Here is a 64,810-nt window from a genome sequence, read left to right on the forward strand (position 1 = left end):
TTTCTTTATATTTTTTCTCTTATGATCTTTTTAGTTGTTTCTTTTCTTTTTCTTTTTCAAGTGAGGATTACTATATCTGGATAGCCTTTAATAATTTTAAACTTCATTATCCTCTTCTTAAAGTTAAAACTCTTTATCTTTCTTCACTTTATAAATTCATATTAGTTTTATGATTTTTTATAAAGTCTCACTCTTTTTCTTCTTACATGAAACTCTAAAATTCTTATTACTTTAAAAATACAATTTTCTTTACTTTAAATAGAAAAATATAGTCTTAACCTTTCATACCAAATATCTTTAACTTAGAATTGACCTTCATTATTAAAAATTTTTGCCTAAATTTACCATAATATTTACAAACATAAAAGTTAAATCCTAATATCCCATGTCTTGTTAAATTAATTTTTAAGAATATAGTTAATTGAGGACAAATAAAATTTAGTTTACTTCTTTTTAAAGAAATTTTTCTTTCCCCCAAACTTAAAATTTTAAGTAATTAAAAATGTTCAGTACCAAATTTTATAGGTGAAAGAAAATAGCAAATGCATGAAAAATAAAAACCTATAGAGGATTTCTGAGTATGAAACTGGGCTTTGTATACTGCAGGTACTAACTTTAAAAATACAAACTTTAAAGCATTAAATGAAATATAATATATTTTAAAGGATTTGTTAAGAATTAAAAACATAAATAGAAACTTAAATTACTTAAAATGCAGAAAAAGTAAAAATCTACAGTTACAATTACAATTAGGTCCACAACACAATATTGAAATGAAGTTCTTACTACAACAGTTTCAAACAAGATACATAACAACACAATCAAAATACCAAACAAATAAACTAACAAACTAAACTCCTAAAATATCAATCTTCATCCCCTTCCTCGTCGTCATCATGATCATGTTCTTCTTCTTCTTCATCATGATCTGGAGTATAAGGAGTGAAGTTGGGGTAAGTTGCAAACTCCACATTGGAATCGCTCCTAAGAAATCTGCCCATAGCCTCCTCATAAGCTATATCATGTTGTACACTCTTATGCTTATATTCATCATTGTAAGCATTCCTTACTTCAATTCCTCCAATCAGATTTTGCATATTTAAAATATTCATTTGTTGAATCATAAGCTACTCAATAATAATTTCAAGTGAAGCATAGCGAGAAGTAGATGGCATGCAGCTGATGTTAAGGGTCTATCACTACCACCACTCCTGGACTCAGCAAATGATTCAAACCATTGAACCGTATGTTTCCCAATAGGATTTTTTGGCTGTAGCTTTTCTTCATTTCTATGGGACTTTACTCCTGATTGTTCACATAAAGTGAAGATCATGGCAGGGTATCCCAAACCACAAGTTGTAGCACTACTAGCTATACTCCGAGCATGATGAACTATAAAAGCGCCAACATCTACTGCCTTCATTTTCTGAATGCAGAAGTTTAGCACAACTCTATCCTTTGTTACTTCGCTCAGATGATTTGTTGGCAGTCATTTAACAGAGATGAAGTAGCGCCATACCTTTGACTAAAAGGTCATCATGGAAGCAGAGAAATTAACTTTCCTATTATTTTTATTTTTCCATTCTTTTATTCCATTAGTCAGAAAGGCAATAACTTCATACAGTGATGAATCAGTCATCACGAATGTAGCATATTCAAAATGAAATGCATTCCTCAGTCTATAAAATGCATTAATCATTACTCTTGAAAAGTCAACTTGCTTTCCTCTCATAAGGATATGATCATCTGTAGTGAATCGCAAGTTGGCATAGAACTCCCGGATCATATGCACGATAGCTACTGTAGTGAAGCAACAAAACCTCTCCCAATTTCTAGTGATGATCAACCTCTCGATTTCGCCGCTTGGGTTAGCAAATGCCCATTCTTGGATCAATTTTCTCGATTCTATTTGAGTATTATAATAGTGTTGGGCCGTATAGTTGACGAATCTCCTAGCGTCAAAATCTCCCGTAGGTTTTCCTCTTTTTACTCTTAGAGACATTGGAATTTCTATGAAAATCCAAATAAAATCCAAATAAATTACAAAATCAAAAATCTAACTCCGCAAGTAAGATTATTTGATAAAAGTAAGATTATTTGAGTAAGATTATTTGATAAGAAACTTTTCACCATGGGTTTTCTTTAAGCTTCTTCATCAAAAATCCTAAATTTTGGATCTCACATAATGTAGGACAAATTCATGGTGAAAATAAAAAATTTTTAGGTTAAAGTGAAGCTCTTACCAAGAGAAGATGAAATCTAAGATCTTTGGCCTTCGAAATCTTCTCAAATGCGCACAATGTGAAACCCTGGGTCACGTTTTAGAGGTGGGAGATGACCCAAGCAATAAAAATGGTGTTTTACTGGGCGATTTTATGGTTTTTAGGCAAACTGGGCATTTTCAAAAATTTGGCGCCTCACGCACCAATGCCTAATTTTTTCCACTTCACTTTATGAGGAAATCTACTGCGTACCACTTTAGGTCAACCTCTAATTAACTCAAATATACACTTATATTTCTAACACAAAACTTTCACAAACAACACAAAACTCAGTTTTATATATAAAATCCCCACTATTACAAACTAACAATTTTCGAGCCAACAAAATCTAATTCAGTGTCCAAAGCAAACTAAATATCCTAAAGCTGAAATCTAAACATCAAAATACTCAACAACAAACATAAATAGAGTTCAACAATGAAAGTAAATGAAATTCATCATAACACAATAACATAAGTAAGCAATATTAAATAAGCATTTTGTGCATAAAGTAAGTTCAAACATCTTCTTCACTCTCGTGCTTCTGAATATCTCCCAGGATATCTTCCATGGATTTGTAATGCATGTACATGTTGTAGAAAGGTCGATAAGGAAATTCATCTGTTGAATCTTCCTCAATCCAAGAATATTTCTTAAATATATGTACCAAACCATCTCAAACCATCTTCAATACGTCAATCTTCAATACGTCAAGTATATTCAAAATGTTCCTTCAGTCTCCAATCCAGATGATCCAACATTTCAGAAATATTTTTGATTACATGCATAAGGTTTTGTACCTCTTTTTCTATCTTCTTGATCCTTTTCAAAGGTGCATTCGAACTGAAGTAAGGCTGAATAGGTGATGAATTCTGGGATGATTGATCTTTCAGTACATTCATATCTTTCTCATCTCTCATTCCAATACAGTTGCAATAAACTTCTATGTCCATAGGCTTCCAAGGAAGAAGCACTTTTTCGCAACTTTCATAAGGTACTTGTGATTGACTGCATAGTAGGAAAATAGTAGATGGATGTCCCAGTCTAGTAGTAGATCTATTGACTACCAATTTCACAATCATTGAACCCATATCAATAAGTTTTACAGTTTGAATGCAGTAATTTAGAATAGCACTCTCCTTAGTTACTTTACTGATTTTATAATAATAATTTCAATGCAATAAAGAAGTGTCATGCCTTAGAAATAAGATTTAACAATGATGACGAAAAACTTACATTCCCATCATCTCTAGCCTCGTAATTCGCATCTTCATCCGTAAGGTACCGATAGAGTTCATTCTTATTATCTCTTGTAGGGGTAAAATTTGCATAGTGACAAATAGGAACATTTTCAATCATAAACACATCGTTTATTCTTGAAGGAGTGAATTGCACAAACCTGCCTCGCACATAGACAATTAATTGGTTGATTTCATGAATATTTGCATAAAACTCATTCACCACAAGGACAACTACGGTGGTAGTAGTTTAGCGAAGCACTTCCCAGCATCTCTGGACAATTATCTCTTCTACTCGAGTATTCAGTGTGTTGAATCATCGATTCACAAATCTTCTTTCCTTAATTAGCCACTTCTTCACAAGAACTCGATCATGTAACTTCTGCACATAGAAACTAACGAACTTTCTCCAGTTGAAAATTTCAAATCTCATAGAATTTCTAGAGTGGGAAGAATTGCTAGAGTGGGAAGCCATAGGAATTGAAAAGTGGTGACTCTTCCCTCGTTTCCCCTTTTAAAATAGACATTGGAATCAGTTTTTGGGAATTATAAGGAGAAGAACTCACAAAAAATTAGCTTTTGAAATGTTTGAAGTCATTTTCGTTGTCGCAGTGCCTCAGGCGTCGATTATGGTGCTTCAGGCGCCAGCTCTCTGGAAAGTGGCGCTTCAGGCGCCTAGCATCAAGCATCAGTTCCAAAATTTTTGCCATTTTGATTTCAATCCAATAAATTTTCAAATCTTCATAAAATTAGGTAAACAAAGATGTTTTTAAATATTTTCTCAATTTCAAGTTTTTCAAATAAAAGGAATCCATAAAATTACGAATATATATATATATATATATATATATGTATAATAATCCAAACACAAAAACATAAAAGTAAAATAAACAATGATAAATATGGGTTGCCTCCCACAAAGCGCTTGGTTCAATGTCATTAGCCCGACAATCCCAGTCTTTATTCTAGGTGACCCAACATTACAATCTCTTTAAAAACTGGTCTTTGACCATCATAATATGATTTCAGTCTATTCCCATTCACTTAAAATATCCTTCTAATCTTTGGATCTTCAATATTAACTGCTCCATAGGGATAGACTTTTACAATTTTGAATGGCCCTTTTCACCTTGAGTTCAGTTTTCCAGGAAATAATTTCAATCTTATATTGTATAATAAAACTTCTTATCCATGTTCAAATTCTTTTTTTATTATCTTTCGATCATGTCATTCTTTCATTCTTTCCTTATAAATCCTAGCATTATCATAAGATTTATTCCTAATTTCTTTAAGCTCATTTAATTGCAATAACTTTTCTCACCAGCATCTTTCAAATTGAAATTGAACTCCTCAATTGCCAATAAGCTTTATGTTATAATTCTACTGGTAAGTGACAAGTCTTTCCAAAAATTAATCTATACGTGGACATTCCTATATGTGATTTATAAGCTGTCCTATAGGTGTTCTATAAGCTTTCTTGTAAGTCCATAATGCAATATCTAATCTAGCAGACCGATCCATTTTATTAGGATTCACAGTTTTTTCCAAAATTCATTTAATTTTACAATTTAATACTTCTGTTAAACCATTGGTCTGGGGATGATAAGTAGTTGCAATTTTATGTATAATACTATATTTTTCCATCAACCTTGTAATTGTTGCATTCATAAAATGAGATCCTCTATTGGTAATGATTATTTTGAGCATTCTATATCTTGTAAAAATTTTTTTGATTAAAAATTTTGAAACACTCCGAGCATCACATCGAGGTAAAGTGATTGCTTCAATCCACTTTGACATAAAATCCACAACAATCAATATATACACATTTCCAAATGAGTTATAAATGGTCCCATAAAATCCAATCCACATGCATCAAAAATTTGAATTTCCAAATTAATATTTCATTTAGTTTTGAAATATTACCTACTATCTGACACCTATCACATGTTTTATTATATATATTAACATCTCTAAATAGAGTAGGTCAATAAAATCCATATTGCAAAATTTTATGAATAGTTCTATCATTTCCAAAATGATCTCCAAATTCAGAATCATGACATTTTTGAATAATTTTCTGAATTTCTTTATAAGGCACACATCATCTCATCACTAAATTTTTATATTATTTGTACAAATATGGGTCCTCCCAAAAATAAGATTTTGCATCTTGAATGAATTTCCTTTCATGTTTTTTGGTCAGTCCATATGGTAAAATACCACTAACAATATAATTCACAATATCAGCATACCACGGTATTTCCTATCCTTTTACAGCATAAAGTTGTTCATTAAGAAAAGTTTCATTAATTTCTTTTTTTCCAAATCAAGTGTTTCTTCTTATTCCAACCTAGATAGATGATCAGCAATTTGATTATCAGTCTTTTTCCTATTAACTACTACAAAATCAAACTCTTGCATCTGAAGTACCCATCTAATTAATCTTAGTTTTGCATCCTTCTTTTACATTAAATAGTTAATAGTTGAATGGTCAGTATGCACAATACATTTAGCTCCAATTATATATGATCTAAACTTACCAAAACATAAATAATGGTTAATAACTCTCTTTCAGTAGTGGTGTTGTTAATTTGAGCATCATTTAGAGCCTTACTAGCATAGTATATGACTTTAAAAAATTTTCATATCTCTGCCCTAAAACAGCTCCAATTGCATAATCACTTGCATCATACATTAATTCAAAAGATTTCTCTCAATTAGGTGAAATAATTATAGGAGCAGTGATCAATGTTTCCTTTAAAGTTTTAAAGGCTTTAAGACACTCTTGGTTGAAGTCAAATTTTGTATCTTTTTCCAAAAGTTGGCATAAAAGTTGAGTAATTTTTGAAAAATCTTTAATATATCACTTGTAAAATCCAACATGTCCTAAAAATCTCCTAACTCCTCTTACAGTAGGTGGAGGTAGGTTAGATATAACTTGAATTTTTGCATGATCTACTTTCATGACAGCCCAAGTACAATTCCTCCTACAACCATAAATTAACATTTTTTCCAGTTTAATACGAGATTAGACTTTTCACATCATTCTAGAACTTTCTCTAAATGATTTAGACATATTTCAAATGAAGTTTCAAACACAAAAAAATCGTCCATAGAGAATTCAATCCCTTTTTTAATTAAATCACTAAAAATTGACACCATCCATCATTGAAATGTTCCAGGTGAGTTGCAGGTGCATTACATAATCCAAAGGGCATTCGTCGAAAAGCAAAAGTTTCATAAGGACTAGTAAATATTGTTTTCTCTTGATCTGCTAGAGCAATAGGTATTTGATGATAATTGGTATATCCATCTAGAAAACAAAAATATTTGTGCCCAGCCAGGCTATCCAACATCTTATCTAAAAAAGGGTAAAGAAAAGTGATCCTAGTGATCTTTTCTGGTGGCCATATTTAGTTTTCTATAGTCAATACAAAATTGCTAACTAGTTACTTGTCTTATTGGTATTAATTCATTATTCTCATTTGTCACAATAGTCACTCCTTTCTTTGGAACACAGTGAATTGGACTTACCCAAACACTATCTGAAATATAATATATTATTCGAGCATCTAACCATTTTAAAATCTCTTTCTTGATTTTAAAATCTCTTTCTTGATTCAATCTCCTTTGAGGAACTTCTTTCATCATAGGATTCAATCTCCTTTGAGGATCAGCTCTTAGTTCATGTTGATCTTCCAATAAAATTCTATGCATATAACTTGAAAGATTGATTCCTTTAATATCAGTTAATGTCCATCCAACATCCAAATTAATATCAGTTAATGTCCATCCAAAAGCTTTCTTATATCTTCTCAAAGTTTCCAACAACTGTTGTTTTTACATATCAGATACATTTGAGGATACAATAATAAGTAATGTGGATAAATCTCCTAAAAATGCATACTTTAAATGTGTAGGAAGTGTTTTCATTTCTAGTTCAGGAGGTTTCTCAATAGATGAAATTATATTCTTGTCATTTTATGCTGGATCTAACATTTCAATTTTTTTCTCAACATAATCCAAATCTTCACTACTCACTTCCATAGATTCATCTTGAATTTTATCCTCATCTTCATATTCCAAATATTCCTTTTTAAATTTCTTTTTGAATCTCTTTGTAAAATATTTATGGGTTAAATTTTAGTTAATATCCATTTTGAAGCATTCAATCTCTTGCTCTTTTGCAGGGCATCTTATTGATTTTTCAATATTAAATGTAACATCTTGATCACTAACTCTCATAATGAATTCTCCTTTCTACACATCTATCAAAGCTCTTCTAGTGGCAAGGAATGGTTTTCCTAAAATGATAGGAATTTCTTTATCTTCCTCTATATCTAATACAATAAAATCTACAGGAAAGATAAATTTATCAACTTTTATCAAAACATCTTCTATAACTTTTTTAGGTTAAATAATCAAACGATCAGCTAAATGCAGAGTTACAATTGTAGGTGAAATATATCATAAATCCAACCTTCTAAAAATTGATGAAGGCATAAGATTAATATTGGCTCTTAAATCACATAAAGCTTTTCCAAAAAATCTTTTTCCAATAGAACAAAGAATAGTAAAACTACCAGGATCTTTAAGTTTTTCAAGAAGCTTTTCTTACATTATAGCGCTACACTCTTCACTGAGTGCAACAGTCTCATTATCTACAAACTTCCTTTTCTTATTAAGTATATCCTTCATGAACTTCACATAGCATGGTATTTGTTCTAAGGCTTCAACAAATAGAATGTCTATCGTTAATTTCCTCAATATTCCCAAAAATTTTGAAAATTGGTTATCTCTATTTTTCTACTTTAGTCTTTGAGGAAATAGAGGTGGTGGTCTTTCTACAATGATTTTCATTAGTTTAATAGGACATTCAGACTCAAAAAGAAAATCTTCACTAAATATTTTATTTTCCACCCCATCTTTTTCAACTCCAACTTCCACTTCTGTTTGAACTATGGTTTTCAATTCTTTTCCACTTCTCAGTTGAATAGCCTTAATTTTCTCTTTGTTTTGATCTTTTAGATTTACTTCAACATTACTAAATATGTTCCTAGAGGTCTATTGTTAAGAGCAATATCAATACATCCCAATTGATTTTTCATGTTTCTAATTGCAGCTCCTTGCCTTGACTTTGTAATTGACTTCAGACTTCACATTTGCAATATTAATTCTTCCATTGACAACTTCTTCTCCTTACTCTGCAAATTATTAAAACCTGGAGGGTAATAAGGTTTATAAGTTGGATTTCCTTGATTGTTGGAGTTTCCCACTGGGTTTCCAGTGTTGTTTCCCAATTGTGGATTTATAGCATTAAATTTATTGTTACTCTAACTAAAATTTGGATGATTCTTCCAACCAGGATTATAATAATTAGCATAAGGATTATTAGAACGATTATTTATTGTATTTAAGGTCTCATAAAAAGATTGAGATTCTATCATTGTCCCAATGATTTTCCCTCAGACACAGATGTTGTCTGAGAATAATTTTCATAATGATCTATCTTCTTTGATATAGCAACTATTTGGGCAGCCAACATAGATATTGCATCAGAATCATGAATACTAGCTATACTAGCTACTCGATTTACCCTTTCAGAGGGTCATTGAAAATTATTAGTAGTCATCTCTTCAATTAAAGAATATGCTTCATCGAATAGTTTTGACAATAATGATCCACCAGCAACAGTGTTAATTATTGATCTAAGAGATCCAACCAGTCCATTATAAAAATTTTAAATTATTAACCAATCTAGCAACACATGGTGTGGACACTTCCTAAGGAGATCTTTAAATCTTTCTCAGAATTCATAAATTGATTCCCCTTCAATTTGATAAAAAGATGTAATATCATTTCTAAGCTTAGCATTTTTTTAAGGTGGGAAATATTTAGATAAAAATTTTCGTGATAAGTCTCCCCAAGTTCTGATAGATCCAGGTGCTAATGAGTTTAACCACATCTTAGCTTTATCCCATAGTGAAAAGGAAAAAGTGTAAGTCCGACGGCATCATTTGACATTCCATCATATTTAAATGTAGCACACAATTCTAAAAAACTATTCTAAAAAACTAACACAATTCTAAAAAACTAACAAGGTGTAAGTTAGGATCTTTAGTTGGTGTTCCCCCAAACTGATTATTTTGTAACATTTGGATAATAACAGGTTTAAGCTCAAATGAATTGACAGCTACAGCAGGGTTTTGTATACTCAAATGAATTAAGATAAAGGTCTCTGACGATGTTCATTTTCATTTCCAGCATTACTTGAGTTTCAAGCATTTTGCTAAAATTATCTATTTCTTTTGTTGTTTTCAATTTTTTCTAATAGTTCTTTCTAACTCTCAGTCGTAAGGTACTAAATCCTCAGATCTTAAACTACGCATAAACAAACACAATAAGCAATTAAAATAAGAAAACACACTAAAATATGAAAATATTTGAAATTAAACTACAAATAGTTTTTTTAAAATAAAATGATTTAAATTATAAAATAATTTACTAATACTTTTCGTTACTTCCCCGGTAACGACGCCAAAAACTTGATATGGTGGATTTGTGTGTATTATTTTTACAAATATTTTTTAATATTACAAAATACGCACAGCAATTATCATAATAAATATGCAATATAAACTCAAAAAAATAACTTTAATAAAAATAATTTTATCTTTTAAAAATCTTTATACTGTCAAATCCCCTAATAATAACGCAAGTATACGTATCTCTCAAGTAATAAACAGCTTTAATGGAGTCCTAGATATTGATCAAACAGGGAAGTTGGAAATGCTTATAGATAAATTTGCATGATTATAATGTAAATCATAAATTTAAACTACAAAACTGAAGTATTAAATTCGAATCTAAAGTAATTGAGTGAATGCTAAACAAAATACAGTTAAAAGAACTAAGTTAATTAAAAGAATTGCTAAACTTTCAAAAGTAAACTTACGAAAACTAAACAAAGTTTTTGTGATGAAGAGTTCAAATTTAAGAAAGCATCCTTCCCCTTTACATTGAGTATATGGATTGTGAAGAAATCAAAATCATTTGAAAATATATAAAAATTATTTTGTGTCAAATATGAGCAATCATATTCTTTACCCTCTTCTAAGTGTATAAAGAACATTGACTAATCTAGAGTTTGGTCCATATTTATGTGGTCAGGTTGGGAGGATACCGTCTGCAACTCCAGAGCTACCACTACCCCTTCATAAAAGAACCTTCCAAAGTGTTATATGCATTGAATCACTCCATGGGGTCTTTAGAACAAGTGGCCCCTTTGAAATTCGCACAAAATTCATCTCGAGCTGCCTTAATTCTCAAAAAGTCGCCTCTGGCGCCTCTGGCGCCAACTTGCTTAAGATCGTGTTGTTCCGGGTTTTGACAATTCAGGCTCTAATTCTGGCGCTTCAGGCTCCAGCTATCTGTAAAATGGTGCTTCAGGCGCCAGTTATGGCGCTCAGGCGTCAGTCCTGGTAGTTCTAGCGCTTATGGCGCCAGATTCTCAAAATTCGTCATTTTGGCTCCAAATTTTGTCTTTTTTGCTAATTTTGCTCCAAATGCCTAAAATAGATATACCTGTAACAAAAACATGAAAATAACATTCTTTAAAGTACAATATCACCAAAAATAAGCATTAAATAAATACATAAAACAACACATTATTTTGGTGTATCAGAGGTGCAAGAAAAAAAATTTAAGAGTAAAAAGAAGAGAAAATACATCAAAAAGGAGCAACATGGGCTAAACTAAAGTAAATTACCAAACTAATTGAACTGGCGCTTAGGTGTCAGGATCTAGCACCTACGCGTCAAATGCAGAACATGGTTGGTGCCTAGGCACGACAATTTGATGCTTAGGCACCACAATTATTTTCTAGAAGATTCATTGAATGAGACCAAATTTTGAAGAGATGTTTGAAGCAACTCTTGGTCATTTTTGAAGCTCTGTAAATAGGGATTAATTTCAAGAGGCTAGGGGGTCAGATATATAGAGTCACATGGCGGATGAGTGTGTTAAGAGTGTGGGAAGTTTTCGTTGTAAATCTTTGTTATTTCTGAAGTTTATGAGTCCTGTAAGTGTCGTTGGAGTCAAAGAAGTAAGAGAACTTCAAAGGAGTGCTTGGGGAAACATTTCAGATAAATATTTGTATCTTTATTTTTAAGTCTTGTACTTTGGATTTGAGTTTTATAAATATATTTTGTTTTGTTATCCCCATGCATTTTGAGTAGTTTTCTCTCTTTCTCCTTGCAATCTGAAGTAATTAAGTAAGTGATTTTGATTTTGTTTAGAACTTCTTTTATTCCTAAAAAGTGTGATGATATTTTTATCGGTCCTTCATTTACTTTGCAAATTGACCACTTGTATTGTTAAACTTTGTTGAGGGAACTTATAGGCCCGAGAGGGCAAGATTTCTTGACTTGTAAGCATCACATTTCACTTTTGAAAGAACAATGACAATCTTCTGAGGGGGAGTGCATATAGATAGAGAGATAAGATTTGATGGGCGTAGAATTGATGTTTCTAGAGTGGCATGCTAGATTCTTTTATCAATTTGGTCTAGAGATTAGAACTAAGGGATGCTAATAGGTCCTATAGAGAGGGCATAGTGGTTAATCTATGAGTGAGAGATTAGAACCTACCCAACACTACTATACATGCCGACACCAGCTTTAGATTAATCAATATTTTTTACACATCAAAAGAAGTAAAGAATATAAAGAAAATCAATATTTTTTACACATCAAAAGAAGTAAAGAATATGTATGCTCCTATTTGTCATAATACCACATTCAAGCTTCTAAACATTTGAAATCCTATATTGATTATAAATTATTTGCAAGAAGAAAGTCTCTTTTTATATATTTTCTAAAATCATTACATTTAGTTTTACTTGCATTTTGTAAAAATTAGTAAACTTAATTTTCATCATTACTTCTTTAGATATTTGCTGCAGTCTTAAGTAAAGTTCTCTTAAAGTTAAAATTCTTGAATTTCAATTCTTTTCGTTTATGTTTCCCTGTGGGATCGATATTGGGGTTTTTATAGAAAATCATATATTACTTGAAATGATATGTATACTTGTGTAATACCCCTAGTGAGAATACTATTTCTTTAAATTTTATCATATTACATTTGTTCTCACTTGACACTAAATATAATTTGGGTCTAGTTTTTGGCATATTAAGGTATATAAATATCTGTGTAATTGTCGGTCGGGTCACCGAGCTTGTTTTAATTAAGTTTAAATTTAAGTTTTAATGAATTCTTGTGGCTTACTTTAAGTTTTTAATGACTTATATCTTTTAGTTGGCTTTTACTAAAGTACACTTATTATGTTTTAAGAAATTGTTCAATAATAATTTAATGTTATATTTAGGTTCATCTTAGTTTTTTTGTTTACTTGGAGAAGATTTGGTTTGATTGTTGGTTTAATTTAATTTATATATATCTTGATTTGTTTTGATTTAGTTGGTCCATTATTGCTGGTTTCAATTATTTGGGGTTATCTTAATAAAGTTATTAAGTTCTTTTATTTAGTTTATACGAAGTATATTCATAAATTTGTCATTTTGACCTATGCCACTCCATGTCAAGGTCGGTGTTGTTCAATATATTTCAATGTTTGTTTTTGAATACTTTAATGTGATTAATTAAAAATTTCAATGTTATTAACTTTGTTTTGTTGGATTTGATATATGAATTTTTAATGTTTGATTTGTCTTTTGGCTTCTTATTAATGAATTTTTAAGTTGAATTAACTAAACCTTAAATTTATTTAGCACATTATTACTATTTTTATTGAAATTATATTTGTGATCACTTTTGATTTAATCCATTTTCTTGTGCTTTTATTATTTTTTTAATAGATGTCCATTTTAATTCAAGTTTTACGAATTTTGGTTTTCTTTAAGTGTCAAGTTCAATGGTTAATAAGTTAAGAAAGATACATTTGTAACTTTTAATTTTGGATTTTGTTATACTTTAGTCGTTTTTTAAGTCTCATTAATGAAATACAATTAGGGTTTTGAGATTTTAGGATTTCAACATGCTTAATATACTCTTAAAGGCATTTTTATATTATTTGCTTTCAGTTAATTTTAATTAGGGTTTTGTTAAAGTGGCTTATAGATTTTGCAAAATTTCCTTCAAAGTGTTTTAGATAATAAAATTATTATTACTTCTTTGATTTAGGTTAATTAAGATTAATAACATTATATGACATGTGATTTTTTTTTGAATAATTACAATGTTGCCCCTATGCTCATTGTTAAGATTTGACTTTGATCATTTCATTTTATGATTTAATTAACTTTAATTATTAGCATTTAAAAGTTTACTTTTTTTATTAAGATTTGGAGACCAAGGGCTAAAGTGTAATTATATATATATATATATATATATATATATAACTCAAATCCTTAACATTTATAAAAGTAAAATATATATGTTCACACATCAAAATTTAGATATTAATATGTAAATATATAAAATTTATGTGATATAATCATGAATTTCTCTTGAAAAATATAATAAAGTATTTTAAAAAGTGTACAAGCAAACCAACAGATATTTTTGAACTTCTTAAAAAACAAATAAGACACAACCCAACAACCGAAAAACACAAAAAAAAACAAATAGACAATGCAATGGTGCAACCAGCATGGCTATCAAAAATGTCCCAGCCTCAATCAGGGGAAAAATTTGCGTAAGTAAGACGCACGTAGCGCTACGTACATAATAAAATTCATATTGTGTTATATCGACATTATATTTGTGTTATATCTCATGTAACATCTATGTAACTTCCATGTAACCTACATATAGCTTACAGATATGTAAAAATAGAAGCGTAAAACTAATTTATAAGTTCATGTATGTTACAGATATATTATATGGAGATTACATGAATGTTACAAATAATATAACGCAGATATAATATGAATATAACCTCAAATATATATGCAGTGCTGCGTACCTCAAATAAGTCAGGTGCACCGCGGTCCAGCATACCGCATAATAATAAATAATTTTACCACCTTTTTTTCAAATTATTAATTATTATTTTAATAATTTCTCTACAGTATTGGGAAAAAATCTGGCTTGTTTGCCTCCTTCGTCCAGCACCTTCCTTGTAAATACCCACATATTTTTGGGGTATTGACGATTTTTGTCACTCTCTCCCCGTCCCCCGGTTTATTTTTCTTGGTGCCAATTGCAGACAAGAGAGGAAATCCGAAGCGCAACGCAGCGTTACCCTTTTTGTTATCCGTTTCGCTAACAGTCGCCTTCTCCAACAATTCCTCGCCGCTTCTCACGTAGGATTTACTTGGAGGTGGTAAGATTTCGAAAGGTTTTTGGATTGAAGGAAGATCTATGGGATACGACGCGATGGCGAACGAAGCTTCCGTACCGGCGGCCATCTCGAGGGATTTCGGAAAAAAGAAGAAGGTGAGTTTGAATTTATTAGCATTTTGTTGCTTGTTGGATTTGCGGTGATTCGGCTTCTGGAGATCCTGTGTTTTCTTTTGTCGATCGGATTGTCTGGCTAGGTTTAGGTGTGAATTGACGATATGTTAATTTTGGCTTTTGATTTTAGGTGAACAGGTCTGCTAAGTTGAAGCAGTGCAAGCTTGATGCTCGGCGAGAACAATGGCTCTCGCAAGGTAAATTTTGATCTGCGTCATTTTTTGTTCTTTCTCAAATGACGTTTGGCTTTCGTTTTTTATCTTGGTTTTTAGGGTTTCGATTTTGTTTCTTTGTGGTTGATCTGTTGTTTTGATGGGTTTCCAATTTTTGAATTATGTCGATGGCAGTGAAGAATAAGGGTTGTATAAACGGCTGCACGGGGACCATCACTACTTCGCCTTCTCACCCGAGGATAAGTCTTCCCAGTTCCGGTCAAGGTGTGCTGGGTAGTAGGCCTAGGATGGTGCCTCTCGTTGAGATGGAGCGGGATGGTTTGGGGCTTCAGGACAGCGGTTTGGAATCACCTGTTCAGAGTCCCTCCCCGGGTGGAAATATGCAGAGAAAAGAATACTTGAGTACCAGTGGCAGTAGTGGGAGCAGTGTAGGGTCATGTTCTAGAAGTGTCAGTGACGCTGAAGAGGACAGACAGGAAGAAGAGAAGGTGGATGATAAAGGTGGACTTGATGACTGGGAGGCCGTTGCTGATGCACTTTCCGCTGTTGGTAATCTCTCTCGCACTAATTCCGATTCATTTAAGACTGTTTTAGATTCCAAGATGAATCGATCTCACCATAGCGATGCTAGACTGATTGTTGGGACCACGAAGCCAGACACAAACCGGGCAATCCCTAGAGCCTGGAAACCGGATGATGCTGCACGCCCACAGTGCTTGCCCAATCTCTCTAAACAGCGTAGTTTCCCGCTGAATATTGAACGCCATTTTACTGCTTCGGGGTGGCATCGTCAGACCATAATTTCAGCTCCATCTTCATGTCCCATTTGTGTGGAGGATTTTGACCTTACAGATTCAAGCTTTCTTCCCTGTTCTTGTGGTTTCCGTATTTGCCTTTTCTGTCACAAGAAGATCCTGGAAGAGGGTGATGGGAGATGCCCTGGATGCAGGAAGAAATATGATAGGGTTGCATGCATGGAGAAAAGTGTTACTGGAATAGAGCTGTCTTTGCCGCATCTCATTTCTCGCTCTTGTAGCATGAATTCAAGATCTTAGAAAAGGGAGAGGTCTTGTTATATTTCTTCCCTTGTTTTTGACATGCATACAGCGTACTCTAGTGGTTTATCATGCTTTCCAGACATTTTGCATGTTATCTTTTCTACATTAAAAAAGAAATGTGAATATAGTATAAGATTTGGAACTCTTTTGGCAGTTGCAAGAGTTTAATAATCTTTTTATGCTCTAGATTCTTGCATTGTGTCGATGGGATAGGCAATAATTGATGTGAATAGATATGCAGATGTGAACTTTATACGTTGAAATCTACTATACGGTACATAATGCTAGGTACTGATCTTTACATTGTGTATTTAATTGTTAATTTTGTACATATAACAAGTTTGATTTGATAATTCATACCACTGTTGAATTTAAATCATTATAAAACATTGTATTTTGGTGTTTACTGAAGGTTGTGACCAAGTGGCGATGGATAGTTGCATTCAACTCATGTTGTGTGGTGATCTGTTGAAAGAAAATCAGATATGGCGATTGCCAATTTTTTCTAATGTAATTGTGGGAAAATAGTGATGGGAATTTGCAGATGTGAACTTTATACGTTGAAATCTACTATACGGTACATAATGCTAGGTACTGATCTTTACATTGTGTATTTAATTGTTAATTTTGTACATATAACAAGTTTGATTTGATAATTCATACCACTGTTGAATTTAAATCATTATAAAACATTGTCTTTTGGTGTCTACTGAAGGTTGTGACCAAGTGGTGATGGATAGTTGCATTGAACTCATGTTGTGTAGTGATCCGTTGAAAGAAAATCAGATATGGCGATTGCTAATTTTTTCTAATGTAATTGTGGGAAAATAGTAATGGGAATTTGCACTGGTATTATGCTCCTTGGCTAATTTTTTTCTTCAAAATTTTTTTGCTTGTATATTTTTTTCCCATTGAGATTTTAGGTTGATTAGCAGCTAGTTGCAAAGTCAATTATTTAGGCTTCACTTTATATTTGACAGGATAGCTGGCATTTATTTCTTGTTATGGAGCTTTCTCAATGTTTTTTTAAGTTTATCATTTTCTTCCTGACATTTTTTATGCTATTCTCTGCAACATTATGTCCATTTGAGGTATACTTGATCAAAGAAATGTGGGGTGAGCACTTGGATTATATATTCACGTTTTGAGGTAAAATCTTTTTCCCTGCTGAGTTTAAACGCTAAACCGGAGCTTTATTTGATCAGTTTTTTACTCTTGGTTTATGGAATTTCATGAATTTTGTTTTTTTATATATTTAATGTTGTTTTTTTTTTATTTTTACATTATTATTGTATATACTTCTATCTTGTTCATGCTTGTATTGTATGAACATTTGAAAACTTGATTTTTAAGTAGCTTCTTCCTATGGGTGGGCTATGACATCACCCTAAAGTGATGTGCCGCATGTTAACCCAATTGAGAAATATGCATAACCATAAATGATCATCTTATGTTTTTTTTATTGATCTCAGTAAGATAATATGATCAAGCACTAGTTGATTTGGTGTTCTTTAAGGTTCCAATGTAAGGTTCCATTTGTATGTCAAAGGTAATGTTGATGTAATTGAAGACGTGTATGATGTAGGGTTGTTTAGTCGCAGAAATTGTTGAGTGACCCAAGAATTTTTAGTTACAGCGTTAAGTCTGTCATTTTGTATTTTCCCTGAAAATGCTTATGAATGATATTTAAAGCAAGATGCTTTAATATATTTTTCTTGCATATAGTATATTTTTAATTTGTGTGAATTTCCCTGAAATAAGTGAAATCTAAACAATGAATAAAATATTTAAATATAGAAGCTTTGAAACTAATAGAACAAAGGTTGAGCATCTGACATGTGATGTTGTTGAGTATGAAACAACTATCATACAATTTATCAGGAGATATGTGACTTGTATATGTATTTTAGATCTATTGTCAAACAATAGAGATATACATTATGATATAGTTTCTGGTGTTCAGGCTAAATGATTAAGATTGACCAGTGCATTCAAAGTTGTGTGTGATAAAAGGATATTATTGTAGCTTATAGATAAACTCTTATAAAATTGTAATTAGGCTGAAGATGTTGTATGGGTATGTATGTTAGGCTATAATTAAGTTTTTGATAGCTATTTTGATTGCAACATAAATGAGAATGTTAAAATAGATGCATGGCAACATTAAAAATGATAAATTAAGAAACTATTATATTAAAAGAAAGGTTGGAATGGTATCCATTGAAGATTAGTTAACTTAAAGTATACTTTAGGTCATTTGGACATGTGCAATAAAGTGTAGAAAATGCTCCCATTAGATGAGTCAATAAATTTAGTATCAAAGGATTACAAAGAAAAAAAAAGGTATATTTAAGGTTACATGGATGGAAGTTATTTAAAATAATTTGTGAAGAATAGGTTTAATAGCAGCAATGCTCATCATGAATGAATGAAAAATTTCACACCAATCCAAAATAGGTAATGTATGCCTGCAAATGTCTTTTAATAAGCTATGGGTGTCTCTTTTTTTTTCATGTGCCTATTTGGCATGCCATGCCCCATTGATTTTAAATGTGTTCCTTTGTCTTGGATTATGGTTGATAGTTCTCACCACATATCATTATTGCATGCTATTGTATTGTGTTGAAGCACCATTAATTGTAAGCTTTGAACAAACTGGTTATATGCATGGTATTGTGCTGTCCACCCTAATGTAATTCTTACTTAATGCGGACAATGTTGATATGTTGTGCTTTTTTTTATGAAATAAAATCAATTGACTCATCTATCAGAACTTTAGCAAAACTATAACAAGTTGTCATTCAAGTATGTGGAAAATGATTGTGCAGCCACCAACTAGGTGATTATGCAGCATATAACTTTTAGTATTTGTTTTTGTTACAAATCAGAGATGTGGTTTTGTTAGCTTTTGCTAACTGTAGGAGTTGAAATGTAATTATAGCTAACTAGCTTTGTTTGTCAAAGCCCTAGTTTCGCCATGACTGGTAAACTTATGAAAGGATAATTGAGGCCATCCTTAGATGAAACTCCATTCCTTGTGATTTATTGAAACAAGGTCTTAGGATGAGTGATTTTCTTATTACACTTGTACTAGTTTGCAAAGTTCATTATGATTTGAGTCCCAATTCCATGATTACTTGAATGTTAATCTTATAAAATGCTTTCTATATCATGCTTTATGCTTTAATATTGAACTTTTAAAGTTGGCGTGCAAGATTTCAACTTTAAGTTGATAACCTTGTGACTCTACTCATATCAATTTATTTAGTATTATATAACGTGTCATACTTATGTCATCATCATTATTTGTCATTTTTTAATCTCAGTTCTATAGAAATAAAAGTACTTATCATATTAAAGGCTACCAGAAATAGTACCTAAGGTTTAATAGTTTTGAACTACCATATATGGCTGTTGTTGGGGCTTCTTTTTTCCTTTAAAATGAGTGGAACTTAACAGAACTTTGAGAATTTAGGGTTTAAGGTAGATATGATTGAAGATGAAAGTCCTCGTCCCCCTCACTCTTAGCCACTTTTTTTTGGACATGTTCCCTGACACTTAACATAGTAGAGTAACAAAATTCAAACAAGCAATTTAAACACGATGTGCCATCTGAACTCTGAAGCCTAAGATTCATTTACGACAATGAAATAGCTAGCAGTGAAACATGTGAACCAAGCGATCATTATGCCCTCATTCAATTTATGGGCGCCATTTGTTTTATTTGTTTGAGATTAAATCTACACCTGGGAAAAAGAATTTTCTTGCTATTGTGAAAGTGTCTTTCATGATCATTTCTTATGGTGATGATTTTTTGCTCTTGACGGTTTTTTGCTCTTGGCAGTCTATGCCCATCACATAAGTAGTTGTGGGATAGCTTCTTTTGCTTTGCCTTTTGTAGGGGGTAGAGATAGTCATTTTTCTTTGGGAAGCTGCCTTTTATGAAGTTTGAAAATCTTGTTGCTCTTAGTGGTATAGCTAGGGGTTTGGTTGCCGCATTTAACTAACACTTAGCTTTTTCGTTTCTGCTTTTTTTCAAACAAGAGTTGCTATATTTGAGTCAGTGAATGAAAGAAAAGTCATTGCACTACTCATGCATTGTAAATAAATAGCTTATCATGCAATAATATTTGGATTCAAGTGAATGTGGCTGAACAACTAGACAAAGTCCTTAATATAAGGGTGAGGATATAAGAGTGGAGACACCTTCACTTTATTAACTTGTTTAATTGTATGGATGTTATCTATTAGTGGCAGATTAGTTGTTTGGGATTGTTGTTATGCTTGTCTTTTTGTCATTATTATTAGTATTTTATTGTCCCTAAAAATAATTATTTAGTTTAAATTAAATTCCTTGTGTTATAATTGCATATGTTTGAAGGTGGCATTAAGAGTTGACTTTCATTTAGCTGGAGATCAATTCTTCCCTCTATGCTAATTGTTGGCCTTCTCTCTATTATCTTTGTTGCTCTCCCCTTGATGCATTAATTATTCTGATCATCTCAACCTCTTCTTTACCTTTTTTGGTTTTTCATCACATTGGATTATTCTCTTCAATAAGTTATGGTTCAAATACCATCACCATCTTCTTTTTTTCTTGTCTCACTCATTATTAGTCTGAGAACCAGGTTCTTAAATTCAAGTAGTAGTCATTAAAGAATATTAAATTGTTTTCTAATCATGGCATTATCTCCTTACAAAATAAGTCTTCTTCCTTTTTCTATTATGTTTGTCATCAATCTGTGATGTCCAGATCATCATTCTCATGACCTCATCCATTATTTCCAATTTATTTATTTTCCCATTTTGGTGAGACTTATGGGTGAGAAATAAGTTTCTTCGTTTCTCTATGGTTATAAGCCCCCTTTCCTCATTCTTTATGTAACCATATGACACTCACCTTTTGCATGCTCCCCACACAAAGAATCACATTTAAGTCCACCAATTGGTCTCTTCCTTCTCTTTGCTCCTTTCCTCTACCTAAATATCCAACAAATTTATACCATATTTATTTTCCATTCAAATTCAAGATCTTCCATCCCATTTACTAAAATTGAAGAAAAACATGGGAGTGTATGAACAACATTCTTATTACCCATCTTTTCCCATAAGGTTACATATGTAGGGAAACCGGTTTCTCCTAATGTGTTGTCTTACCAAATATATCTAGCCTAAACATGGAAAGAAAATAATTCTAAAATAAATATAAATAGGAAGAGAATAAAAACTAATCAAGGAGTTTCCTATATTATCTATAGTTAATCCATGCATCACTCTTAGGATGGTCGGCTTGGACCCACCATGGAAAGGAGACCGCACTTTTAGATTTCTACACTCCCCTTCAAACTAAGTCATAGTTGTTGTAGAGACCAAGCTTGGCATTAACTCTAAGAAGTTGCTTAAAAGAAGAGCCTTGGTGAAGACATTAACAACTTGGTGTGTCAAGATATAACTTAATTGTATGATTCCACAATTAACATTTTCAAAGATAAAGTTTCAATAAATTTCATTATGTCATGTCACGATGCGCAGGATTTTTGGCAATACTGGTAGCTGCATGACTATCACAAAATATTTGTATAGGCCTATTAGATGTGCATCTCAATTCTCTCAACAATTTTGAATCCAGATCCCTCTCTTCACAGATTTCTAAAGCAAGTGCCCTATGCTCTGATTCTGCACTGTTTCTAGAGACAATAGCGCTACTTCACGTGACCTGATTTTCCCGTACATAGCAGCAATAACTTGTGGTCGATCTTCTGTCAATGTGTTCCCCAACCCAACTTATATCAATTTAGACTTCTATTTTTGTTTCTGGTTCTCTCAAAATTTAATCGATCGCTAGGAGTTCTCTCAAAAAATTTCAGGATCATGTACACCATTTCTAAATGTTCTTCTTTTTTGGCTATTCATATGTTGGCTCACAATACTGACAAAGTATAAAATATTTGGCCTAGTTTATTACAGATGAGTTTTTTTACCAATTGTTGATATCTTTCTTTATCCACAGATATACTTTCTTCTCCCTTACTAGACTTCTTGTTGGGGTCCATTAGAGTATTAACATGTTTGCATCCAATCATCTTTGGCTCCTTTAACAAATCTAGGATGTATTTTCTCTATGGTATAACAATGTCATTCTTGGACCTTATTATCTCATGTTGCATTGAACTCATGTTGTATAGTGATTTGTTGAAAGAAAATAAGACATGGCGATTGCCAATTTTTTCAGATGTAATTGTGGGAAAATAGTGATGGGAATTTGCACTGGTATTATGATCCTTGGCTAATTTTGTTCTTCAATTTTTTTTTGCTTGTATATTTTTTTCCCATTGAGATTTTAGGTTGATTAGCAGCTAGTTACAAAATCAATTATTTAGGCTTCACTTTATATTTGACATGATAGCTGGCATTTTTTTGTTGTTATGGTGTTTTCTGAATCTTTTTTAAGTTTATCATTTTCTTCCTGACATTTTCTATGCTATTCTCTGCAACATTATGTCCATTTGAGTTATACTTTATCAAAAAAATGTGGGGTGAGCACTTTGATTATATTTTTCACGTTTTTGAGGTAAAATCTTTTTCCCTACTGAGTTTCAACGCTAAACCAAAGCTTTATTTGATCAGTTTTTTACTACAGGTTTATGAAATTTCATGAATTTGTTTTTTTTATATATTTAATGTTGTTTTTTTTTTCTATTATTATTGTATATACTTCTATCTTGTTCATGCTTGTATTGTATGAACATTTGAAAACTTGATTTTTAAGTAGCTTCTTCCTATGGGTGGGCTATGACATCACCCTAAAGTGATGTGCCGCATGTTAACCCAATTGAGAAATATGCATAACCATAAATGATCATCTTATGTTTTTTTTATTGATCTCAGTAAGATAATATGATCAAGCACTAGTTGATTTGGTGTTCTTTAAGGTTCCAATGTATGTCAAAGGTAATGTTGATGTAATTGAAGACGTGTGGTTGTTTAGTAGCAGAAATTGTTGAGTGACCCAAGAATTTTTAGTTAATGTAGGTTTACATCAAAAGTTTCAACGTTAGGTATGCCATTTTGTATTTGCCATGAAAATGCTTATGAATGATATTTAAAGCAAGATGCTTTAATATATGTCTCTTGCATATAGTATGTTTTTAATTTGTGTGAATTTCACTAAAATTAGTGAAATCTAAACAATGAATAAAATGTTTAAATACAGAAGCTTTCAAACTAATAGAACAAAGGTTGAGCATCTGACATGTGATTTTATTCAATATGAAACAATTATCATACAATTTATCAGGAGATATGTGACTTGTTTATGTATCTTAGATTTATTGTCAAATAATAGAGATATATATTATGATATAGTTTCTGGTGTTCAGGCTAAATGATTAAGATTGACAAGTGCCTTCGAAGTTGTATGTGATAAGAGGATGTTATGGAAGCTTATAAATAAACTCTTATAAAATTGTAATTAGGCCAAAGATGTTGTATGGATATGTATGTTACGCTATAATTAAGTTATTGATAGCTATGTTGATTGCAACATAAATGAGAATGTTAAAATAGATGCATGGCAACATTAAAAATGATAAATTAAGAAACTATTATATTAGAAGAAAGGTTGGAATGGTATCCATTGAAGATAAGTTAACTTAAAATATACTTTAGGCCATTTGGACATGTGCAATACAACAACAACAAGAAAGCCTTAATGCCACTACGTGGGGTCGTCCACATGAATCTTTTTTCTCCATTGTGTCCTATTTAGTGTCATATTTTCATTTGCAATAAGGAGTAGAAAATGCTCCCATTAGATGAGTCAATAAATTTAGTATCAAAGGATTACAAAGAAAAAAAAAGGTATATTTAAGGTTACATGGATGGAAGTTATTTAAAATAATTTGTGAAGAATAGGTTTAATAGCGGAAATGCTCAGCATGAATGAATGAAAAGTTTCACACCAATCCAGAATAGGTAATGCATGCCTGCAAATGTCTTTTAAGGTGCTATGGGTGTCTTTTTTTTCATGTGCCTATTTGGCATGCTATGCCCCATTGATTTTAAATTTGTGTTCCTTCGTATTTTAGATCATGCTTGATAGTTCTCACCACATATCATTATGGCATGCTATTGTATTGTGTTGAAGCACCATTAATTGTAAGCTTTGAACAAACTGGTTATATCCACGGTATTGTGCTGTCCACCCCAATGTAATTCTTACTTAATGCGGGCAATGTTGATATGTTGTGCTTTTTTTTATGTAATATAATTATTGCTACCCTAAAAAAATATAGCAAGCTGCCATTCAAGTATGTGGCAAATGATTGTGCAGCCATCAACTAGGTGATTTTACAGCATATAACTTTCAATATTTGTTTTTGTTACAAATCAGAGTTGTGGTTTTGTTAGTTTTTGCTAACTGTAGGAGTTGAAATGTAATTGTAACTAACTGGCTTTGTTTGTCAAAGCCCTAGTTGTCCATGACTGGTAAACTTATGAAAGGATAATTGAGGCCATCCTTAGATGAAACTCCATTCCCTGTGATTTATTGAAACAAGATCTTAGGATGAGTGATTTTTTTATTACAATGCTTGTACTAGTTTACAAAGTTCATGATGATTTGAGTCTCAATTCCATGATTACTTGAATGTTAATCTTAACAAATGCTCTCTATATCATGCTTGATGCTTTACTATTGAACGTTTAAAGTTGGTGTGCAAGATTTCAGTTTTAAGTTGATAGCCTTGTGGCTTTACTCATATCAATTTATTTAGTATTATATAACGTGTCATACTAATGTCATCATCATCATTATGTCATGTTTTAGTCTCAGATCTATAGAAACAAAGTACTTATCATATTAAAGGCTACCAAAAATAGTACCCAAGTTTTAGTAGTTTTGAACTACCATATATGGCTGTTGTTGGGGCTTCTTTTTTCCTTTAAAATGAGTGGAACTTAACAGAACTTTGAGAATTTAGGGTTTAAGGTAGATATGATTGAAGATGAAAGTCCTCATCCCCCTCCCTCTTAGCCACTTTTGTTTGGACGTGTTCCCTGACACTTGACATAGTAGAGTAACAAAATTCAAACACGCAATTTAAACACGTTGTGTCATCTGAACTCTAAAGCCTAAGATTCATTTGACAATGAAATACCTAGCAGTGAACCAAGCGATCATTATGCCCTCATTCAATTTATGGGCGCCATTTGTTTTATTTGTTTGAGATTAAATCTACACCTGGGAAAAAGAATTTTCTTGCTATTGTGAAAGTTTCTTTCATGACCATTTCCTATGGTGATGATTTTTGCTCTTGACGGTCTATGCCAATCACCTAAGTAGTTATGGGATAGCTTCTTTCTCTTTGCCTTTAGTAGGGGGTAGAAAGAGATATTTTTCTTTGGCAAGCTTGCTTTTATGAAGTTTGAAAATCTTGTTGCTCTTAGTGGTATAGCTAGGGGCTTGGTTGTTGCCGCATTTAACTTACACTTAGTTTTTTCGTTTCTGCTTTTTTTCAAACAAGAGTTGCTATATTTGAGTCAGTGAATGAAAGAAAAGTCATTGCACTACTCATGGATTGTAAATAAATAGCTTTTTATGCAATAATATTTGGATTTAAGTGAATGTGGCTGAACAACTCGGCAAGATCCTTGATATAAGGGTAAGGATATAAGTGTGGGGACACCTTCACTTTATTAACTTGTTTAATTGTATGGATGGTATCTATTAGTGGCAGATTAGTTGTTGGGATTGTTGTTATGCTTGTCTTTTTGCCATTATTATTAGTATTTTATTGTCCCTATAAATAGTTATTTAGTTTAAATTAAATGCCTTGTGTTATAATTTCATATTTTTGGGCATTAAGAGTTGACTTTCATTTAGCTGGAGATCAATTCTCCCCTCTATCCTAATTGTTGGCCTTCTCTCTATCATCTTTGTTGCTCTTCCCTTGATTCATTAATTATTTTGATTATCTCAACCTCTTCTTTACCTTTTTTGGGTTTTTCATCACATTGGATTATTCTCTTCGATAAGTTAAGGTTTAAATATCATCACCATCTTTCTTTTTTTCTTGTCTCGCTCATTATTATTTTGCCTGAGAAAGAGGTTTTTAAATTCAAGTAGTAGTCATTGAAGAATATTAAATTGTTTTCTAATCATGGCATTATCTCCTTATTAACTAAGTCTCTTCCTTTTTCTATTATGTTTGTCATCAATCTATGATGTCCACATCATCATTCTCATGACCTCATCCATTATTTCGTGTTTATTTATTTTCCCATTATTGTGAGACTTAAGGGTGAGAAATAAGTTTCTTCGTTTCTCTATGGTTATAAGCCCCCTTTCCTCATTCTTTATGTAACCATATGACACTCACCTTTTGCATGCTCCCCATGCAAAGAATCACATTTAAGTCCACCAATTGGTCACTTCCGTCTCTTTGCTCCTTTCCTCTACCTAAATCTTCAACAAATTTAAACCATATTTATGTTCCATTCAAATTCAAGATCCTCCATTCCATTTACTAAAATTGAAAAAAAACATGGGAGAGTATTTATGTCATTCTTATTACCAATATTTGCCCATGATGCTACATATATAGGGAAACAGGTTCCTCCTAATGTGCAGTCTTACCAAATAGATCTAGCCTAAACATGGAAAGAAAGTAATTATGAAATAAATATAAATAGGAAGAGAATAAAAATTAATCAAGGAGTTTCCTATATTATCTATAGTTAATCCATGCATCACTCTTAGGATGGTCGGCTTGGGCCCACCATGGAAAGGAGGCCACACTCCCCCTCAAACTAAGTCATAGTTGTTATAGTGACTAAGCTTGGTATTAACTCTAAGAAGTTGCTTAAAAGAAGAGCCTCGGTGAAGACATTAACAACTTGGTTTGTCGAGATATAACTTAGTTGTAATTCCATAATTGACATTTTCAAAGATAAAATTTCTATAAATTTCATTATGTCATGTCACGATGCACAGGGTTCTTGGCATTATTGATAGTTGCTTGACTATCACAAAATATTTGTATAGGCCTATTAGATGTACACCCCAATTCTCTCAGTAATTTGTGAATCCAGATCCCTCTCTTCACAGATTTCTAAGGCAATTGCCCTATACTCTGATTCTGCACTATTTCTAGAGACAATAGCTTGTTTCTTCTTCACGTGACCAGATTTTCCTGTACATAGGAGCAATAACTTGTGGTGGATCTTCTCTTAGTGTGTTCCCCACCCAATTTATATCAGTATTGACTTCTATTTTTGTTTCTGGTTCTTTAAAAAATTAATTGATAACTAGTAGTTTTCTAAAAAAATTACAGGATCCTGTACACCATCTCCAAATTGTCTTCATTTTAGTTATTCATATGTTGGCTCACAATACTGACAGAGTATACAATATTTGGCCTAGTTTATGACAGATGGGTTTTCTTACCAATTGTTGATATATTTCTTTATCCACAGATATACTTTCTTCTCCCTTACTAGAATTCTTGATTGGATCCATTAGAGTATTAACATGTTTGCATCCAATTATCTTTGGCTCCTTTAACAAATCTAGGATGTATTTTCTCTATGATATAACAATGCTCTTCTTGGACCTTATTATCTCTATACCTAGGAAATATCTCATGGATCATAGGTTTTTTATTTCAATCTCATTGGCAAGTACTTCTTTAATTTTAAGAATTTTCCTTTCATCGTCACTTATAAGAATTGTATCATCCATATATACTTTTAGTGCAACAATCTTATCTCCCTGAGTGTGTTTTATGAACACCGTATGATTAGCTTAACTTTGAGAATATTTATTAGATCTCATAGTTTTAGCAAATCTTTCAAACAATGCCCTTCATGATTGCTTAAGACCATAAGGAGACTTATTGTATTTGCATACTAGGTGTTTGTCAGAATTATTCTCAAATCTTAGTAGTATTTTTATGTACACTTATTCAAGATCCTCATTCAGGAAGACATTTTTTTATGTCAAACTGATGCAGTCTCAACTTCTTGTTAACTGCTACTGGGAGTGTTCAGTTTGACAATTGGTGCAAATGTCTCATGAAGGTCAATCCCATAAGCTTGAGTGAAATCTTTTGCAACCAATCTAGCTTTGAATTTCTCAATACCAACATTAGCTTTGTATTTAATGTTGAATATCTATTTGCATCCAATTGACCTCTTATCGTGATAAAGTTTAGTAAAAGATCATGTTTCATTATGCTTTAGTGTTTAAATCTCATCTTCAATTATTTTCATTCATCCTGGATTTTTAAGAGTTTGATTAATGATTTAATAATCTGCACGCTATCAAGGTTAGATAAAAAAAATTTATAGGGCAGGCAAGGATAGCTTTTCATAAGCTACATACTCTTGAATTGATATATAGTATATAGTACAACTTTTTTTTCCTCATCACCAGAAGAGGAAAGAAATAACTCGTGAGTTCTAAACTCCTCACCTGAAATTTTAGGTGAGTGTGGATTCGATTTTTGGCTTGAGCAGTTTTGTCTTGGCAAGTTGTCTGCCACTTGCTCATGATTTTACTTTCTCCTCGTGTACACATGAAATTCTTTGTTATGAACTTTAAGTTGGGTTGGTTGGACATTCTCAACTAAGATATTTTCATGTAGTGTTGATTGGGAGATAAAAGGGCTAGGTGGGAAGATGGGTAGATTGTGAGATAGTGTAGGCGTCATTGTGTCCCAAAAGTTATTTTCATTTGAATACTCCCCTTGAAATTAGATTTCAGATAGTATAATTGATTTTCAAAAAATGTGACATCCCTAAAGTTGTAATATTTTGGAATGGATGTGAACAAAAAATGCACCAAAAAATTTTAAATGATATAGTAGAAGAGAAAGCTCAGATGTTGGGGATAGGCATCCATTAAGACATGAAATTGTGTTTTGAAATTAAATACCTAACTAGGCATTTGATTGCATGTTGCAGTAAGAACTGCTTCCCACCAAAAATATTTTGTAACTTAATGTGAAATCATATTGAGCGGGATACCTCAAGAAGATGTTTATTCCTTCTCCCAGTTATCCCATTTTGTTATGCGTTGTCAATACATAAACTCACATGGATGCTATTTTTTTGAGAGGTATGATCCATTGATAGAGTTAAAATATTCCTTTGTATTATTAGTTTTGAAGATTTAAATTTTGCATCATAATTGAGTATGAATCATGTCATGGAAGGTTTGAAAGATTTGGCTATTTCAGATTTCTCCTTCATTAAGAGTACCTAAGTGGTTCTAGTGTTATCGTCAATGAACGAGATAAATCATCTAGCCCTACTTAGAGTTCTACTTTTGGAAGTTCTCAAATATATAATAGAAAAAAGGATGTGAGGGTTTGTACTGGGTCATGGGGTAAACATTTCTAGTGTGATTGGCAGGTTGACAAATCTCACATTTATAACTACTAAGTTTTTATTGATAATTAAATGAGGATACAACTTTGGAACATAATTGCAATTGGGATGACCTAGGCGATAATGTCATAACATGACTTGTTTTTCAACAAACATGGACCAACAAAATCATGTACTTTAGGAAAAGCTGAAGGTGAGATCACTTGTGTGTTTAGATAGAGATTTTCCTTGAGTAATTGTAGGTTTTGATGTATTTCAGCACTTTCAATCACATTTCCCCAAATCAGCCACCTTAAATTCACAAGAGCTTGTAAGGAATTTAGTTATACATTTCATATCATGAGTAAGCTTACTAATTTGAATTAAATTACAGTTCAACTATGGAACATATAAAATTGAAGAAATAGTAATATCCTGAGAGAGCTCCAGATCTTCTTTTCCAACAATTGTTGAGTGTGATCCATCTGTACGTCTACAAATCTAGATGTAGAAGACTTTTCATAGTTGACTAAGAGCTTTTATGTCTCGAGCCATATGATCATAATCTTTTGAATCTATGATCCAAGTTCTAAATCTCCCATTTCTAGTAAAATTGGATAAGGATATATTAGGTTGGTGTGTCATGAGGCTGGTGTGTTGTACTTAATTTCCCCCAATGAGTGTTTTAGTACTTCAAGTTGTTCCTTGGAGAATGGGTCAGCCGACTCTTCAAATGTAGTAGCAACAACATTAGACTTGCTCTCTTGATTTCTCATTTCACGTTTAGGTTTACAATCTGTAGACTTTCCATGGAATCCAACATGTCTTTGAGGTGCTTAATTTTTTTTTTTTACAATAGTCACATGTACGATGATTCTTCTTGAATTTTAAGTTATGGGAAGAATTATGGGAGTATAGAGTTGAGCTTTCAGCACTTGGTAAACTCCCATTTCCAGGCATCATAAGCTTCTTTTTACTCCCTTCTCATCTAACTTCAACAAAAACATCACGGGTAGATGGAAGAGGTTTTATTCTCATGATCCTCTTTCTCACGTTGTCCAATTCTTTAATCTCTCCAGGAATTTGAAAGTTCTCTTCTTCTCAATGATGGATTTATACATCACTACATCATGTGGATATTTTCACATCTCTCAAATATATTCAATTATAGCTAATACTTTGTCAAAGCATTGAATTATTGGGTGACACTCAACTCTCCTTGAAGACAATCTTGTAGTTTGTTTTCGATTTCAAACAATATTGTAGTATTTTCAGTGCTTGAATAAGTTTCTCTTGCAATCTTCCACATTACTTTGGTTGTTTCCTAGAGCAAGAAAATTTTTCCTACTTCCGTGGTCATTGAGTTGACTAGCTAAGACATAATCATATGATTTTGAATCTTTCATGTGCGATGATTAGGTTCAGTGAGCTCATGAACCATGTCATCTCTTGTGAGATGTTTCTCTTTTCCTTCTCCACAAATGTACTTAAACAGGCTTAGACCATTAAAGAAAGTTATGGTCATTGAGTTTATGGTTTAAGATAAAGGAAGAGAGTTCAATGGTTGTTTGGATAGAATTCTTGGTCTTTGATTCAAAACTAACCTACGAAGTAGAACTAGATGTCTTCATTCCATACTTGGTCATAAACACGATGCACGTTTAGGTTTGGATAAAGAAGTTGGCTGCAGAGGAGGGCTTCAGGCTGGTTGGAGGGATTTTGGCTGCTGCAGGGAGGATTCCGGCTGTTGGACGGCTGTTGGAGAGGTTCAGTGGCTGTAAGTGTGGGCAGAGGAAGGTCTACCGACTGAAGGAGAACTAGGGTTTGTTTCCTTATAATGGGAAGGCCTCCTTTGAAGATGGAGCTGAGGTCATCGAGCAATGCAGATGATGACGTCAAAAATGTCGATTCTTCCGATTGACACGCACAATGCAAGAAGAAGCCTACCGTCGTTCAAAGCTTTGCAGACGTTGTTCGAAGCTGACGAAACCTTCAAACAAAATCGAAGATGCAGATGACGATGAACATAGCAGACACAGATAAAACAATTCAATGTTGCTCTGATAGCATGAAGAAGAACATGGGAGGGAATTTTCACATTATTCTTATTACCAATCTTCACCAATAGGCCAGATATTTAGGGAAATCAATCTATAATTTACAAGCCTACCAAATATATCTAGTCTAAACATGAAAATAAAATAATTATGAAATAAATTTAATTAGAAAGAGAATAAAAATTAATTGAGTTTTCCAAATTGTCTACAATTAATTCATCCAACACTCCTTGGATGGTCGGTTTGGCCCTACTTTTCACCAATCCTCCTAAATTTCCACAAAAATTTGTCCAATCTTTTTTTTTTTAGTATTTTAAACAATAAAGTTGAGGACTTCAAATTCCTTGTCCTAATACAAGCCTGTGACTCCCTAATTACAATTCTTTGCAACCCAATGTTGGATTGCCCATGAAAATTATTGTTATTTTTGTAAGTAATAGGCATTGGTCTACAGCTGAAGACTCATCTTTTCTTCTATTTTTGAGGGTCATCATTTTTGTTCGCTTACCGTTTGACCTACTCCTTTGACTCGCCGATTTGTTTTATTTTTGCACCTCATTTTTTTTGCACCATTGGTCCTTTTATTTTGGAATTCTCTCTTTTCAACAAATGTTCAAATTCTTAAACTATTATCACTTTTGGTCCGTTGTTCATCATCTAAAATAATTTCTACATATTTTATATATTATTTTTAATGTTTGGAGTTGTCAATCATCATGCATCATGTTAAAACTTGGTTGGTGGATAGCTTTGTGCTTCATGACAATCTAGTTAGATCTGTGGTTGATTGTATGCCTATGATTAGGGTTAAATGATTAGTTATTCATTAGCCCACTGAAATGTTATCTTGGTCTCTTTCTCTTTGTTCTCCTTGATGCTTGAGCTGCTATTGTTCATTTTCATGCTAGTTTGTAAGAGCATACAAGCCAATGCTTATTTTTATGCATCCTAGTTTATAAGTTTCAACAAAAAAGCTTGACTTTGTATTAGATAGCATTGTTATTCAATTTGTTTTTAAGTTGAATTGAGATATAGACGTTATAAACACACAATGGTGTTCCTAGTTTATACTTCTATATATGATCTAATCTACCATAATCAAAAATTCGATAGAGCCTCAAAACTGTTAAGGAACAATTATATGTATAACACTTGAAATTTGATTACAACAACAATAGCAACAAAAACAACAAAGTCGTAATCCCACTATGGCTACATGAATCCTTTTTCTCCATTGTGTCCAATTTAGCGTCATATTTTCATTTAGTTATAAGAAATTAAGATCATTTTTTATATAATAAGCCCAATTCTCCTAGGTCTACCTCTGTCTTTCTTAACATAAAGTCGAACTAAAACACTTAAAATTTGATTAATGTACAAAAATTAACATCCAGTTTTTTTTTTTTTTTTGAAGAGCACAATAAATCTCAACCAATATTTTTTCGCTTTCATTAAATTTTGAGTTAGCATCATAAATAACAAAAATTTGGGCATTTACACTCATAATGCTCTCTGCTTACAATTGAGCGGTCATGTACATGAATTTCTCATAGTGCATCCTATTAAGTATGTTTTTTTGTTTATTTTGAGAAATTGTATGTTTGAGTACCTTGAAATTTATTATTTATCTACTAAAGAAAAAGTGTGAAAAGGCATGAAGTCTAAAGGTATTAAAGATTTTCACATTAGGGCACCAACATGTATTAGATTAGATGCATGGTTGTAAAAGATATTTCTATTAGAGTGACTACATCGAAGATTGACATTGAGTCTATATCATTTTAGTTCATCATGAAAATATTTACAAATGACATTCAAAATGAGGTATCCTTGCGTTTGCTTTTTGTAAAAAGCATGGTTACTATTAGAGCAATATTTACTAAAGTAGGTGGGATGTTAGAAAATAAAGAAATTGTTTTAATGATAAATCTTAGAATCAGTAGAAGATTGATTTTATGGTAAAATTAACAATTATTAGTGAAAATTATTTAAAAATAATAATATTTTACTGTGATAGGTATTAACAATCTTCGATTTGTTATATATAATTATAAGCATATGAATGAAGATTAACTTCTATTGCTAATGCTATGTGGTTAAAATGCGAGTGTACATTTGGAGTATTATGCAATAACAGGTTGCCATGGAGACTAACATAGTAAATTTTATAAGATTGCTATTAACTAGCTATGGTATATGGATTTGAGGGTTGCATAATAGAAACAATCATGATAGCTAAGCAAGTCAAGCAGGGTAGAATTGAGAACGTTTAAATGGATGTGCAACAAGATTAAGAGAAGATAGAGTGTGGAATAATAATTGCATTAAAAACATGTTGGAGTAGTAGCATTTATTAAAAATAAAGTAGTTGATTATAGATTTAAGTGGTGTGAACATGTGCATTGAAGGCTAGAAAATAGACCCATTAGTGTGACAATAAAATTAGTGTAAAAGGATTTGAAGGAGAAGGAATATTGTCCTAAGGTGGAACATTGATAGAAGTTGTTCAACAAAATTTACATTATACGTCAACATAAATCAATGGCAACAGAGAATTCATAAAGAGCTCAAAAATGTATTATTGGGATTAGGCTGATGATTTTACTGCACCTCTTATCTAGATGCTTTATTAGCAATTCAATGTCATATGCCTATTATTATCTGCCACATTCACTTCACTATATTCACTACATCATCCCATCTCCAAGCCTCAATGCTGCAATCCTTGCTTCTTCTATGTTGAGAGCTCCTCCTTTTGCAGATAATACTTCTTTAATTTCTTTTTTAGTTCCAGATCATTGCACCCAATTTCTTAAATATCTCCTGCTAAAGCTAAATCATGTTTGCTTGGTATCTAGGCTAATGATGTTTGCCTTGCATTTCCTTGGAAGTTTCAATTTCCTAGCATGAGCACCTTATTTTTTTAGGATTAACGAGTTCGGAGTGTACATTTGTCTATTTATTACAAAATATTTGAAGTCAATTTTATTTGATGCCTATACAAAGGCCAATTCAACATGGAAAATTGCTTTAAATTATGTTCCCTAATTCCTTCAGCTGCAAACGTCATTCATACTTTCTTCTCATTTGTTATCCATTATTGTTTGTTTTATTGGATGCACTCATAACTGTGGTTTATAAGATTGATATCTTGTTTTGACATCCCAAATTTCTAGTGCAAGTAAATTTGCACTTGTGAATATCGAGGCAAGAAACTAGTCTTGCCTTCATTGACATTTATTCACTACGTAAATTATTGAGAGAAATGAAGTTTTCTTCATTTTCTATAGTGGAGACAAGTTAAACTTATTGAGACAAGCTTTTCATGATACCGGGATAGCTTTTCAGTATCAACCCCTAAGTCTACATTTGCAGATCTCATTATGCTATATTTTCTCTTAACCAACTGGAAAACATACAAATGCATTTGCTTACTATTTTGTTGTGTAATCTTACTTGAATTTTTGACTACAAACATAACTGTGAATTTTATATGTGTTCAAAAACTCGCTTTGGTTTGTTCTTAGGCTTATTGAGCTATATTATTACAACATACGATCGGTATTTTGAACTTAATGAGCTTTTTGTTTAGCTCTAGTTTGTGGGCTTCTGAACTAAGTGACTGGCCAATATGATGTCTAGGCTTGCTGAACTAGATAAATAAACTTCAGATCAATCTTCAAACTTTTGTTGCTTTATTTTATGCATTTGAGAAGTTGATCTTTAGCTCAGGGCTTTTGACTTGCCGTATTTTATTTCTAGGCTTGATTCTTAAACTTGTGAGTTAAAACATTGATTTGATTTATTGTAAACTTGATGTTGTAGAGAGAATTTGGGTTTTGACTTTAGATGATTGAACTTAGTGAATAGGCTAAATCGAGGACATATATTTATTTTGAAACAAAAAAAATTCCCAATGAAGATGCTAGAAACTTGTGGACTTCAAAAGATTTCTACTAGCGTCCGTAATAGAGGATCAATCGTCTTCACCAAGGCACTCTATTAGACCAAAAGTATCAAAGGAAGATAGACTGAGAGTACGTCTTCTTGGAGTTTTCCTCTTGAAGAAATGGAGATTTGAATATGATTTATTTTAATTTTGGGGTCTGAGCTTTCCGGAAGAGCAAGCTCCTCCTAACGAGATTACATCTGGGGATATTTGAGAAGATTTGTGATTAAGGAATGTGCTTGCATTATTGGTATGTTTGATATGATTATAGACCTTAATTTTGGGACGAATTTTCGATATAGGTCAGAATTAGAAAGCATCCTTTTGTACGAAGCTATGAAATTGGACTTTTTTTTGCTGGATAATTAGGATTGCTCTCTAAAAATCTAGAAGCTGGGCTAAGAGATATTGGAACAATTAGGAAAATTGGGGACAACCAATAGAGGGAGAAAACTACATTGGACTAGGGATGCCAAGTGGTGGTCCCCACATTGACATAGAGATTGTTGTGAAAGGGGAGCAAATCTTGTCAAAATTCATTTTTATGTCATCTCGGATTATTGTAACCGCAGTACACTTTTAGTCAAAAAAATATAGTCGGTCTAACTTGACTTTAAGATTCTTGTTAGTAACCATGTGCCACACAAATTATGTGGTAAAATTTATAGTCAAATATTGTGCAGATGGGCAAAATCACAATCCCATCAGGCCTTCTCTCTAAAATGATTGTGAATTTTATAGGTCGTTAGAAACCTGAATGAGAATATTATGATTTACAATCCTTTAAATACCTTCTATCTGCATATATATTCGAGAACTAACCCCATTTCATATAGGTGCACTAGTCAACAAAAAATGCTTTTAACCCCAGATTTTCTTGTAAATGCTATTTCATTAACTATTTTTGTAGTATTCAGTCATTTAGTTGGTTTTCTTAGCCTTTCTTTTAGAAATTGAGACTTCATTGTTAGATTCATCGTGCATGTCATATAGTTGTGTAGTTTTGTTCAAAGAAAATTTGATGAGTTAAATATGCAAAACTACTCTTATGTGGTGTTTGGAATCACTCTTTTATTTCGTTTTTTATTTTTTGGTTTTCATTTTTTTTATTTTCTTTTAATTAGTTTGGAGGTGATACTTGTTTTTAGAAATACTTAAAGCACAGAAGTTGTTTAGGTGTGTTTTAAAACAAGTTGATTTGTCTTTAAATACTAAATACAAAAACATACAAAATGTACACTAAATAAGCTCGTACTTTAAAAAATAATAATAATAAACTAAAAAATAAAAAGTGAAATTGATCCCAAACAACCACCCCTTAGAGTTTGATTTAAATGATCATGATTTACTTGCTAGCTAAATATTAGTCACTACAAGGAAGCTATTTCTTTTGACGAAATTATTGATAGTTGAGCTATTCCTATTGAACTATTGAATGGAAACAACAATCGAGTTACAATGAAAAGATTTTTTTTTTTTTTGTAATTTTAATGAAACGAGTATTTTGCCTTTTTAAAGTGAAAATACTTCAATTGCTTAGAACAACACAAATACCTTGATGTTATCGTAGCAACACAGATTTTAGCAAAACCATCACCCCAATAAAATGCATAATTTAAGTGTTCAGTCTACATAACCTTTTGAAGGAAAATGTGCATTTTAACATTTGTATAATTTAAATGTTCATTCTTATGTTTGTTAACTGTTGTAAACATCATCACATTCATTTTTTTATTCCAACCATTTGGGTTTTGATTCTTTGAATCTTCATTTTTGATTTGTTCCTTATTCAGTTCCATTTGAGTTTTTTAGTATGTTTTGTGTAATCTCCACAGTATTTCCTCTTCCTGCTTGCATGTAACCATATAATGTTTTCCTTTCCTAAACCTTTTTATTTTTTTGCACTCTGTTTATTTTGTATTTCGTGTTTATTTGAATATTTCATATTTCCTTTTTTATTATTATTTATTTTCTAAAAAAAAATAGTTATAGAGATAAAAGGATAATTACAATATTACTAGAAAAGTCATGATGTGTAAACAGTGTGTGCAAAATGAAATTGCAGCGGGCTGCTAGACGCATGTATGTCTAAAGTCCAGCTATTACAATAAGGTGATTAAAGAAGAGGGGTGTAACAAGAATAGAAGAGCACCTTCTTAGTTCTCATGAGAATGTCGAGGTTTCAAAGTATTTAGTGCAATGATAGTTTGATGATGGTGTAAATTCATCATCTTTTCTGCCACAAATTCGAGTAGAGATACGAGGAGTAAACGAATGGCATTGAGAAAATTGTTGAGGAGATTAGAAGAACTTGGAGATGGGTTGTAGGGACAGGGACGCTGCATTTCGGCCTTGTGTGATTGTCCCATGCCCGGACCTTAAACTTTTTGGTTTACAGAAAAGCCATAAATGTCCTTAACCAATTTATCAGGGTAAGTCAAAAGGTTTTAAAATGTGTTTCTAGAATAAATATGAGGATTTACATACATATTTTAGAATTTTTCCATAGTTACATATTTAACTTTCGTATATTTACTCACATAAACGCTCCAATTTTTATCACAGTAAAATTATCACCAACATTAATTTATGTAAACTGATATATACCTTATGATATATATATATATATAAATATTTTAATATCATTTGTTGTTCTCTTCCTACTTTATAGTGCATAAATTTACCTCAATACTAAATTCACATACACAGGGTTTTAATTGGTTCCTGGTATTATTCTCAATAAAAAAAAAAATTGCTCATTCCTGTCCATATACAATCACATACAATCAATAATATCAATGCAATCTTTATTCATATAAGATGAGTAAATAATTATAGTTGAAATAATTTAGTTCAAAAAACTTAAAATTTCAACATCTTTTTAAGAAAAATAATTTTTTTTATTATATTTAATCTTGGGAGGAATAAATTTAAACAATTAAGGAACAATTATCTTAATTTTTAAATGTCAATTTGTCCTAAAAAATCCTAAAATGACTCGAATTATCTCCAATAAATGTTAAATTGTTCTCCAATAAATGCTAAAATCATTAAGCATTCTTAAGCACTCATTTTCAATAAAATTAACATAGATATGTTATAATTTGCTCCCCAATGCTGAAATATTTTATGTCCTTCACAAGCCATTTACTCTTCATTAGCTTACATTAAATAAAAGATTCTATCCTATAATTTCCAATGACAACAAATTGGATAGCCTCTAAATATTTGAACTATATACTAGTGATCTTGAAACCTTAAAATTCTACATTATTCTTTAGTCAACTAATCAAAACAAATAAAAGCAACTAGCTCAATTTATAATATCAAATTTCAACACCACCATTCATGAAATAAAATCTAAACTTTACTGATATGAATATACATTAAAGATGGGCAAGATAGCAGTTACTGATTTTCTCACAATATGAGATGCAGCCAACAAATATGGAAGCACAAGAATTGGGATTTAGGCAAACAATATTATATGAAGCAATTATTATTTGCTATTCTACGTAGCTTGCAACCAACAACAATCATAATGGCCAACCAAACACTTGACTTAGTACTCCTCACTTTCAAGGCTTAATAGCAGGTGATTAAACATGTTTGTTAAAAATAAAAAGAGCATTTTCTTATGACAATTCTTAATAGCCTGAAGTTTCTGCGCAGAAGATCCAAATTTGATGAACAGAATGTGTTGTTAAGAGCAGAAAACATTATCCCAATGCAAATATCCAAGAAAAAAAGGGCAATTGCATGCATAATACCCCAAACATTTGTGTTCACAAATCTAACACCATCTTTCATCCATTTTTCAACTTCTAACTTGAATATCAAAATTCATGAAATAACCCCAAACCATGTTTTTACGTTTTATCATATTCTCAATGGTTTGATCGTGGCAGGTAAATGCATCAGTCTGGTAGTTCAAAATCAAGCCAGTGTTAGTTTTGTAAATAGTAAAAAAAAAACTCAGGAAAAGTACCTTTGAGCATGCATCGACAAATTTCTTCTACAAAAAATACAGAAACTCTCCATGCTATTCAGAATTTTGCCAAGGCAAAATAAAACACCAAAGATACATTAATTTTCAGGCTACTGTTATTTGCTTCAATGCAAAATCACCAAATAAATAAGGAATATTTACATCCATCACTTAATTCCTACATATTTACATATCTGACAAAAACTTCAATTTTTACGTATATGCCACCTTACCAATGCCTGAAAAGTTGTTTTTCACCTTTTGAAAGTTAAAATAATGATATTTTAAAATAATGTTATTTTTGATGTGATGTGAAAATTTTGGGTGGTATAAAATATAAAAATTAAGCTAGGTGCTAGACATGTAAATACATAGGAGTTATGTGGTATGCATGCAAATGCCTCTATAACAAAATGGTCATTTATATAGAGACCACCCAAAACTTGCTATTTACAAATAAACCACCTTTCATTCATTTTTCAAATTCTCACTCAAATATCAAAAATAATGGTAACCAACCCATATTTTTCATTTTTATCAAATTCTCAATGGTAGTTGTTGAAATTTGATATTTTTATCAAATTTCAACACCAACCCATATTTTTCATTCTTCAAATTAAGCTAGGAGCTTCGGATTTAATTAGACTCAATAAACCCACAGTTAAATACCTACCTTTATTCAGGGCAATACAATTTCTACCACTAACTCGCTTCTAATATGAAAAATATGTAAGGGTTTTTTACTGGTGGACTTGATTATTCAAAGGAAATGAATATCTATTGCCTCCAAATGTAAACACTGCTTTAATTCTAATGCTACCCAAGAATATCTTTGGATCAGCTTTTCTCTATCAAGCTTTAATACTGGTTGGCTTTTTATCAAGCAGGTTTTCAGTAATTTTGCCTCTATCCTTTGGATTATATGGATTAGATGTACTGATAAGATGGAAGGTTTTTAGTTTCTTTGGCCCTTGCTGCTGAGGTTTTCTTTTCCCTATAGTCTATTATCTTCTTATCAGGTTTGGTCCAGATTTGTTTGTTTTTTGCTTGCTACTTACCCATGTACATATGAGGTTCTTATTAGCTCTTCTCTTTATCTTGGCTTCTTAATTATCTTTAGCTCCTATAGGTATCAGCTCTATAATTGCTCACTTTTTAGCTTGTGCAGGATTGTTTTGCCCCTTTCTTGCTGGATTGCAGATTTCTTTTCTGAGTTGCATCTTGTTTAGTGTGATGATCTTTTGTGTACCTTCTCAGTGGCTCGTGTTGTCTTTTCTTCATTGTGTTGTTTTTTGTGGTGGCGTGAGTCGTACCTTTTGGATGAGATTTCTTTAGGTTTTATTTTACGTGTGTTGTATTTTGTGTTTAGTGAGTTTTCTCCAGCCGTTCTTTGTATCTTTGTTTTGCTTTAATAAAATTTCCTCCGGAGTTCCAAAAAAAAAAAAAATTCTTAATGATTTTATCGTGGCACATGTAAATACATCGGTTCAGTAGTTCAAAAATATCACCTGAGTTGTTAATTTGTAAATATTGATATTTCGGGTGGTCTATATGTAATTATCCCAAAAAAAAAATCTTGCTGAAATTGACTCATTAGTTTCAGAAGAAGCAAACTGATTGAATACTAATCGGTAGACTAGACTGATAATGGGTGGATTAAAGTGATTGAAATGCCGCAAACTTTTAAAGCAACCCAGCAATCGAAATCAACAGTTATCAAAAAATTGTATGGCACTGTATGGTGAGAATGATATCAACTATCAATAGAAAATTAACAACAATTAATAAGAAAAACTGAAATGTCTCGTTTGAATATTTTTTAGACAGATTTACAATCTTTTTGCTTTCAAAGTCAACAAAAACACAAAGACTATCTATTTAAATCCTGCAAATTCATTTTGATAAAAAATCAGAATCAAGAAAATAAGGGTCATCAAAACAACTCCCTTCCATGAACTGCAACAGCCAAAAAGAAGCAGAATAATAATAATAATAATAATAATAATAATAATAATAATAAATAAACAAATAAATAACAAAGCAAAGCTTATCAAGACTATCACAAATACAACAACAAAAAAACAACAAGCCTTTATCCCACTAAGTGGGGTCGGCTACATGAATCCTTTTTCTCCAATGTGTCGTATTGAATGCCATATTTTTATTTAATTCTAATAAATTAAGATCATTTTTTATACAATATGTCCAAGTTTTCTACCTCTGTCTTTCTTAACACAATTCGAATCTAAAACATCTACTCTCCTAACTGGATCATCAGATGATCGACTTTTAATGTGACCAAACCATCTAAGACGGCTCTCTCTAATTTTATCCGCCGCTAGAGCTACACTAGCTCTATCACAGATATAGTCATTTCACATTTTGTTTCCAAGTGTCAAGCCACTCATCAACCTAAGCATTACATCTCGGTAGCACTTAACTTTGTTTTATGCTTCTCTTTTAAAGAACATTCTACGCCATAGAGTGTCATAAAGTATTGCACGTCTCACCACCATCTTATAAAATTTTCCTTTAAATTTACGCTGTACTTTTCTATCACACAATAGGCCCGAAGCATTCCTCCACTTCAACCAACTAACCATTTGGAATTCTACTAATAATATCCTCATCTATATCATCATCACATTGAATAATAGGCTTGAGATATCTAAAATATTCACACCTTTTAATGATTTGATCACTCATAGTTACAACTGTGTCACTAGAGCTACTACTAAAACTACATTCCATGTATTCGGTTTTAGTTCTACTCAATTGAAAGCCTTTAGTCTCCAATGTAAACCTTCATAATTCAAGTTTTTCCTGAATTCTTTCTCTAGTCTTATCCACAAGAAGGATATCATCAGCGAAAAGCATATACAAAGGTGCATCCTCATGTAAATGTTCAATAAGAGGATCCATCAATAAAGCAAAAAGACATGGGCAACATCAATAAAGTAAGAGTATCCATCATCAGCGAGAAGCAGGTCCTTAATGTAATCCAACTTAAATAGGAAAATATTGGGTCAATCCTCCTTGTGTTCGAACACAAGTAACATCTCTAGTATACATATCTTTAATGACTGGAATATAAGTCATATCAACATCTTTCTTGTTTAGAACTCTCCAAAGGATTTCTCTTGCAACCTTATTGTAAGCTTTTTTTAAATAAATAAAAATCATATACAAATCCTCCTTATTCTCTCTGTACTTCTCCATCAAACATCTCAATAAATGTATAGCATCCATAATAGATCTGCCCGGCAAAAATCCACACTGATTATGAGAAATCTTTATAATACATCTTAATCTATGTTCAGTTACCCTCTCGCATAATTTTAAAGTAAGTTCATCACAAATAAATGTTTGAAAAAAAGGGCCAACAAGCGACTGAAAAGAAACAAATATAGAGGTAAGCCTAACTGGAGATATCCAATTACTGATATAGGTAAATTGACTTGCGACAGCACATGGAGAAGGATATGCCACCACTATTTCCACTTCAGATGGTCTTGATCAAAAAGAAAAGCTTCAAAACAAGCACATTTACATTAAAGGTTGGTTGATTCAAAATCTCAAGAGAATTCGATGAGTTAACCCATCGAAGGAACTTTGTTGTAAAAGCAAAGCAAGGAAAAGGAGGAAAAATGCTTCCAAAAATTGGAGGCAAAACTGTAGGTAGAGGGAGTCTAAGGAAGATTTTAAAAGAAGTAATCAAATCACGTTCTATCAAAACATTTGTATGAAACAAAATACATGGTAGCCACACATTCTTAATCTATCAAAACATAATCAAGCAAAATCAAAATTGAATCTTTGGTTATTTACATGCCAAATAAATAGGAGAATAAAGAGGATCACTCATGATAAATGGCTTTGACGTTGAAGGGAAGTTCAGATCAAATGATATTATATGGCTATAAAGCTCGTTGAGTTGAAGGAAGAAACAGTCAACCAGCATTCGGCATCGTAGTTCAGCGTCGGATTCGGAGTCGGCATCAGGATTTCACAAAGGTGGGAAGTTGGAAAGAAAGGCAAGAAAATTAGGTTAGTAGAAGGAATGTTATCATGATCAAGGTTGGGCGAGGGTTGGTATCAGGAAAAATGTTTTAAAAACATTAAAAACAGTTTGTATTTGTTTTTAGTGTTAAGAAAAAACACCAATTTCTCTTTCAGTTCTCTCAAAATGGGGCTAAAAAGAATGAACAAGTAAATGCAACATATTAAGCATACCCGTAAACTATATATAAGGTTAAGAAGCATCAAAATCTGTGAAACTTCCTCTCATTTTAACGAGCAAACAAAGCCCATTCTCAGGATTACGATAGAATAAACCAGAACAAATATGTATCTCATTGAACCTAAATAGTTTAGAGCTGTCTCTAACCCCAAGGTTTTGAGTTCCAAACTCAGCACAAACAGTCGTACATGTGACTTAAAACAAAAATACAGGCCAATTTAAGTCTTTTGAACTCTCAAACAAGCAAACCTCAATAGGTATTTCAATGAAAATACAGTGTGTTTCAAACAGTGATCATTATTACAAATATTGATATCACAATCCAAAGCAAACTTATCACACAAGATACAGAATCATCCTTTCGACAACCAACAGACCCTTAATTATTAGGATTCGAGAAGAAACCATTTAGATTTGGCATAATTTCTGGAGATTTTCCACGCACAAATTTTCTAAGGCCATGTTCAGCATATTTCTCCCCTTCTGCAAAGTTTTCCAGTACGCCTGCTACCCTGCCTGCCTTGTTAACCCTGTCAGCATTCCCAAAAGTTTGTTAAAACCAAAATTATGTCATAAAATTCCATTGGTCTTTAAAAGTATAAGCCTTCTCATCAGCCTCCTATACCAAAATTAGAAGATATCCAATTTTTATTACAGGAATCTAGGGAAAGAGAATTCCCTAAGATTGAAAAATTTTCCCTTTCATGACTGCTAATTCATCGCCAAGGCTTAGATATTCTCAACAAAAATAATCTAGTAGTTGCCGACTATGATTATGATTAGGGATGGCTGTGAAGGTTTCACAAACCTGTTGTATAGAAGACTATTAAAAGGTATTTAAATGATTGTGAGATCATATGAAACCATAGCCACAAGCCATAAAGAAAATAAAAACATAATAATTCAAGGAATAGGCTAATATTACAATATCAGCATTCCATCAATAAACAAATAACTAAAATTTTTCTAGCATATACGTTCACCCATAGTCCATTGTCTCCTCTCATGAAACGAGGTTGATGATTTTCTACCCAACAACAAAATGACTCGCACTCCAGCCCCTTGGTTCAATCCACTTGCGTCGATGCCCGTTAGTTAACACATACAACACTAAAACCAAACAGGTGAAAACAGCTTAAGAGTTACAAACAAATAACAAGAAGCTTTCCAAATAAAAATAGAAAAATTTTGAATAGTTTTTCACCATAATTTATTAAAATACTTTTCACCTATATTTTCAAACAAAATGATACCAAACAAGGCATAAATGATTAGTGCTTAGTCCGGTTGACTTAGTGCTTGGCCATTCAAGATTAGAGCTTTCAATAACAGAGCTTAAAAATGAAAAGCCTCTCCCCAGCTGCAAGCCGTGCTCTGATAACCATTAACCAAACCTCGTAGGCTACTCGATCTGATCTTCATTAATAAAAATCCTATAATGATCTGCACCAAGTTCATATATAATAAAAGTAAAAAAAGTTCTGTTCCTAGATTTCTTCGATCGTTATGGTCAAAGTAACACCAATACAAATTTGTATAAAGGGTAGAAAAGCAGAAAAATAGAACTAGATGTTATATATCTTACTAATATTAGGAAAAATAAGAAACAATTGGAATATTAAACCTTGAAAGATCAATTTAATTTGTGACAATGATGATATTCATCAAAACAAAAGCGAAAGTGAACCATAACTATGTATGACAGACTGAGGCTCGTGGGTCTCCAACAAAACATTGATTAGAGATTTTGGCTATAATTCCTCGAATTAATGATTAGCTCCGTTTGGGCTTGTTTAGGATGACATGAATTGGCTTGGCTTGGCATCTTCCCACAACATGTGCTCCAAAAGGTAGAAAGAACATATGGCAGAAGTGCTAAGAAGGTATTGCGATGAAATTAATGATGATGAAGAAGCAACGTCATAATTAGGATGACAAAGGAGCAATGCAATAAAGAATTGTAGATGGTGTGATAATTTCCATGTTTGCCAAGAGGTAAGGAAGATGTTGGCATGCTGAGACAATGAGTGACAATAAATTGATGAAAAAGAAGAGAATGGCCTGGTGTACATAGACCGGTAAAAAGGAAAGGAAAATTTACATGCATAACATTTAATTTTTATGTACTAATACCTAAACTTCAATTTTTATGTATATGCCACCTTACCCATGCATAAAAATGTGTAATACACTTTTTAAAAGCCAAGATTTAGGTGTTACATATTTAAATATATTGGGTGGTATGTATTTAAATGCCCCAAAAAATAACAATGAAATGATAAAACTTGCTGTGATGTTCGATGGGGAGGCACTGCGCCTTGGCTAAGGAGGGGGATCTAGTAACAAATCTCAAGAATGGAAAAGCCAGTGGCTTCACTTTATTGGCATAACCAATCAGGATTGGATAGGCTCTGAGCAGCTAGTAAGTAATGAACGGGATGTAACATACATGATGTAACAGCTTAGGTCTAAGATTTGCTAATATAGTTTTGGTTAAGATGTACAACGAAATCTATAAAAGACCATCCTTCACATGTCAGCGAATTCCGACTATAGTAAGTATTAGTCAACTTTAACGCCAAAAAAAAAACCATCAAATATTTCAAAAATCTTGTAATAGTAGTCAAATCTAAAATTTCACACGAAAATACAAAAGATACAATGGAATTTCAAAAACAAACATGATTCATGCTGCAAAAAGAGATTCAATGTGTATTATAACTGATAAAATTTTAAACAAATACTGGTGCGCACAATTACAGGTGGATTCTTTAAGCACTTTACAAGTCTTGATGATTACTTATGGGGATCAAGACCGTCTTCTATTGAGTTAGTTTATCCTTGTTTTTGCTATTAACTTTTTAGTGATAGTTGTATGTGTGCAGGTGCAGCTGATATGTGTGCAGGTGCAGCTGAATGATAGTTGTATGTGTGCAGGTGCAGCTGAATTTTTTTTTTTTTGGTTATTTTTTTCTCTTTTTGGTGAGATTTTACATTTTCTAGATTATTATTTTATTGTTTGGAATAAAAGAAGCATGTTTGTCACTCATGCATTAAAGATGGATGATTTATCTTCAGTAAAATTGTAGTTAGTAACCTGCAGATTGTGACTTTTGCACCATACTTCAACGTAAATTGCATTAATGGCGCTGAGGACCCTAAATCATTTTACATCAATAGTCATCTAAAAGGAAGAAAGTAATCCTTTTTTTCATCATAAATGACAAATTTGCTAAACGGAGCAAATGATCTCAAGTGAAGAGCTAGTGTTTGCCGTAGGTTTGATGCCAAATTTGATGTATGGCAGCCAGGAAAGATTAAAGTAAAATGCAAAACAAAAAAGGAAGACAATGAACCAATTGGCCATGACTCCTCTGATGTCTAGAAGATTTAGATGTAAATTTGAAGGGCAGGTCCATGAAAGATAGCTTCATTCATCAACATATGCATTAATAATCTTATAAAAGCATAAAACCAATTCAACACAGATAAAATACAAGAGTAAAAAAAGCATCTGAATCCAATTAACAAGAAAAATAACATTTGCATCAATTACAAGATATATTTGTTTTTATAGCACACATCAATATCTCGAATCTTCAAGGAGATGCAGATTCCTTGACAACAGGATTTCTTCAAACTTCTAGTATCTCCATTTCAAATGTTGAGTGTCCCACCCATAAAGTTTGCTTGTTTGTGATTTGGTATTTCCTTGAATACCCAACTACTTTACTTAAGCTTAAGATTATTTTAAATTTTAATACAAAATATGTATTTCAAGCAAGAGAGTTTATTTCAATATTATATAAATGAATTAAGTTTCATACGTCCAGTCCATGATGTAAATTTTTTTTTCTCAAAGTTAAAAATAACTACTATGATGTCATGTGGCATTGCGCCAGATGCAACTCTGAAAAAGAATGGAAAGAAGACATTAAAGCTTTGAATCGCAGAAGGTTTTAATCACGGATTAAGGGTATGCATCTGTTTGGGACAACTTTCTCCCTATATTACAATCTAATTCCCATGTGTCGGTTCGTCGAACTTAGTATCGTCTTGGACCACAAATACTACTTCTGTTGGAGCCCCTCTCATGGCTTAGCTTGAACTTCGAGCTTTTCTCCCTCATCAATTGGAATCTGGTACTCATGTGTCATCAATTTCTTCACTGTCTACCATGTCATTGCATATTCTTTCAACAATTCCATACTCAGTAAAATAGACCATATCCTTGTTTGTGCAATCTGTTGTATTATGCCCAAAATCGGCAGTTGATACACTTTTTGGCTAAGAAAGATTTAAGAGAATTAGTTGGCTTCGCCTATTCTCCACTCTGAATCAATTTCCCCTCAAGCGAGAGCTTGGATGTTCCCCTTAGCGTATGCTTGCAGCTCAAACGTGGGGTTAAACTCTGCTTATAAGGTGTGGCGGTCATACGGTGATGTTTTCTCTCCACTTTTAAAGCTAAGATCTGAACATCCAGTCAGTAATGAATCGGTAGGTAATGACACCGCACACCTGTTTCATTTTGAATAGGGTAGTGATTTTCTTTTTCTTCATGCTGACGTAAGTGCTTCAAATTTTCTCACTAAAACAACACTCTTCTTTAACCAACTGGCAACTAGTTTAATCAATTTGTTTGGTGGGACTTTATGGTACTCAAAGACACTCCACCGTCTAGAGTCACTTGATGACCTCATCTGGATCCAATGGCCGTCAAAATATGATAAAACAGCCTTTACTTCAAGATTCAGACTCCTTTGATATTTTAGGCCCAATTCTTGAGGGTAGTGATTTTTCATCACTAGAATTTGCATGTGGAAGAGACTAATTTATTCCTATGATCTAATAAGTTACTATTATGGCTACAGCTAGCCTGTCTGGATCATCTCTTCTCGAATGTGGCGAGCCTATGTTGCTCTTGAAGACTCCATGAAAAGTTCTTGGATATCTCCTAGTAGATTTTTCATAAACATTATGAAGTTTCATCCTGATCAGATCTCCGACAATTGGCACTTCGATGGTGTGGTTGGGGTTTGGGTATGTGGACAAGGGTGTATAGAGATGATGAAGGATGAAAAAGAAATATTTTGGGTGACCAGTTTGAAAAGTCAACAAATGGAAGGAGTTTTCTGGAGGTGGGGATTGGATATTGGTGAATGCTTGAAACCCTAGGATGTGACTAGAGTTACACTAGCTTTGATAATAAATAATACCAGAGTCAACTCGAACAACAAAAAAAAAACAAATATTATTATTGCAAAAACTAATAAGCAATTACAACAAACACCACTAAAATGAAAAATAACAACAGACGCGACACACAATGCACTATTAGGACGGATCTAGGGTGGTGGTGGTGACTATTACAGGCATCGAAAAGTGGCACTGTGGTTAGTGGGTTGGACAGCAAAGGAACAACAGGTAGAGGTGCTCCAAAGGCAAGGAGGATTATGGGGGTTGTCACAGCAGCAGGGAGGTATCGGAGGAATGATTACGGGTGGTTGGCAGCGAGGACGCTGCAAGGGGGTGGTTCTAAGTGGATGGAACAACAACAAAGATGATTCAAGCGGATGGAACAACAACAAGGACGCAAAAGGAAGGATTTTGTGTGACTGGCAGCAAGGATGGGGTGTTTGGGAGAGCATGAACTGCAGGAAAATGGTCGGGATGTGGTTGTCGGGGCGGTTGCAGTGAGGAAGAATGCGTAGCAGCAAAGCGAAAGGGATGTTGAGGAGTTGGGGAAGGATGAACACCTCAAGAGTGAGATACAACTGGAGCACCACTCGACCCTTGGAAGATGATCACCACCTCAGAACGAGATACAGTCGGAGCATCACTCTCTCTCGAATACAACTCTGTAAGGGAAAACATGAGATGTCGACGGCTGTTCTGACATAAACACAGGAAAAAACTGAAAACCTAAAATAAAGGAAACACATATATAAATCTTAGATAATTAGGATTGGGTCCCTCTGTGGAAAGGAGACGCCAATCCCTCGTGAAAAATTGGTTGGCTCTCCCAAGGCTGGACCGGCTCGGTCCATTCAAAACGAAATGCGGAAAATCTCCCACGCTCATGAAATCCAACATCCAGAACATCGTTCCCGCGTCATTCTCCCACTTCCACATTCATGACTTCTCGCATCCAAACTCTCATGTCATAGTAACTAGTAAGCATGTTAGCCAGTAGTGATGCAAATGGTAGAATATAAGGAAGCTAAAGCTATGTATCTATAAAATTCCAAGATAGGATCTCCTCGCAAGGTACTTGTCAAGCAAAAAACAAGCATGCCGACAAGATATATATAAACAAACATTACAATGTTCAAGTGTGTTCAATTAGTCATCAGACTGCATAAATTATGTTCAAACTTGTTTAATTTGTTAATTACAAAAAACATAAATGAGCCTCGGTTGATTTTATTGAACTCATTGGTTAGTAGTAGCCATATTCAAGAAGCTAAAACTGCAAATGGTCAAGCATCAAGCCACATGCAAGAAGATAAAGAGGTGAGATGAAGTTATAAAATTCATAAGCTTAGAGGAAGCAGCCAAAGGAGGAGATAAGGAGTTGCTTAAATAAAAGGGGACTGTCTGTAATAGGGAAAATAATAATTAGCATTTCTCTTATAGTAATAGCTGTCATTCTATTAGGATTCAGGATTTTTATATTTATACATTTCTCCCTGAGTGCATAATCCCACTTGTCCAATATCAAATCCTCACTTAAATGCTAGTACTCGAGCATTTTAACAAGTTTAACTCAACTTTCACGCATATTGTATTCCACTACATTCCTACCCAAATAATTCAAACACTTAAGATGTTTCAAGAATCAAAGCTAGAATTATAGCTATAATATTTATAACAAGTCAACTCCTAGGAATCCTAAAACCGAGATGAGGTCCACAAAAAACTCTCCTCCAAATTTTGGGCCATTGAAAGAAGATTCTAGTTTTCAGGTTTTTAACCAAGCATGCAAAGATCTAGTTAAACTGAAATAGTGGTTTTATGGATACTCAAGTAGCCCTATCTTTGATAAATTTAAGTTTAGAAAACTATTTGGATGGACTGAACATGATGAAAAAAATAACTAATCCAAAATCTCAATTTGCTGGTGAGGTCAAGGGCATTTTCGATGTTAGAAAGGAATATTTGGAGAAAATACCAATTGGACTGTTGTGATAACATAGTTCTACCCCACTAAGCACCTTGGACAGATTTTCCAATGAATGTGCTTTGGCCTCTGGCATATCCAAGCTGCCTCAAGGGCAACATTGTTAATGACAAGAATTAATTGACTCAATTTTAGGCCAAATTTTTTCTCAATAATGATCAAATTTTGATGGTTTAATCTGCATCTAACATTCCAAGATTGGAGGAGATACTAATAGGCATTATCCAGATCAATGCCCAAATTGAAACAAACCACATTACATTTAAGCGGCTATGTTTATAAAAACCAACATCCTATTAAAGCATAATCGCATCCCAAATATCCTTACACAAATTATGATGTCGGTGCATGAATGACATGATATAGGCATGTTACCTTAATCTGGACTGAGTCGCGACCAAAAGGCCCCTAAGATCAATCCATCATTATTAGTTTTCATACATTTCATTAACATTGCTAATGAATTTAACCACAAGAAAAAAACAATGTACTTCTGTATAATGGATGGAATAATTTAAAATTATTATTATTTTAACATTTTTTATAGATTAGGTACCATACAATAATTAAAAATAACAATTTTCTCACTATTTTTCATTACATTGATTTACTTTCTTAGTGAAAACAAATGTTGATAATGTGTAATCTTATGTTGAAAAACAAATTTGATAAATTATTATAGGCATTTTAGATTATAGCAATATAAGAAAATTAAACATATTAAAGTAGTTTTAATTAACAATTAATATATGCTTTTTACTATAAAAAAATTAATTATTACTTAAAAAATATTTGAAACTAAATCAATATAAAAAGTGCAGTTTTTTATGTCAACATATGAATATTTTAAATTTAATATTTTTAAAGGTAATAAAATGAGGACATACTATACATATTATATTAGATATATCACATATAGTAGATGCATATGATTTTTCCTATTCTTTTTTCCATAGCTTTGACTGTACTTAAAAAATTAACCCCTGTTTTAACTAAAAGAACAAAAAAAAAAAAAAAAGAGAGAACAATTTTCAAATGGAGTTCTTCTCTTATGTTAGGCTTTAACAATAATAGTCAATCTTTTTCTTGTCCATTACCTATTTAAATTTAATTAAAGCTTTCTAATAATTAGGAAAGAAAAATTTTAAATGAATTTTTTTTTATGTAAAATAACTTGAAGAATACAAACTTTGATGATTTATATAGTAGGCTTGGTGTAAAGGAGAAAATGAGATATTTAAAATAACAAAGGCACAAATTTCAACAACAACAAGTCTCTATCCCACTAACTCGAGTCAACTACATGAATCATTTTTCTCCATTGTGTCCTATTGAGTGTCATATTTTCATTTTTTATACAATAATTCCAAGTTTTTTTAGGTCTGCCCCTGTCTTTCATAATATAAGTCGAATCTAAAACATCCAATCTCCTAACTGAATCATTAGATGGTCGACGTTTAATGTGGCCAAACCATCTAAGACGATTCTTTCTAATATTTCCTATCACTAGAGCTATAACCCTTTCACACCTAGATTTGTTTCGCTTTTTCTCTGTGCCAAGACACTCATCCACCTGAGCATTCTCATCACAGATACATTTTAGTTTTATGCTTCTCTTTTAGAGGCCAACATTTTGCGCCATAAAACATTACAGGTCTCACCACCATTTTATAAAATTTTCCTTTAAGTCTAAGTGGTACTTTTCTATCACACAATAGATCCGATGCATTCCTCCACTTCAACCATCCAACTTGAATTCTACTCATAACATCCCCATCTATATCACCATCACTTTGAATAATAGACTCCAGATATTTAAAACATTCACAACTTTTAATGATTTGATCACCCATAGTTACCACTCTGTCACTAGATGGAGGATTAAAGAATTCATGGGAAAACTTGCAAGGTTAAAAATTATTTCTCTGGTTGTCAACAACGTAGGAAACTCATACGAAAAATATCAAGGAATCACTAAACCGATATCACAAGTGTATGAATCTTTCATCTCTAAATAACTCCAACGAAACCTAGTTTTGATTTCAGATTTTTAATTTTGACAATAACTTAGTTTTATTTATTTAATTTATATATATAATTTTTATTATAATGGTTTGTCTAACGCATGTCTATGTTTTTTATTTTTAATAATAGAAGTGTCATGTGCTTGTATTGTGTCGTGTCCAAGTCTTCATGTTTGTATCCGTGCAACATAGACTATTTCATTAAATTTTGTCACGATTCAAAATCTAGGGGACATTCTGGAGGGTTTAGAACCGCGGCTAAGATTTTACAATTTGGATTTTATTTATCTACCATCTTTAAGAACGTGAATAGATATATCGAGACTTGTGATAGAAGCTAAAGGGTACAAAATACTTCTAAGAGAGAACAAAGCCCCTAAATTTTACCCTTGAAAGTTGAAATTTTCGATGTTTGGAAAATTGATTTTATGGAATATTTTGTGCCTTCACTAGATAACTTGTAGATTCTCGTGGCAGTCGACTATATCTCTAAATGTATTGAGGCAGAGACTCTTCCTAATTGTGATTCTCAGTGTGTTCAAAATTATTTGAAAGAATATATTTTTTGCGGATTTAGAACATTTAGGATAATTATTATAGCAATGAAGGAAACTTCTTTTGTAATAAATAGATGGAAACATTAGTAGCTAGATATGAAATTAAACATAAGGTTTTTGCTACTTACCATTCCCAAACTCGTGAATTAGCAAATTTGTCGAATGGAGAAATCAAATGGATATTGGAAAATACTATTAATCCAAAAAAAGAAGGATTGGTCACGAAGGTTATATGAGCTTTGTGGACCTATAGGACTTCCATTAAGACATTCATATGAATTTCCTCGTATATGTTGATTTTTTAGGAATGTCTGTCATTTGTCTGTAGAATTAGAACATAAAGCCTATTGGGCAGCTAATGAATTTAATTATAACATGAAGGATTCGATAAAAAATAAATTAATACAGTTGAACAGATTAGGAGAGATTAAACAAGAAGCTTATGAAAATGCCAAGATGTATAAAAAAAGATAAAGAAGTTGCATGATCAAAAGCTCAATATAAAGTATTTTTAGTTTGGATATGAGATTCTACTTTATAATTCACGATTGAATATATTTTTCAAAAAACTTAATTTCAGATGGTCAAAACTATTCACTGTAGTTTAGGTTTATTAATTTGGAGTTGTTGACATTCATGATAGGAAAACTGCTAAGACTTTCAAGGTTAATGGCCAAAGATTGAAGTTACATTTATGAGGCGATATGATAGGTCCTAGTGAAGACTTGATGTTGGAGTCATCCTAATTAATAAATCTGGTAGAGTCTGGCTGAGGATGTTAAACCAAACTCTACTTCAGAGAGAGCCCAAGTGTTATCATGTGATTTGAGTTGTGTTTGATTGTGTTTTTATTTATGTTTGGTTTGAATTTTATTTTTGTACCCTTAGTCGTTGGTTGTTGTGTTAGAGCATGTATTAGGCTCTTGACCTGACATAGCTAAATGTAAATGTGAGTTAAAGAAGAGAAAATCACGCTTTGTGGGAGATAGGACCAGCGCACCCACACTAGGAACCAGCGCACCCACACAGGACCAGCGCACCCACACTAGGACCAGCGCACCCACACTAGGACCAGCGCACCCACACTAGGACCAGCGCACCCACATTGGGTAGGCAGAGCGCATGACACCCCTGTGTCGCCCTCCGTGTTGCCTAGTAGAGGAGCACACCCACACTGTCTAGGCGGCCCACACACACCACCCTTCCAAGGTTGAGACACACACGGACCGCATAGGTAACTTTCCCACGCCGACTTGCTTAAATCTACAATTATGCTTTCTCCCCCTCATTCTGATTCAAAATTTTTGCCCTAGCACGCCTCGTTGTCCCTTGCTACTCACCTAAGGGCCTGACAGAGAGAAGGAGAAATTAGAAGGAGGAAGGGGTAAGGAGTCTAGAGCGGATTTGAGGTGAGAAATGTCCTTCCTTTCCCATTTCTTCCACATTTTGAGCTTCTCCCATCTTCTTACTCTTCTTCTTCTTCTACGTCTTCTTCAATATTCATCTTCCTTAACACCTGTGCTTGAGCCTCATTCCTCCCATTTGACATCCATGGCACCAAGCACCAAAGGTAACAAAAACACACCATTCGCTAACAGGATGTTTATAAGCTAGGATGCGGCAAACCGATACAACAATCTCTTGTTATCAAAGAAGTTGATCCTAGAAAGTATTTCGTGAGGCCCGAGGACAGGGTAGAAGTAATTGTGGCAAGAGGTTGGGAGAGGTACCGCTCCACTCGCGATAGACACAATCATCCATGAATTCTTTGCCAACACTAAGGAGCCTGTGAATGAGAAAGTTTTTGTTGGGGAAAGTGGGTAATTTTGACTCTCAAATGGTCAACTCGATCTTAGAACTTGCAAATATCTCAACTGTAAATATTCCAATTTCCTAACCCCAAATTATCATGAAGTCATCAGTTTTTTCACTGACCACACTGTCCAGCAGAAAATTAGAGATGAGAAAATATTCATTTTTTCTAGTGTCGCCTTGTATAAAGAGTTCAAAGGTGACACAACTCTATTGCTGCAAGACATATGCCCACAACAAGCCTCACCAATGTGCAAGGATAGGTTTGACAATGTATGTGTGTAAAATTATCCATCTATACCTTCATCACATCATTGTTGCGCCGACTATCGTAGGACTAAGCCACCCCAACCTTATCACTGCCCCTTGTGCTAAGGCAGGGGTTGCTGGGAAAAAGTGGGAGGAGCAGCTCAACCCGGTGAAACTCATTACCAAAGACATCATTTTCTCCTATGTGAAAACATCCACCTACGAGAGAGGAAAGAGTTCCTCTCAGCTAACCCATCTCGTCCAAGGCCTACCCGTCAGTTCCAGAGATTTCTTACCGCCTCCACTCCTTGATAGAGGACTCGGCCATCATGCAATGGGAACTGCACAATTTACAAGAAAAATCCTATGTTTATGCTATCCAGCGCCAGCAATAATATAGATACATTCACTAGTATTTTGAGGCCCAGCAAGAACTGTACCAAAGGGAGTAGATTAACACTTGCCCAAACCATGTACAATTCCCTGATGCGCCACCTTTTGTGTTGTTTGATGATGTAGTCGAACCAAAGGAGGAAGATGAGGATGATGACGGTGAAGATGAGGCATGAGTGGTTGGGTTTTTTATTGTGCATTGTAATTGTTCTTTTTCAAGGACCATGATTCTATGTATGGGTTGTGGATTTTGCTAACTTATGTTTACTATTGTTGTGGACTGTGATTTGTATTATGAGATTACATTGCATACTCTTTTGATCTTCTGGCAAAGCGTCACATATGAAATTGTTCTTTGTTTTTTGTCGATGATGCATTTTAGGTTATGTGGTGATTTGCTTGAACTTTGATTCAGTGTATATGGACTTGATGTTATGAGTGAACTCGATTGAGGCGGGTACTTGCAATTATATCATGCACTCTGTGACATTCCTATGCAGCGCCTTTATCTTCATCTTATGTGTTTTATAGAGATATACTTCATGTGTTAGAACTTACAAGAACTGTGGATGTTATCTTTGTTGTGATGCTAGAGTATTTGTGTCACATGTTATACTCTTTTTCCATACTTTCAAGTTTTTCATGCGGCATGAATAAGATAGAAAATAAGCTTAAGTAGTGAGTGATACATGTGTACTTGGTAATTTAAATACCCGAGCTGTAGATTCGACTTTAGAGTAGTGACTCACGACAAGATTCTTAGTGATATCAAAAGATTATATAATAATTTTTAAGGAATTGTGAATGTTCATTAGACGAGAAGTTTAGAATTGATTTGTTAATAATTTAATCCCCATTTTAATTACTTTCACCGGAAGGTAAAATAGTTCCAAAACAATTAAAAAGGTGTAAGTGAAAATATAAGTAATTAACAGAGAATAATTAAGCATTTAAATCTTTAGCTCAGATAATCTGCTTGTATTAATGTTTGAATGAATTATAATATTTTGAAATTCATATCAAAAGATAATTGAGAATTATCAATTAGGGAAAATTAGACATTCAAAATCCTTAAAAAATATATATGCTTAACTAGATAATGTAATTCTCAATGGAATTAAAATAATTTTTGGGCTAAAAAATAAGGGAATAAAAGAAAATTTATACAAGGACATAGTCTCAAAAAATAAAAGAAAAAAGATATAAGTGGTAGTCTTTTTGATAAGAAATTTGAGGTTAAGCATGAACATCAAAAATTGGTGTCCAACTCTTTTCTAATTAACCAAACTCAATACCTTTCTTAATGGAATTCTTAAATATTATATTCATTAAAAAAACTTAGTGATTTTGGGTTGTTTTATTGATAATTAATTAACAAAAAAATACTTTTGGGTATTGAAATATTTTAGTTACATTGGATTAAGTGCATTGAGATCTGCTTAGGTTCAAAAAGAAAAGGATTAAAGAAATGTTTGGTATTAGAAATGAATGAAAATCTAACCCTAATATTACATTTGTGCATGTTAATTATAAACTATATAGTCTTGTTGGAGAACAAAAAAATCACACATGAGAACTACAAAAATATTTTAAAGAAGCCTAAGCTTAGATATGAGATTACTTGAGGGCAAGCAATAAGTAAAATTTATGCTTGTGATATTTCCATTTGTAAATCCCATGTTTTAGTTCATTATTATGATGAGTTTACGCTTGTGGAAATTTTTTTAATTATATTTTACAAAATACAAGTTTCGAGTGCGCTAGTGGGAGTTAAAGAAAACAAAATGGCCAAAAAAATCACTAGCGCACTCGTGTCAAGAAAAGGCATGTCAGCGCCCTTTCTTGGATAGGCGGCATGCCCATGTCCGAGGAGACGCGTCAGCACAGCCTCATCTAGTGTCTGATGCGCCTGCACCGTAAGACAACACGCCTGCACCGTAAGACAACACGCCTGCACCGACCCTCCATGTATGTTGCCCTGCTCTACAAAATGACAAAATTGAAATAATTTACTGTTGAATTTTGAGCTTAACTATATAAGAACATGTATTTGAAGTTTAAGAGGACTCTTGGTTGTGGAAGCTTCCTCTTTTCCTAATTTTAGAAGAATTTTTGTAATCTGTAAGGTTTTCTCCATTAGTTCTCATTTGGGGAAGATTTTTAGGGTGTTTTCTTATAGATTTGTGAGAGTTCAGAGAAGATTTTTCAGATGTTTTCTTGGAGATTTGTGAGAGTTCAGAGAGAGAGATTTGTGTCCACTTGTATGAAGGAGATCTACAGTACAGACAGGATTGCAAGGTATTGCAAGGGGCAATTGACTTCGATGTGATTTTTCTATATTTTCTTACGTCATTTTTATTAATATTTTCAATAAGAATCCCCATGTTTTCTTCCCTCATGCATAATAGCTAATTCTCTTTCATGCTCCTATGATGCAAGGCATGTCAGAATATTTTTTATTTATGAGATGTCAGGAACAATGTTATGTAAACTAAAATAAGTAATATATAAACGTGAAATAAAATCTAATGCGAGACTCAAGCTTCTAGAATATTGTAGATATCATTTTGGATGATATGTAGAAGAAAAATAACATGCATTTATATTACTTGGATTATTGTTTAAATCCAAAATATTTCAGTTTCTATTTTATAATTTATTCTAAATTTATAAAATAGTAATTAGCTATTTTACTTTCCTTATATTCGTGGAAGATATTCGAGTAAAAAATAACTTAAGAAGAATCCTCAATGTGTTTTCCCTCTTAAAGATTTGAAAATTCACATATAAAAAAGGCTTGCTTGAAATATTAATTTCAGCAATTGCAAATATTTCTCTTGATGAGCCATAACTTGGTGATAATGGTGGACAAGTACATGTGTATGCGGAAGAAGCCTTGCATAGTTGTCTATAATCGTTTGAATGTTGATTTGATTAATACAAGACAATTAAAGCTTCTTTTATATCATATATTAAAAATTTATCTATGGACTCTTTAGCTTTTAAAACTTCATATTTTTAAATAACATATTATTCCTTCCTTAATATGTTCAATATTATGTTTATTTAATTCCTATGAAATTTTATAATATTTATTATAATATCATGTTCCACGCATATCAATGTATTATATTTTAAATGATAAAAGTATCACTGCGTTCGAATCCGTTCATCATAGATGAAATGCAATTGCGGCATTAACTTGTTAAAATGAAGAACCTCGCCAACAACAGAGTGCATTCAAAAAACAGAGTTTAAAAAAAAAAGCAAAATTAAATAAAAAGGAGATCTAGTCAAGCGATCGAAGGACAAAATATACCTCACTTCAGGGTTGATGCAAACATTACGAACAAGCTGGAAGCAGCAAATACCCATGGCAGTCCCAACCGCGGCAAAGAGTGGATAAACCTAGAGTTGTAAACCGCTGCAACTCAGATCAGCAAGAAAATAAAACAGATTTATCTAATATCAAGCAAGGAAGTCGTAATAGTGGCAAAACTAGATCCGCAACACTGGTATTGGGAAGAAGAAAATTAGTCAAGACGCGGAGGCTGCTAATCGTTGTAATCAAGCGAAACGAGACAGGGAAGGAGGGAGAGAAGGAGAGACCTCAGGCCTCAGCCAGCGATTGACGGCAGCAGAAGCCATGGATGCTCTGCAAGGAAGCGACGGTCGGAGAAAGCTGGCCACGAAGCGAAAGTAGTTGAAAATGGGAATGCTGCTTTCTTTGGATCAATTTTATTTGGGAGTGGATTATTTTATTTTATTTTATTTTTCCTTTGAGGGGGTGATTCACATGAGTAGCATACAAAGTACATATATGTATCTATTTAATATTTAAATTTTTATATTTAGAAAGACTCAAATTTTAAAATCACATTAAAAATTCTACTATTCTTAACTAATTTAAAATAAAATACATCTTTAATATAACTATTTTCATAAAATACAAAATTAAATTGTTAAATAAAAAAATAAAAAATATTAGGGGTTAAATATAAAATACATAAAAATTTAATGATATGTATAAATATTATTTTTTTAAATATTGAGAGCATTGTCCAATCAACTAAGTAAAAAAAAAAAAAAACAAAAACTTACAAATGTTGGAAAAGAAGATGAATTATAATGATAATTTTTTGTTCCACTCAATTAAGTAACAAAAAAACTTACAAATGATATCTAACAAAAAGAATTGTTATGGTAACTTTATGTTTAAGCATAACTCTATGAAAATAGTATTTATACTAAAAAGATCAAATAGATAATGAAATATATCCAACATAAATCAATTAAAATAAAGCTCAGATAAAAGCATCCATCACAAATGCACTATCGAGTTACATCCAAAAAAATTGATGTGTAAATTAAACGAAATATCAACCAATAAGTTTTTAGGCTAGGCATGCACTATCATCATAATTAATAATGTTTAGAAGGCTAGAACCTATTAAACCAAATACCCAAATGGGCATAAAAAACTATCATATAACCAAGTTGTAAAAAAACCACATTGAGAGATCAAATTTAAGGGTAGAAAGAGCATCTTTTCATCTAATACACTAATGAAGATGTCAATAAAACAAAAATAAGTGAACTCACAATAAAATAATAAAGACCAACCAAAATGGCACAAGCTATCTCGATTGCTTGAAAAGAGTCCCTATCATAATAGCACCCCAAATAATTGTCAAAATCAATAGTAAGCAAAAGAAAGTAGCAATTAAAAGTAAAAAGTTTGCCACTTTAGAATCAAATTTATAGCTTCACATGGCAATGCCTTCTTATCCTTTTATCTTCTTAATTTATAAGCAAAGCAAACTTTATTTTTAACACAAACGTTTGAAACGAGAGTAGATTTGTTGTTGGATAGCCTACCATTCATTTTCTCATCGAGTGCATTGAAACATAACATATATAGTTATAAGAAATAAAAAAATAACTAAGGAATAAAAGCTTTTTTTTAGCAACCACATTGAAAATGGATAGCTAAAAAAAATAGATAAAAGTGTCTCCACATTGTATTATTACAAAAAAAAGGAGGGAGAGGCTACCCCAATACCACATATCAAAATAAATAAAATTATAATGAGAATTATTTAAATCGGGTAGACTAAGAACACTGAGAGTTATGATGGATACAAAATATAACTTTCATGACTTGCATTAAAAAAAATTCATTCTCCTATATTATTAATCACAATATCCCCTAATAGGAGTTCTTAAAATAACATTAAAGCATTCACTTCTACTAAAATACACAAACATGAGTAAATTTTAACTTTCATTATTAATGATGAAATGGACTTAGCCTAAATAAGAAGTAAAAAAATAGAGCTATAGTGTAAGCTCAAATTTTTAAGAAGAAACATATCGGTAATTCAAGGTTAGGAATTAAAGAAAAAGAACAACCATTCCCTAGAGAGCCTCTTTTTTATACTAAATGCTATAGACTTTGCCACCTTCAAGAATAGTAAAATATTCATGGTGAAAGTTTATCAAATTAATAAGTTATAGTTAAGTTACCCTGATAATAGGTTATTAGAATTAAGAATTTCATACATTCTTCATCTTATGAATTTGGTTGACTACCCATCTTCCGAAGAGTAGTCTAAGCATGATAAATGAGATAAGCATTCTTTTCAGTTTTCCCTTCATTGAAGATATGAGTGAAATAGATGTTAAATTTTTTCAACATGTTATTGAAGAAAGAGATTGACAAAAGAACAAGTAGTTTTTGATAAAAGAACAAGTGGTTAATCAACACATTTACCATAAGATAATAAGTAAGTTTAGCTAGTCAACCATTTCCTAGCTTTCTCAAATAAAAGAAAACAATCATTAATAAACAGCCAACCAAAAATAAGAGAAAGACCTAAAAACTTGAAATGAAAATTGTAATACTTGCCCAAGCCCCTTAACAGTTCTATTAGTCTTAGAAATTCAAAATTCCAAGTTCTTCAAATTTACCTGCATTCTGATATAAACAATTGATTGAGACAAAGATTTATTCAAGGAATTAATTGTGCTCACATTGGTCTTTCCAACAACCAATGAGACATTTACAAAATAAAGTGGGAGATAAGAGTATGATCTTTCATAATATAATAAAAATAATCATCAAATGTCTCTTTAGCTGTATTTAGGAGAAAATATCCATTATAATTGTGAATAAATAAATAAAAGAGAACAAATTTGTCTCAAGTCATTAGGTGGACTATAAGAATAATTTAGACAATGGAGCATGGGAGATTTAGACAGAAATGCATTTTCCAAAAACTATCAATTTATTAATAATAGAATATTTTACTAAGCTTATCAAAAGCTTTTTTAAATTTACTCAAAGAAGTGGTTGACAAAAGAAAAAAAAGAATTAACATTATAAGTGTCCCTTTAGCTATGAGCATTATTATAGAAAATTTATCTAAAATCCTTTAGGTCAAGAGGCTTTATGTTTTTGAATAACTTTAATAGCATTAAAAACTTCATTGTAATGGGAATAATTAAATAACTTTCCAAAGATAAGGGAATATACGAGCCAACAAAGATATCACGGCTATATATAAAGAAATAAGATTGTCATAATTAAAAAGATAATGAAAGTAATAAAGCCATCTTCAGGTGAGAGTGTATCACCACATTAAGAGTAGATAAGGTATTTGCACTCTCATATATTTGATGGATGTTTGTGTGTTTGTGGATACATTCTATTAGAGATAGAATGTGTGAAGCACACACATAGTTTAATAAGTTTTCACTTATGATCAAATACGACAAGATGAATGGTATATTAACTCAAGGGATAAAATGCTACCCTATGATAGAGCCAATCACGAACTAATTGTTTCATTACTCTAGAAGTCTATTGACTAAAAGTTTTTGCCTAGTTCTCAAGAGATATGATAGGGTTTACTTTAATTCTAGAATCTAGTACCTTTAAGGAAGCAAGCCTTTTTAGTTAATTTGATCTCAAAGAGAATATTTCTTGATTAAAATAGTGGATATTCATTTCTGCATATCTCAAAGATTAATTTTCAAGGATGCTTAGTTTTGAAGTTAGCAGAAAATACTGCAAACTAGAATTATTCTTGCTAGAAGCCAACAAATGAGGATAAATGGGCACTAAATACTAGGAGACTTGATATTTATTTTAGTCTATCATGTAGTTAGGCTTTATATTTTGAAGGTTAAGTTTATTTTTTGAATTGAGTTTATCATTGTATTTAGAAGATTTTGGACTAATATTTAATGGAATGGGTCCTCAAAAAGCCACTGAGAATTTAGCCATGTGGCAAAATTGATAGGCAACTTCATATCCAAAACTAAGTTAATCTCTGCCAATAAGGGGTAGGAAAATCAAACTTAGATTAAAAGATGAAACTTATAAATTTCACTCGCACTAAGGAATGAAACTCAACTCGACAATCCAGGACTTACAACCCACCTAAAAATTATTGCCCGCTAACATATTCTATGACTAAAATCATAATGATAGCCACATACACGTAAAGAGTGGCGGCCTATTATAATTTAGAAAATTTTGTTTGTACTTACAACTCAATCTTGAATATTGAGTGACCCGGGTAAACACGTGCACCTAACTAATGCAAATATTTTATATTTTTAAAGTTATTATTTATTTTTTTCAACTTAAAGTTAACTTGAGATGATTGAGTCGATGAACATATATTAGATTTGACATATTCTAATTTGATTTTGAGATGGTTGATTAATTTGATGTAGTTATTTTGATTGTGCATAGAAGGCTGAGTAAAGGTTTAATAGTCCTTGTTTTATGCAAGTGTAAGAGATCTTAAGGCTAAATGAACTATGAAAGATAATTATCGCCCCATAAGGGCAGTTAGCTTCACTGATCGGATCCCCCTTTCTATGTATAGGTTAATGCCTAAAATTTAGAAACAGTAGCAATACGATGCATACATCTTCCCGCTCATACTTAAAATTGAGCTCTATTAGTTTTTACTCTATTTCATACGTTGTTTGTATACAATACAATTTATTTATATTTATGTGATTGATTTTAATTTTATTATATATTATATATTTTATATTTTATATAAATATATATTTTTTGATTTCAAGTTTTGCTTTTTGAAAATTAATTTTAGTTCTCGTTAAATGAGAAAAAAAAATTTAGAGCCTAACGAAAATCTTGGCCAAGTCCTAGGCACACATTACAAAATCAAACATAAGAAAAAATATTTCTAATTTGCATACAAGTAAACAAGTCAAAGCAAACACACAAAAAACATAATAAAACAATAGGTCGGTGCATTCAGGTGCCATAGACACATTTTTTGGTCTATATCTCCTTTCATATCATTTAGTTCTTAGTTTAGAATCCCTTTCCTAGAACAACTGGTTAGTCCTGACTTAGTCTAGTTGACCTGAGTTAAGCCTTAATGACCTTGGCCTGACATGGTGGGTCAAAGCCCTATGAGGCTAGATCTTGGATTAATTTGGGTTCACTTTGGTTGCTAAAGATGTATTTAGGATAGACTTAACCAAAAATTAAAATTTAAAGTAATTCAAATTAAAACCTAATTAAAATCTAATTAACTAAACCCAAATACAAACTTAAAATACAATTTAATATAGGTGGTCCTAGGTTAAAATTAAAATAAGCCCAAATTTAAACTTCAAATTGAATTTAACTCAAATTAAAATTCAGCTTAAAATCTCAATCCATAATCTCATATATATATATATATATATATATATTATAATAACTCACGCATGCTTAAACCCCCGCCCACCCCTCACG

General features: G+C 32.4%; 2 protein-coding genes across 2 annotated transcripts; one reads left to right on the forward strand and one right to left on the reverse strand.

Moving 5' to 3' along the window:
• Positions 1 to 14,665: 14,665 nt before the first annotated feature.
• On the forward strand, positions 14,666 to 16,797 carry LOC110026579. Its single transcript, XM_020727564.1, has 4 exons — positions 14,666 to 14,959; positions 15,108 to 15,174; positions 15,325 to 16,496; positions 16,621 to 16,797. The coding sequence occupies exons 1-3, from the start codon at positions 14,885 to 14,887 to the stop codon at positions 16,203 to 16,205; spliced, it is 1,023 nt and encodes a 340-aa protein (XP_020583223.1). The 5' UTR covers positions 14,666 to 14,884; the 3' UTR covers positions 16,206 to 16,496; positions 16,621 to 16,797.
• A 27,222-nt stretch (positions 16,798 to 44,019) lies between these two features.
• Positions 44,020 to 59,748, reverse strand: LOC110026584. Its single transcript, XM_020727578.1, has 3 exons — positions 59,635 to 59,748; positions 59,345 to 59,433; positions 44,020 to 44,340 (listed from the first exon to the last, which is right to left on the reverse strand). Exons 1-3 carry the CDS (start codon positions 59,671 to 59,673, stop codon positions 44,190 to 44,192), a joined length of 279 nt encoding a protein of 92 aa, XP_020583237.1. The 5' UTR covers positions 59,674 to 59,748; the 3' UTR covers positions 44,020 to 44,189.
• Positions 59,749 to 64,810: the final 5,062 nt, after the last annotated feature.

This window comes from Phalaenopsis equestris, unplaced genomic scaffold, assembly GCF_001263595.1.
Source record: "Phalaenopsis equestris unplaced genomic scaffold, ASM126359v1 Scaffold000381, whole genome shotgun sequence".
In the NCBI taxonomy this organism is placed as follows: domain Eukaryota; kingdom Viridiplantae; phylum Streptophyta; class Magnoliopsida; order Asparagales; family Orchidaceae; genus Phalaenopsis; species Phalaenopsis equestris.

Excerpts from the sequence above, each read along its gene's own strand:
- LOC110026579 (XM_020727564.1), top strand. The coding sequence starts at position 14,885 with ATGGGATACGACGCGATGGCGAACGAAGCTTCCGTACCGGCGGCCATC. Across the intron at positions 14,960-15,107 it reads ATTTCGGAAAAAAGAAGAAG|GTGAACAGGTCTGCTAAGTT; the intron begins GTGAGTTTGAAT and ends TTTTGATTTTAG. Across the intron at positions 15,175-15,324 it reads AGAACAATGGCTCTCGCAAG|TGAAGAATAAGGGTTGTATA; the intron begins GTAAATTTTGAT and ends TGTCGATGGCAG.
- LOC110026584 (XM_020727578.1), bottom strand. The coding sequence starts at position 59,673 with ATGGCTTCTGCTGCCGTCAATCGCTGGCTGAGGCCTGAG. Across the intron at positions 59,434-59,634 it reads ATCGCTGGCTGAGGCCTGAG|GTTTATCCACTCTTTGCCGC; the intron begins GTCTCTCCTTCT and ends TTACAACTCTAG. Across the intron at positions 44,341-59,344 it reads TGCATCAACCCTGAAGTGAG|GGTTAACAAGGCAGGCAGGG; the intron begins GTATATTTTGTC and ends GAATGCTGACAG.